Raw genomic sequence first — 72,089 nt, forward strand, 5'->3', positions numbered from 1 at the left:
AATGGTTTCATATAAATATAGATTCCAATCACCTGCATGTCTCCAACTGGGTGAGGAGATTGTATTCCAGTCTAGCAATGCATATTATTTACTTTCACACTGTTTATATTGATATTACTTTTTTACTTTGATTTGTAAAATGTGTCTTATGATGTTTTCTTTTGTATATTAATGTGCTTTTGTTTCTTTTAGATTTCAGAATAAGAAACTAGAGAGGAGCTAACCACTGTTTTCCCCAGACTTATTGCATTTTAGTGTGCTTAACTAATTAACTGAAAGGGCCATCTCTCTCTATATTTGCAAAAGAGTTAGCATGGTGGTGCAGTGGTTAGCACTGTCTCACTGTAGCGAGGGTTTTCTATTTGGTTCAAACACATGCAGATTGACTTTACAGTCACCCATAGATGAATGAACTAAATTGTTGTCTGCTATGTGTCAACTATGTGTCTGCCCTGCAAACCTGTCTAGGATGTACCCAGCCTCATACAAAATTGGCTGGGATAGGCGACCGGGCCGTGTATATTTTGATAGTCTGATGTTTCGTTTTCAAAATAAAACGGATTTACGGAAATACGGCCGTTTTTCCGTTTTTCGTTTTGTGTCTCAAAACGAAAAAACGGAAAAACCAAATCGACAAAACGGCCCAATTTTGATTTCTGCAAATTATTATTTTTTTCTTTTTCTTTTTTTTTTTTTTTTTACCGGTGACAACGACCCACGGGAAGCGGAAGTTAAGAGTAAGAACTTCAAAATAAAACTTTAGCGTGCTAACTGCTAACTTCTTATATTACAGGCTACCGCTCTCTTTCTAAACCATATGTTTCATATTTATTTTACTACTGTGAACGTATAAGAGCTGGTTGTTTGGAAGAATGCGATAGGCATATAATTGTCATTTAAGCTTGAGTGCGTGAATGCATTTTGTGGAAAAACCTTACGTTCCCTGAGCATCTATAACGTTAAGTCACAGAGGTCCCGGTCAATAGGCTAGTGGCCTGTTAGTATTGCGATTATTATCAGCAGCAGGCATTATTGGAGGCATTATTTACAGGCTAATCATTAGAAAATGAGAACTTGTTATGGCTTTAGTGTACTTGGTGTTTAGCCACAGGGTGGCGCAGTGTTTACACAAATAGTAGACATGCTTTGAGGTTCAAAACAGCAGGCTCTGTGTCTCATCAATCATTGCATTTCAACCGAGAGGTGTGTGGAGGTCGATTCAATGGGGAGCTGCAAGGAATACAAATTGTGTTTTATTAGTCCTTTGGCGATCATTTTATCCGACTGCTAGTCATTTCTCCCGGCTTTGCACCGGGCGTCATCGGTTGCTATAACAACGGCGACTATCGCCTATCGCATTCTTCCAAACAACCACCCTGAGATAGGAAACTCTGAGTTTCCTATCTCAGGGTAGATCAACTCAGAGTTCAGGGTTACTTTTAGAGTTTGTTGAACCTGCTTTGTGAAACGGACCTCGGGTCATATAAAGATGCCAGGGTAAAATTAATGAGTTTATAGTTGCCATCGGTGGTCCGTCTGTGAAATAGGTCCGGGCTGTACATTTTTGGAATACACATTTACTGTCAGTTAAATTGAGGTCACATTACAGTTTACATTGCTTATAACGGCTGAGTAGTGTAGCAGTTAAAATACAGAAGTCATCACGGCCAGTTGGCCTCAAGGATTTTGACTCGGGAAAGGAGTCTCTGTCGCCGTTGTTATAGCAACCGATGACGCCCGGTGCAAAGCCGGGAGAAATGACTAGCAGTCGGATAAAATGATCGCCAAAGGACTAATAAAACACAATTTGTATTCCTTGCAGCTCCCCATTGAATCGACCTCCACACACCTCTCGGTTGAAATGCAATGATTGATGAGACACAGAGCCTGCTGTTTTGAACCTCAAAGCATGTCTACTATTTGTGTAAACACTGCGCCACCCTGTGGCTAAACACCAAGTACACTAAAGCCATAACAAGTTCTCATTTTCTAATGATTAGCCTGTAAATAATGCCTCCAATAATGCCTGCTGCTGATAATAATCGCAATACTAACAGGCCACTAGCCTATTGACCGGGACCTCTGTGACTTAACGTTATAGATGCTCAGGGAACGTAAGGTTTTTCCACAAAATGCATTCACGCACTCAAGCTTAAATGACAATTATATGCCTATCGCATTCTTCCAAACAACCAGCTCTTATACTTTCACAGTAGTAAAATAAATATGAACCATATGGTTTAGAAAGAGAGCGGTAGCCTGTAATATAAGAAGTTAGCAGTTAGCACGCTAAAGTTTTATTTTGAAGTTCTTACACTTAACTTCCGCTTCCCGTGGGTCGTTGTCACCGGTAAAAAAAAAAAAAAAAAGAAAAAAATAATAATTTGCAGAAATCAAAATTGGGCCGTTTTGTCGATTTGGTTTTTCCGTTTTTTCGTTTTGAGTTATTTGGTTTTGTGTCTCAAAACGAAAAACGGAAAAACGGCCGTATTTCCGTAAATCCGTTTCATTTTGAAAACGAAACATCAGACTATCAAAATATACACGGACCGATTTCCTTCACGTTTAATAAAATCGTAATATTTTCCTTTTGACTGAATTGTAAACTCCCCTCTACACACCCACTCCACCCAATATACACTGAGCAATGCGCGGACCCTACACCGGAAGTTACAGTCAAGAAGCTAGTGTTCATGAGCTCGGCAGGAGTGGACCGGCAAAGACGATACCGGGGGAGAATAAGCGTCAGTTGACGGCGAAATTCCACGGAATGAAACGTATTGAGGTTTGTTCTACTATCAACATCTTAACGGTAATCACTCTTACTCGTGTTTCGTCGAAGTAGCGGGGGATTGTGAATCCTTTTTACATGTGTTGTTTCCAAAATTAGCCGAGAAGCGTTAGCCAGTGTTACAACAGCCGTGGATAGCGGGCTAACATAGAGCTTTTCATCAGCTAATTACGATAAATAACGTTACGTGTCTGCATTCCACTAGCACGCTTAGGGTGTTTAGTTCTTCGGTACCTGTTGGCAGACATTCGCGTTAACCTTCAGGACAAATTCCCGAACAAAATGGTTGTTTAGTTACCAAACAATCAGTTGTTCGCTGACGTCGTTAGCTGTGATATAAGCTAACATGCTAATGGTTAGCTTACTGTTTTAGCTACGCCCGTAGGCCTTACCATTGCCAAATGAATAACGTCATTTTTCTCTGGTGTACTGTTCATCCGTATTCTGTGTAAATAAACGAATAATGTAATGAGAGTTTTCTGTCGTACAGAATGCATTGCCGTTATTATGTAATGCGAGTTAGCAACCCGTTTGAGGAAATTCAAGTTAAGTATCAAATTTAAACTAACGTTAAAGATATGTATCCTTTTGCGTGAGGGTTAGTGCATTGATTTTTATTCAGATACGTTGTTTGATTGCTTTACCCTGTCTTTTTCCCTGTTACAGTTACTTATTGTGAACATCAGCATTGCAAGAGCCTGACGTCCAAGTGTTGATAAGCCTTGTCTATTTCTGAGGAAGGAGTGTGACTGGCCGCTCTGTTGACTGAGGACAAGGATCCTGTTCTTTCTGTGACCCCGGTGCGTGTGTGTGTGACCATAGTGTGTGAGCAGCTCTACCTCCCTATGTGTGTCACAATGGGGGACATCAGTGACCTGGACCGACAGATAGAGCAGCTCAGACGCTGTGAGCTCATTAAAGAAAATGAAGTCAAGGCACTGTGTGCCAAAGCCAGGTAATCAGAACTTTGCTTATATGTATATGTATATATGTATATATACATATATGTGTGTGTGTATATATATGTCGATCAGTGTTTCCCCCACCATTATATTAGGGGGGCGCCGTGCGTGCGCATGCAAATACATGTATCAATATATACCTGTCAATTGGTGTATCAGTCAGAATTTATGTACTTTCAGAGAGATCCTGGTCGAAGAAAGTAATGTCCAGCGAGTAGACTCTCCTGTCACAGTATGTAACACTTTATTTTGGCTGTTGTTTGCTCAGAATTAAGTAGGTAAAAGTAGTTTAATTGTGGTAATAATGTTTTTCCTGTTCTGTGTTTGTTTGTTTTTCCTCACAGGTGTGTGGTGATATACATGGTCAGTTCTATGACTTGAAAGAGCTGTTTAGAGTAAGAACTGTTTCTTGTTACACACTACTGTACTACAGACTTATAGTAGACTTGTAAAATTTTGTCGTTATTTCTGTATGTAAGTTTTTCTAAAGAGATTTGTCATCACAGTGCCCACACCTGGCATGCCAGCTTGAAGCAAAGTGTAGATAAATCTTTTAGCATTGAGGTTGCAGGGACATGCTCTGTGTGTTAGATGGAATTTGTATGCTAGGAGTGCTTCTCCCTTGTACAAACAAACAGATCCTATGTCAAGCTTGATACAGGTGAAAATGGCAGTGGTGTCTATGTAATGTTGATGCATTTACATCAAGTTCACAGTACCTCAATGTTAAACTAATTTTTTTTTCTTTTCACGTGATAGGTTGGTGGTGATGTCCCAGAGACAAATTATCTCTTCATGGGTGATTTTGTGGACAGAGGCTTCTACAGTGTGGAGACTTTCCTTCTTCTGCTAGCTCTTAAGGTATAAAGTTTCTTCTTTTAGAAAAGCGGTCATATCTCTCTACCTGTACTGCACATCTCAAAGATGTTTTTGACAGGAGAAGCTGCTCTGTGTTGTTTCTTGTACATATTCTACATTCTTGAGCATATATTTTCATCCCTTGAGCCATGCAGAAGGCTTATTATATTCCCTTGGCCTCATCTCTTTGCTTCTGCTGTGCTTCCCAGGTGCGCTATCCAGACAGGATAACCCTGATTCGGGGAAATCATGAGTCCCGCCAAATCACCCAGGTCTATGGCTTCTATGATGAGTGCCTTCGCAAATACGGCTCAGTCACAGTCTGGAGATACTGCACTGAGATATTTGACTATTTGTCCCTCTCTGCTATCATTGATGGCAAGGTGAGATACATTGTGCAGTATTTTTTTCACTTGGATAACAATTAAAATCCATGCTATAAATTCCCAGAGACTTAATGTTTCTGCGAAAGTATTGCAACAATAATAGATGGTTAAGTAACTTCTCAGTTTCTGAGGATCTTATGTATAGTCCATCAGTTGGTTGATACATCTTTCTCTGTCTGTCTTTCTATCTCTTCAGATCTTTTGTGTGCACGGTGGCTTGTCTCCCTCTATCCAGACACTGGACCAGATCCGAACCATAGACAGAAAACAGGAAGTTCCACATGATGGGCCTATGTGTGACCTACTGTGGTCAGACCCTGAAGGTATACAAGCATCCTGCCAAGCCCTGTTTACTCACACATTTATGAATGTTCAAGGAGACTGTTTGATGAAAGGAAAACTGAAAGCCGTGGTGGAACTGTAGTTTAATATACAGCAGTAATTATCAGAGGTTAACCCTGATGCCATGTCAGAAGCAGATCTTCTCTTGACTGACCTTCTCTTCCTCAGACACCACAGGGTGGGGTGTGAGTCCCAGAGGTGCTGGCTACTTGTTTGGGAGTGACGTGGTGGCCCAGTTCAATGCTGCAAATGACATCCACATGATCTGTCGAGCACACCAGTTGGTCATGGAGGGCTACAAGTGGCACTTCAACGAAACAGTGCTCACTGTGTGGTCAGCACCCAACTACTGCTACAGGTATGTAGATACATTCTCTGTTTGAAGAGACATAACATTAGCACCTCTTTAGATAAATTAACAGATTAAATCTCAGTTGATAACACAGCTTTAAAGATGGATCATATTACAGTACTGGACAGAAAAATACGGTGTTGTTATTCATTTGAGTGGTCTGTTGGCACAGGGGGATGCAAATGTAGAGTTGTTCAGCAAAATAGTTGATACTGGCTCAACTTTTGCTGCAACACAATACAGTGCTGGTAAAAATAGTGCCACTAATACACACACACACACACACACACAGTGAAAGAGCTAACTGTTAGCATTACATGGCAAGGCTGACAACAGTTACATAGGGGACAGAGTTGAGCTGTTTAGACGTTGGTGTGAGTGACCACTAAACAGCTCTGTGCTGTTGTTGTGGTCCTGCATGCTAACTGGGCAGGCTAACTGACCGGGAGGAAAGTAGCTCAGAGATGGTCCTGCAGCAGTGCTTATAGCCTATGTAACATTAACAGCAGCAACAAAAAGTTTGCTGATTTTTCTTTGGTTAACTTGGAATTTGTTTTTTATCGGGAATTATACGTATGCATTGACTCAATGCCGTACCAACAGTGAAGGCTCTGTCTAGATCTGTCTAGACTTCTTGATTGTTTGTCAGCTGAAAACCATTTCCCTTAGTGGAAAGGAAGCCTTTATTTTCATTTATTTCACAGAAAAAGAAACAATGAATAGTGAAGACAACAAAACCCCCACAAAATAGCATTGTAAGTCTTGTGTGTGATCTATCCTGGCTTCATATGAGTAGAGGAAAGTAGATAGCCACTAGGGTAATTTGTGCTATGTAAAATATTATAGGATCATGCTGATAACTTAAGCATGTTGTTGGAAAACATGTCTTGTATAAGACAATTGTTTTGTTGGTGAACTTTGTGAGTTAGGAGGAAAACTCTGCTCGGCGCTAGGCTAATGTAGGTCTCATATACATGCTGTGTCTTTAACGGCCCGGAAAATGCAAGATTGGGCGCTCTGTGCAACTCTTGTGCGTATTTTGTGCTAACTTTCAGTGGCATGGAGACAGGTTGTGTCTAAATTTGCTAAGCAACCATAACAAGCTCCATATCATAGCCTACTTACATGAAATCCTGAGTGCAGAATTGATTTTCCTTAGGTGCTGTTTTTTAAATATGTATTGTATTTAAAATGTTGTCCATGGCACAGATGTAAAGCCCCAAGTAGCCCTGCACTAAAATGATGAACTTCCTCATATTTACCACAAACTGATATTTACAGAAGAAGGGAAAGATATCTTTTGGCTGTGATTAGTTGTTCCTGTCACTTGACATGTGGAGCACTCTGCCACATTCCAAAAGTTGAACTCTATTTATCTCAGGGTGCAGCGTATACATTGAAAACAATGGATTTGAGGGGGCAGAAAATACAGCATTTGTACAGCCCCTAATGCATTATAAACTATCATAGGCTTGTGTAAATAATGTTAGCCTGTTTTATTTGTGGGGAAAACAGGTCTCACAAAAGACAAGTGCTTAGTGTGTAACTCTTGTGAGCTAGGATTGAAGCCTTGAAGGGACAGAACCCTATTGAGGTTGGGCCGATCTTTCTTGATTATTTATCGTCATATGCAGAGTAGGGCTGCACGATTCTGGAAAAAAAAAATGAGAATCACGATTTTTTGGCTTATAATTGAGATCACGATTCTCTCACGGTTTTTTTCAACATAAAGATTTATTGTGCTTATTTCTTGATACAAAAGGAAAAGTAACAAAAATTATAAATAAATAATAAAAAAAAATCATTAAATAACAAAACCTGTGGGGCGTCGGTGGCTTAGTGGTAGAGCAGGCGCCCCATGTACAAGGCTGTTGCCGCAGCGGCCCGGGTTCGACTCCAGCCTGTGGCCCTTTGCTGCATGTCACTCCCTCTCTCTCTCCCCCTTTCACGCTTGTCTGTCCTATCAAATAAAGGCTAAAAATGCCCAAAAAATATCTTAAAAAAAAAAAAAAATAAAAAATAACAAAACCTGTGATTGTGCCTGATACAAGAGACACAAGGCACATAAACTCTGGTCAGCAGAGAGGGAACACTCCTGTTTTTAGCTTAAATGAAACGGCTGACAGCCTGACACTGACCATAAAAACAATAAACTTTAGTCTCTTGTCTTCTCTTACAGCTTTTGAACAATTTTAACAATAATATCAATGTTGAACAACATTTTTCTGAGGTGGGTATTCCAGGCCTGGAATTAAGTCATTTTTAGGGCAAGGCCACTTTGGCCTTTGATAAATACAAATTTATTGGGGCATCACGGCCAAATTGTGGGACACCAAGGCCAAAACCAATGCCGCAATAACAATATGTGCTAATTACATTGAATGAAGACAAAACAATATATGTGTTGAAAAACAGTACTGAGTTTATTAAAACTGTAAACTGAACATTTGACTTTTCCATAAAATGCTGTGTGATAAATGTTAATTTAATGTTAATTAAATTAAAATGTGAACAATTCATAATATTCATTGTTATTGTTATGATAAAATAAAGTCTAAATGGACTAAGAAAGATCAAAATTAAACATTTCAACACCATGCATTTGACAGGAGTATTCACCTAATATAGCCTACATATCTTTAATTATATAATTATTTATATGTCTCTATGTATATTTTTACATAAATCCCCAATATTTTATTTGACTTTAAAAAAAATCCTCTTCCTTCATTTAATTTGACAGTGTTTATTGTATTGTATTATATGTATTAATTCTCTACAGGATCTTGTATGTTCTTTAATGTGTGTTCAATTTATTAAAAGAAAAAAAAAACGTTTTGGTGAACCCTGCAGCAAAGTGAACCCTCTTACTCAGAGAGGATCTTTGCCTCCCAGTTTGTTCCTGGTGGCAGAACAGAGTGATCCGTCTTTCTTCTCAGAGGATCTTTGTCCCATGCTCTCCGTGTCCGCAGTGTAAACAACTTTCACTGGCAATTTGACAGTCAATAGAAGTACATCATGACCCTTTGTGAAAGTTTCTGTGTGGTACCTGTGTTGTACATGAGCTAATGTTAGCGGCTAAGGACTGAGAGGCTCTGTCTGTCTGTCTGTCTGTCTAACTGACTTCTGGCCGGCCGGCTGTCGCTCTCCATCACGTGGTATAACGCTGCGTTATTGGGCCTGCAGAATCACCGTCATTGAAAAATTAGATTGCATATGCATATGGATCAAGATCGCGATTTTATTACGATTAATCGTGCAGCCCTAATGCAGAGGCTACAATTGCAGTGAGCAGGAATGAGCTAGAACAGGGGTGGCAAACCAGTCAGAGACCAAGAGCCACAAAAATGACTGTGATACTACAAAGAGCCACATCATATACGTGTGCTTACTAGGGTTGTCAACGAATATGCTAAATTCGAATTTAAATTCGAATTTGAAAAAAACCGGACTTTCGAATGTGAAAATTGATATTCGATTGTGGAGAAAAAAAAAACACCACCGCAGCTGTCCTCTTTGCGAGTGGGCGTTGGCCTGGGCCGCTGCACCGAACGCACTGCATAAGGCCACACTGCCCGCGGAGGTGCTGCAAAGTGCAGCGCACAAGCCGGAGCATTTCCGTTCACATCAGACGCGGATTTCTCCATGCTGGTCGACAAACAGTTCTGCTCCCAGCTGTTGTCTCCGTCACCCTGCTTGACACATTTGCTCGCGCAGAAAATAGACCAGAGCCGGCCACGGAGCTGCGCGGCGCAGCGCAGCCGGTGTGGATGACACAGTCGGTTAACATGGGCGGCGAAAGGAAACTGGCTTCGCTTCTCGGCGCTTCGAGGCTATTCGCAGCGCTTCTGTGAGCGGTGTGGCCTGACGGGTCAGAGAGGGGGGGCGAGCGAGAGGTCCATGGTCGTAATATAACGTAATGTTATAGATAATTGTTTTATGTGTTTTAACCTCCTGAGACCCGAACTTTTGTTTGGTATGCATATTTAATTTCTCCTAGCTGCAGTATTTGGGATCAGTAGGACCCAATAAGTATAAAATAATTAAAATAATTAAACATTGTCAACAATAATAATGTCCCAATGTCTTCAAATGAGAGGATAATTAAGTCCCAATGCCCTTCAAGGAGCTGATGATAAATCCCCAGTGTCTTCAAATGACTACTTTCTAATTAACAGTGTCTTAGCTTGTTAATGTTGCCACAATTGGTCAATTTTTTCTGCCATACCAAACTACACACGTTATTTATCACAAATAAAAAAGTTACAACCATTAAATTTAATCAGGTTTTGGACCTTGTACTTCTGTGTCAAGATTGGCTGCAAGACTGACTTGCCATCTTGTTTTTACATGGATTAGTGTATTGTGCTCTTACTACCACTACAAGGCACAAAAAGTGTCCATGAATGAGGACAACAGGGTCTCAGGAGGTTAATGTGTAGGTATGTAAATGTTTTCAAAGACGTTTATGTTGAACTAAAAATACCTACAAGTAGGCTAGTTATGTTTCCTTGTATTAGTTTACCCTCTTGTGGACATAATGCGAAATTTTTTTTTGAATGGTTCGAACCTATGAGTTATTTTTAGAAGGACTATTCGAATGTCATTTTGGAGCAATTTTGACAGCCCTAGTGCTTACAAATGCACTCCATCTCTCATACAAGCACGAAATGACATAAAATCTAAATCCATACATTTCCAAAGCCAGATTTATTTATCTCACACACAAATGAATAACTATGAATAGAGATACACACAAACATAGTTTCTCCGTCTCATACTCTCTGCACACACAGTCTCTCCCTCTCTCATACTCTGTCCTCAGTCAAGATTAAAAACAAAGGGTGACCGTGTTTTCTCTGTGATGGCCCCTCACTTATGGAACAGTCGTCCCCTCAGCATAAGATCAACAGATTCCATCACAACTTTCAAAAGCCTTCTCAAAACCCACTTCTACACCTACAACTGTAGGCCATCACATATTATGTTTTATGGTTTTTATTGTCTTTTGTGTTTGTTTTATTTTGGAAAGCACTTTGTGCATGGCTTGAAAAGTGCTTCATAAATAAAATTATTTCTTCCGGGGGGGGGGATGTCGGGGGACCGACATCCCCCCACCCCCCACCCCCCCACCCCCTGGGAAGAAAATTTTGAACATTGTAAATTGAAATTGAAATGAATTTGTATACAAAATGTACAGAAAGGTAAAATCATCAAGTTTTGAAAAAGTATTGCAATTTCATTTTGTCTTTAATGTTATTATCTTATATTATCTTTGTAATATGATTATCTTATATAATGTTATTACTATCCTAAAACATCCTCCAGGTCCTCTGTAACTCTGCAGGACTTATTTCCACCCTGCCCAGCAGCAGTACCGTGGCAAACGGTCCCTAACTGCGGGGAGAACAGAGCAGGCTTCCCCGGAGGTCCGCCGCTTTTCCCGGTTCCTCCTCTCCACACTTTGGGCTCTAGTTTTGCAGACCGGGCGAGGCGGGGGCGCAGCGCACCTGCGCTTCGCCAACTGGGTGTGGCCAGGCGGATTTTGCAAGTTTGGCACACCGTGTGCGCTGGCGCGGCTACTCGTCTGTCCCACCTCCGTCCCTCCTACCGGCGCAAGTCGGAAAGAGGGAGGAGAGAAGGCGTGGCGTGGGTTTTACACACATCACACCAATCAAATGAGCCCCTCTCCTCGCACTTAAATGTGTCGCACGAAGGCGTAATGAGAGTTTACTCAATTCGCCACGGCAGAAGAGAGCAGCAGCGTCAGACGGCCTGACTTCTCCCAGGAGGAAACTGGTGTTTTGGTCCGGGAGGTCCAAGCTCACAGTGTCCGAATATACGGAACTGCGAGCAGACCTCCACGGGCTGATGATGTAAAGGTGGCCTGGGAGGAGGTCACCACAATTGTAAATCAGTGATGCATTTCTCTCGTGCGTGTGCGCTTTCTCTTTCTCTCTCGCAGTCTCACTCTGTTTCTTTTCTTTTGACTTTTCTAAGATGACAGATGCTGAATATATACTCCCTATCTGATGCTGTGGCTGTTTGTGGTTGGCTGAGAGGGGTGTGAACTCATTAGTTTGCAGCTGTTTAATGAAATCAGGTTGGGTTTCCATTACGCGTGCCAAACGGTGCTAGTCCCCTTTGATCTGACATCAGATGTGACAGGACAGTGGATACAGAGATACATTTATGTGCTGATTGCAGATAGTTGCATTGAATAGTGGTTTTGTGGGTATTTATTGCATCATTAATGTGCCTGATATTCTGGAAACCTGCCTGTGAGGTTTTGGTGACGTGTGCACACTGTCCGCCAGTCAGCCAAACTTACGCAGGGCGTAGACTGTAGACCTGGTTTCAGATGGCGAGCTTTTAGCGCACCTTCGACGAAACCTTTTGGCACGAAACTGTCACTGCGCCAAGCTGGATCTGTCGACACCTCCCCCTGCTGAGCCACCAAACCCATCTCAGCGCACCTCGGTCTGCCAAACTACCAAACTGAGCGCGCCTCGGGTTGTGCTGCTCGAAACTAGCTCTGTGCGGGGTTCGCCACCCTGCGCTGCGCCGGGAAACTAGAGCCCTTTGACTTATTTCCACCTAGCCGACAGTGGGACTTATATTCATTGTGCCGACAGTGGCTTGGAAAACCGCCCATAACCGCATGCATGTGGCTACGTTGTAGTTTGCTTATAGCCAAACATAAGCTTTTTACATCTTAAAGTGGCGTTCATCTGTGGAGATTATCTTGCTGGACGTGTGAGTATATCATGAACATATATTTGCCACAGAGCTTATTTTCTGCAATAATCTGAACAGCAGTGGAAAAATCCCATTGGCATTTTCAGGAGGGAACCAGTGAAATGCTTCGTCTTCGCTTCGGTCTATATTTCCTCTGCTCCACAGGTTCTTAAACCACACTCATGCATGCTGATACTCAAACTTATACATACACACCTCCCCAGCCATACACATACAGTACTCTCCATATTTCCACTCATCCACATATACCACATATCCACATTCCACTCATCAACTTATATCATTTATTCCCACTCATCCACATATATCTTTCACACTTTCCTGTTCGCAGACACCATTGGCACACATACACAAAGACACCCACCCACACACACACACCCACCCACACACACACACCCACCCACACACACACACACACACACACACACGGTTCCCAGCTCTCAGTCATCATACCTTGTTCCTATTTCTTAGCCATTAAAATTACAAGGCTTCATATATGTCCTGCCATACCTTGTTGAATTGTTGCCTTTTGTTCCGGTCTTCAAACATTGAATTTATTTATTTTGGATTTAGTGTAGTATATTCTTATCATGAGCTTGTATTGTATGAGACGCAGATTCTCATTGGTGGTGATAGTATTGGTTAAGTTTAGGCAATCTTTCCAGGTTATATCAGAGTTATTTCTTTAAAGATCTTTGTTCCAACCCTCATATATTTTTTGGAGTGAGTAATTATCTGCCTGTGCTTTTATAAGGTGTTTGTACACTTGTTTGTATTAATTTCCTGTTTTCTCCTGAGTTTAGAAATAGCCTCTGAGTAACTGAGGGTTCTGTATTATAGTTTAAGACAAAGTTGTCTGTTATCCAGCTCTTTAATTGAAGATATCTAAAAAGTTCCTTATTAATTAAATTGAATTCTGTTACCAGTTGTTCAAAATGCTTTATTTTGGTGTGACAAGTAATATCTCCAATAGTTGTTATTCCTTTGTCACTCCATGATTTCCACTTCAGCTCCTCCTTCTGTATGGTGATGGATGGGTTATTCCACAAGAATGTATTCTTTGGAACACTGATTTCTATACCCAGTATATGTTTTGGTTTTTCCCATGTTCTTAATGTACTATTTGTGACAAAGCTAATATTTTTAATTTTTCGCTTTGTGAATAAGGCTAGAAACAGGTTGTTTTCCCCAAGCTGATGATCCTCTATGTTTACCCACATATCTTCCTCTGATCTGTTAATGATGATTTTGTTAATATAAAAAGAGTGAGTGGAGTAGTAGTATAGTTCAAGGTTTGGGAAATCTAGCCCTCCTTTTCCCTTATTCTGAAGTAGTTTCCTACTCAATCTATGAGCCTTATTTGACCATATGAAAGAACTGAATAGTTTATTAATAGTTTTAAAGAAATCCTGAGGGGGGATCACTGGTATTGTCTGGAAGAGAAACAAAAATTTAGGAAGCCATATCATTTAAAGCAAATTAATTCTGCCAATTAAGTTAATAGGCAGGTCTGTCCATTTATCTGGACTAGCTTTAAGATCCTTAATTAAAGGTTAACTTAGGTATTTTTCAACGTGGGCCCTATTTCCCCATGTGTATGTGTGTGTATGATTCATAGGTACAACTCATTCTAAAATTGGTTCAGTATTGAGGGAGGCGGATGCAGCCAGGAGCCGCGAAACAAGCTAAAACGGTAACGGGGGCAAATGCGTCCTGTATAAGTTTGCGCATTAAAAGTGCTTTTTTTCCACCACTGACCAGTTCAGATCACCAGTGTTATCTCTGTAAATAGCATGTGTGACCCTGGGGCAGTGGTGAGTGTGGTATGAGTGAAGTCAGCTGTCAGTCAGTGTTGGAACAGAGAGGGGGAGGGCTGTCCTGCTGGGTACTGTAAGTGAGTATGTGTGTATGAAGTGTGTGTGTTACTGGCCTTTCCCTTACCTCTGGGCTGTGTGATGTCAAGAGCTTTGCTCCACTGTGTCTGTAGCTCTCTCTACTCGTGGGACAGCCATTTTCTTGAGTAAGAGGTGTTTCGGGATTGGATGTTTTCTCTTCTTCGGCTGGCAGTAGTCATCTTGGGAGAAGTGAGCACTGCAGACCCGATGGTCTGCAAGGCGCAGTGTCTGGACAGGAGTGTTAGCATCCATTTGTAGCACAACTAGCCACAACTTCAGCATCTCGCCGTCCGACAAAGGCAGCCTATGAAAGCTGTACGGGGTGTTGTGCGACATCCTGTTCTTGTGTTTGGGAAAAAGGTCCGTTTATTTGAGCACTCCAAACACTCCGGTAACACTCCAGGGGGTAGCACGTAAAAGACTCCGTTCCAAACTCTGACTCTTCTAGCGTAACACACACACTTCATACACACATACTCACTTACAGTACCCAGCAGGACAGCCCTCCCCCTCTCTGTTCCAACACTGACTGACAGCTGACTTCACTCATACCACACTCACCACTGCCCCAGGGTCACACATGCTATTTACAGAGATAGCACCGGCGATCTGAATCGGTCAGTGGCGAAAAAAAAGCACTTTAATGCGCAAACTTATACGAGACGCATTTGCCCCCGTTACCGTTTTAGCTCGTTTCGCGGCTCCCGGCTGCATCCGCCTTCCTCAATACTGAACCAGTTTTAGAACGAGTTGTACCCATGAATCATACGCACACATACACATGTGGAAATAGAGCCCAGGTTGAAAAATACAGAAGTTACCCTTTAAGGGTGAAAAATTATCTTTATATAATTTTGCTTTATCTAAACTGATATAACGCCCTAGGTATTTAATCCTTTCCTTTTGCCATTTAAAGTTGTATTTTAATAAGTTGTGATTTTTAGGCAAAAGTACTGTTGTTGATAGAAGTTCTGTCTTTTCTGTATTCATTTTGTAACCAGATAAGTACTGCTCACTAATTTCCATTATATATGGGATGGATTTTTCCATGTTAGTCAGATACAACATGAGATCATCTGCATACAAACTAAGTTTATGACATTCTCTTCCAACATTAATACCGCCTGTCATGTTTGATTGGCGAATTTTCTGAGCCATCGGCTCTACAGCCAAGGCAAAGAGTGATGGGGATAATGGTCATCCCTGCCTTGTGCCCCTAGTTATCTGGATTGCCTCTGATAGAATCTCATTTGAATAGACATATGCCACAGGAGACTTATATACAGTTTTGATCATTTTTATTATTTCGTTTGGGAAGTTATATGCAGCTAGAACCTCATAGAGGTAGCTCCACTCTAAACGGTCAAATGCTTTTTCAGCATCTACCGCCATCAGTGTCACATCAAGTTTTTCCTTTTTAATAAATTGTGTTAGAGATATACAGGTTCTAACATTGGTTTTTAAATATCTATCTTTAATAAACCCTTTCTGGTTAAAATTAATGATTGATGGAAGTATATTGGTTATTCTATTATTTAAAACTTTTGTAATTATTTTGTTAACACAATTTATTAGACTTATTGGTCTGAAATCAGAGGGTTTATTGTGCTCTTTACCTGGTTTAGAAATTACATTAATAATAGTCTTATACATTGAAGGTGGCAGGATTTCATTTGTAGTGGCTTGTTTTATAACATCAAAGAAGAGAAGATTAATTTGGGGCCAGAATGTTGAATAGAATTCGGTTGGTAACCCATCCATACCTGGAGCATTGCCTTTGTGAAGCTGTCAATTGCCTTTTTGATTTCCATCAGGGAAATATCTTTGGCCAGTGTAGCTTTATGTTGCTCTGATAATTTTTTGATGTCAACTGATTTTAAGAAATTCTTTTGTTCATCTATTTGACTTTGAATTTCAGTAGAATATAGTTTTTCATAAAAGGAAGCAAATTCTTGGTTAATAAGTTTGTTGTCTCTAACCACAGAGTTATTTACTAGATCTTTTAGTCTCTCTTTTAGACATCTTCTTTACTTAGAAGGATAACTGCTTACCTTTCTTATTTGATGATATGTATCTTAATTTATTTACATTATACCTAACATTATTAGCTTTTTCCAGCAGCAGTTGATCGTATTCTAGCTTCAATCCTTGCAGATACTCCATATCCTTACTTAGGCCAGATTTTTTATGCAGGTGTTCTGCTCGACTGATAGCTGTCTCTAATTGTTTAACTTTTTTATCTAATTCTGCCCTCTTTCTAGATGAAAAAGAAATAATGATCCCTCTAATGTATGCTTTAAATGCATCCCATATAATATGAACTGGTGGTTTCTCCTTACTGGTTGTGACGCTAATAGTTATGAATTCATTAATATGTTTTATTATGTAATTAATAAACTCCTCATCTTTCAGGTATTTTCTGTTCATTCTCCAGATTCTATATAGCACTTTATTTGTTGGCGGGCACATAGTGCATGTAACTGCAGCATGATCTGATATAACTATATCTTGTACTTTAGATGCGATTACATCATCTACTCTTCCTTTGGATACAAAGAAGTAATCCAAGCGGCTATAGCTGTTTTGTGCATGAGAATAATGTGTATAATCTTCATCTCTTGGATGCATTTGTCGCCACACATCAGTTAGGTCATTTAATGAGAGGAATTCCAGTAGCTCCTTGGGAACATTAGGCTTCCTTTTCAAGTTGGATCTATCTTGTTCTGTGAAGACTTGATTTAAATCTGCGGCAAATAAAATTATTCCTGCTGATATACTGTTCATTATTTTCTGAATATTTCTGAGATATTTCATATTAGCAGAAGGAGGAGAGTAGATATTGATTAGTGTATGTTTATCTCCATGAATTTCACACGTAACTATTAAATATCGACCCTCTGGGTCAGAGTGTTTTGAGATGAAGCTAAATGGCAAGGATTTACTTATCAAAATACCTACTCCTCTGCTTTTAGATGTGTAGGTTGATTCAAATGCCTCTCCCACCCACTGTTTTTTTTTTTTTTAGGAATTTAATCTCATCAGGTTTCAGATGCAACTCTTGCAGAAAGACTATATCTTAAGACATTTTCTTTAGGTGTTGCAGAACTTGTTGCTTTACCCTGTCTTTACCTCCATTTACGTTCCATGTTGTAACAGTGAATTTATTTGGGTTAGTTTTAAAGCTATAGTGCGTAACTTCTACAGGTCCATAAATGTCCGTTTCACCCAAGCCACTACTAGAGGAGATGACACAATGCTGATTAAGCCGATCAGCTCCTCTAACATCTCGCGGTATTTTTCAATATATATCATTTTTAGTATGCGTGTAGACCGGCGACATTCCCGCGCTGGTGCACAGGAAATGCTTCCTCACAACAAGAAGGGAGGGGGAGGACGAGCGGAGAGTGTCACAGCAAGAGGTAGAGCGCAGGTAGAAAGTGAAAGCAACATGGTGGAGAAGCGGCCGAGACACGGTTCAGAAGTGGATCTTACCACAAAGAAAAAGCCTGGACGTTCGGCTGAAGGTCTATTAGCAAAGAAGGAAAGTGACCGACGGAGGAGGCAAACAAGGATTTGTATTGGCGTCACTTTTCCTCGGTGGAGAGCCATGAAGTAAGACATTGGGCTGAGGGCAGACACGGATGTTGCCTTGCTGCTGTTGGATAAGTAAGTGACTTTGTTTATAATTATATTATGAGAAGTATGTGTTGCTGTTACATGTACTGGACCTAGTACTTTATTATTTTCTTGGAAATGGTGCTATGAACGTAATGCAATGTTAGCAGCCTGGTGTTCGCCATGTTGTGTAGCATTGTGTACACGGTGTGAAGCAAGTGTTACTCTTTGTACATGGTGTGTGGCGACTGGCCAGTGTTACTGTGTACACGGTGTGTGGCAACTGGCGAGTGTTACTCTGTGTACATGGAAGTGCCGCCGGCTTATTAGTTGTAATAACACATTATCCGCTGGGAGGTGACAGAAGTTACGCACTATAGCTTTAATATGACTGCTATCCAACATTTTGTTTGATGGACATAAAGGTAAGTATACTTGGCCAAGTTCTAGACTAATATGACAACTTTAATAGGGAACCAAACACACAAGACACATAGTCACTCCACCACTCATAGTATATTAGACATCCAAAGGACAAATGAACAGACAGACCAGGCACACCTTAAATCACACCCCATAACCTGGCTGGCTAGAGTCTTTGGCACTGCGCGAGTAGCGACATGCAGTTGCAGTCTGTCTGGATGTTGAAAGTTCGCGTGTTACTGAGTGCCGTTTGTGAATAACCAATAAGCTGGGTAGGATCTACGCTTGTTCATTGATCACTTAACTTATTTTTAAATGGAGCTGTCACTCTTGATCGTCGCATGGACTTTGTTTGTTGTGGCTCAGAGTCTGGGTGAACCATGCCACCCGCACACAGGCAGGATTCAGTACTCCCGGGGATTTTTACTGAATCTGAGGGATCAACAGCAGTCACATACCCGTTCGGACTTGGCCACGGGAGATCATTCACTTGCGGAGATCTTCCGCCAACCTGAGAACTTTAATAGGACTACATGGGGAGAAAAAAGATAGAGAGCAGTGTCAGGCAGAGACTGAAGCGACTGACACTTCGCTGCATACCCGTCCCCTCGATGTTACTCTGCAACGCTCAGTCCATAAGGAATAAGATGGACGAGATCCAAGCCAGCGTCACTCATCTGGAGAAATTTAGGGACGCATGTGTCATGGCTTTCACAGAAACATGGCTCACTCCTGAGGATCTGAACACCGACCTAACTCTCACTGGTTTTGGAGTGCCGGTGAGGCTTGGCAGGGATGCTGTTGTCACAGGGAAATCCCAAGGGGGCGGGGTCTGCCTCTACGTCAATCAGTGGTGGTGCAAGAACATCACTGTCAGAGAGACTGTGTGTACTGAAGACGTAGAGCTGTTGTCTGTGTCCCTGCGGCCCCATTACCTCCCCCGTGAATTTCCCCAAATATTTCTCACTGTTGCATACATACATCCCAAAGCTAACGCAAAAAATGCTGTAACAGCCATACAAAAGGTTACACAAAAGTTCCAGTCCCTCTCTCCGGATGCTCCTTGCTTTGTCCTTGGTGATTTTAATCACTGTACTCTGAAATCGATGAACACTTTTTATCAGTATGTCTCTTGCCCTACCAGACTTGACAAAACTATTGACTTATGCTACAGTACAGTAAAGGGCGCCTACAAGTCCATAGCTCTGCCCCCTCTTGGCTTTTCTGACCATAACATTATCCTCCTTATCCCAACCTACAAGCCACTTCTTAAGAGAGGGAAAACTGCCACTAAAGAGGTGGAGATGTGGACTGAGGATGCAATTGAGGAACTAAGGGGAGCCTTCGAGTGCACAGAATGGGACGTTTTCAAGCACTCTTCTTCAACTCTTGATGAAATGACTGAGGTGATATCATCCTATACTCTCCATTTGAAAAACTTAATCATCCCTACTAAACAGGTCAAGGTGTTTCCGAATAATAAACCCTGGTTGAACAAAGCAGTAAAGGATGCACTGCATAGGAAACACAATGCTTTTCTCCATGGTGACAGCAAAGATAAGATTGAAGCTAAAAAAGAAGTTAGATATGAAATTAAGAGGGCAAAACTACAATATAAAAGTAAAATAGAGGGGAAGTTTCGCAGTAACGACCTGAGGGCTGTATGGGATGGTATGAAGGCCATGACAGGCCAAGATAAGAAGAATAATTCTGGGTCGGTCACAATAGATGGTTTTGACTCAAATTCAGAACTTGCAAATGCTCTGAATGATTTTTACTTACGTTTTAATGATGAACATGATTTTACTAAAGATCACTGTGATATATTTGATTCCTTAAATGACATTACTGTCAACCCCCGGCTTACGATCAGCGCCATTTCTGTTAAACACAGGTTCTCCAAATGTAATGTCAGAAAGAGCCCTGGGCCTGATATGATCACTGGCAAACTGCTAAAAGTCTGTGCATACCAATTATGTGACATGTATTCTGATCTTTTTAATTTGTCACTCTCCCAGCATAAGGTCCCAATGCCATGGAAGGAGTCTATTGTAGTCCCCGTGGCTAAAATCAAGTCTCCGAAGGTGCTTAATGATCTAAGGCCTGTAGCCTTGACTTCAATAGTGATGAAGACTTTTGAGCGGCTGGTCAAACAAATTCTTATTGAAAAGGTTCAGAGCCAGCTTGACCCGATGCAGTTTGCTTATCGGGCCAGCAGAGGGGTAGATGATGCAACCATCACTCTGTTCAATTACCTGTACAAGCATCTTGAGGGTACAAGAACACATGCTAGGCTTTTATTTCTAGATTTCTCTTCAGCTTTTAATACAATCCAGCCACATATTTTAATCAATAAATTATTGTCAGATTTTAATCTTGATGCTGGACTGGTGAAATGGGTGCTAGATTTTTTAACTTGTAGGCCGCAGGTTGTAAGGGCTAATGATGCCTTTTCCCAGAAGCGGCTGTCATCCACAGGCTCACCACAGGGGTGTGTCCTGTCTCCTTTATTGTATATTCTTTATACAAATGATTGCAAGAGCAAATACAAGGACAGGCATCTTCTGAAATTCGCGGACGATACAGTCCTCCATCAGCCTGCTCCAGGAAGGAGATGTCGATCATGGTCCAGTCGTGGAAGACTTTGTAGAGTGGTGCGACAACCACTTTCTGAAGCTAAATGTCCTAAAAACTAAAGACATGGCCATTGATTTTAGGAAAAACTCTCCCTCTACCCTCCCAACCATCATTAAGGGCTCACAAGTAGAGACAGTAGAGCACTATAAATACCTGGGCACAGTCATTGATAAAAACTTGAATCATGACTTCAACACGTCTGCAATCTGCAAAAAGGGTCTGCAGAGACTTTATTTTCTGTGCAGACTGAACACTTTTAATGTGGACAACACACTGATGGTTTTATTTTACAAATCTTTATTGAGTCTGTTTTAACGTTCTGTATTATTGGCTGGTATGTAAACCTCACTTTGCAGAACAAAAAAACGCCTTTCTGACATTGTCAAGGTAGCCAGCAAGATAATTGGCACACAGCAGCTTTCTCTGTCAGATATCTACAACCGACAAGTCTGTAGGAAGGCACAGTCGATCTTGGCCGGCACTGACTACCCACTTTTAGGAGAATTTTTTCTTCTTCCTTCTGGCCGGTGTTACAGGCTCCCAAAAGTTAGAAGCAATAGGTTTAAATTTTCTTTTATTCCAAGTGCAATAAATGTTCTTAATTTGCACTGAGTCTTGATGGACTCAATTTGCCTGCACTGTCGATGAGCACTCCATATGGTCTTATTCCCTTATGGATTTATTTTTTCTATGGACAGCTTAATCTGATCTATTTTATTCATGGTTGTTGTGGTTGTGATTGTTGTTGACATTGTCTTGATTGTCCCTTGTATGTTGAATTGCACTGCAAACTAAATTTCCCCTTGAGGGACAATAAAGAACTGAAGTGAACTAACCAACATACACCCATAACAAACATCCATCTATATATTCCCAAGTCTTCCTGCTTGTACAGCATGCTTTTGGTAAGGTCAGTTGCTCCTCTTTTGCTACTAGGGCACCAATCTCTTCAAATTAACTTAAATATTTTCTTTTAGGTAACTTCCTCATTGGTTACATCTTGTTTCAAAGCTCCTTCAGTTACATTTTACATAAATTACACCTCACATCTCAAGGAGGGGGGAAAAAAAAAACAAACAAAAAAAACCCAAACAAACACCCCCCCTTCCCATCTTGTCCCAAACACACACACACACACAGCCTCCACCCCCTACGCACACACCCCTCCCTCCCCACCCCCTTGCACACACCTACCCATTAATCCCAATTATACTCCAATTTACAATATCTTCAGACTCTCACACACACCCACACCCACATCCACACACACACACTCACCCCCCCCCCCCCACACACACACACACACACACACACACACACACACACACACACACAAACAAACAAACAAACAAACAAACAAACAAACAAACAACAACAACGAGAAAAGAAGAAAGTAATAATAATAAAGAAAATAATGATAATTATAGTTGCTGCGCAGCGATGGGTCGGATCTGGGCATTTTTAGGCAATTCTGAGCAACAAGCAGAATTGGAAGACATTTAGGAATTTAGCAACACAATCTGCCTTTGGCATCAGCTGAGGCTTGAACTCACAACCTCTGAGACTAAGGATGAATTTCTATCTCACTGAGCTAATTAGTCAGTGACAATTCATGTGTAGCTTCACAAATTGACTAAGCCGGTTTAGCAGCCGTCCATGCATGGAAAAGCAGATTTCAAACCACTGTAAAAAAAAATTCAGTTATCGAAACAAAAATCTGAAAATACACATATTGCATCTAGACAGCATGGAGATGTTGGTAATTTGTTTGTAACAATGATTGATTTGCTCCATAAGTGAAAAACTGATGTTTAAAATTGCCATTTTTACATTGACTCCAATTGTTCACATTAGAGCAAAATTCAAAATGCTGTCAAAAATTCAGTTTTTGAGATAAAATTCTGAAATTTGCCACACACTATCTACCATGACTCTAGAATTTTGTCATTTTTTTCATTAACATTGAAGATTTATTTAGCAAGAATTTGCATGTATATGTTTACAGTCAAACATTTTGATGCACTGTAGGTTCAATTTTTGATAAATCAAAAAATCTGAGAAATGTACTTTTTGTAGGACAGTCTGAAGATGCTCTGTAGCAAGTTTGGTGTCAATTGAGCAAAAAATTGTGGGAGGAGATAGGTTTAAGAAGTTTAACAGTTTTTGAAAAAAACAGAGTGATGAACTTCATAATTTTTAATAGGTTTAAATGTATAAAAGTTTCTTCAGTATTGGGGCTACAGTTGGATGAAAGTTGTGAAGTTGTAGCATGTATGGTTGATTTGTTATGAATTTTCAAAGTTTTGAACTTTGGACGCTTGCTGTAGCACCATCATCAGGATTATTGGCTTGAGTTTACAGCTGAGGATATCTGGCATGAGACTGGACCTTTGTGCAAAGTTTGGTGAGTTTTCACCCATGGGAAGTATGATTTCCTCGAAAGAAGAAGAAGAAGAATACCTAGGATTACAATAGTTGCAATAGCTGCAGATTGTAGTGCACTATGGCATCCTTCTTCTTAATCTTAGGGGGGAAAGAAAAGGAAGAAAAAGGAAAAAAAAATTTTACTCAGCAGAGCCCATCGGCCTAGGCTATTTAGTCTTAATCAATAAGTCAATAACAGCATCAAAAAACAGCCTTCTTATTAGTCTTTATCAAAAAGGTCCATACCCGAGAGCTGCTTAAGATGTGTGTCCTCTTCTCAACTCACATCAGAGCTATAGCCTACAGGCCTATGTCAATATATCCCATATCGTTATCAACAAGTCCATAGAGAAAACAGTGAAGCTCGATCTCAGTGGGACGATGATAAAAAAAAAAGAAGCCTCTGGCTGAGAAAGGGTTAACCAAAATGGAGAGTGCTTTCATCATAGTCTATTTTTATTCTGTGTCGCTAAGAGGAAGAAATGATAGAAGCAAATAATATCATTCCACTTATCTTTTTGCAGCACCATGACCATTAGATCCAACAGGCTGCCCAGCAGGTTGATATCTTTTATTCAGTTCGGTTTCTGCTTCTTCTACAGTTGAAAACCTCAGTTCATCTTCACCATCCACAACACCCAATCTAGCCAGGTATTTGATCCTAGTTATTATGCGGAGGTTGTGAAGCTGCTCCCAAAGAGGCCAGAACGCGTCCCTCTTTTTTCTTACTTGGGCCAAGCTATCAGGAATAATTCGATACGTCGGGGGCTTTGGGGACTCCTCTTCAGTTCCCTGGTCTTGGGATTGGCATTCTCTGATGGCTTGCAGGATCTTGAGCTTTGTCTGGAAGTGTTGCACTTGGAGAATTTCTCCCTCAGTGCCCCCAAGGCGGTGGGCCTTCTCAATGTCCGTCTCATTCAGCTTCAGACCCCATTCAGTCTCAAACAGATTCACCAGGAAGGGAATCATTCCAGATGACTTCTCCGACTGTTCGGGTACGCCCAGAATTTTGAGGTTCTTCTCCCGTTGTCTGTTTTCAAGTAGATCAATGTATTCCACCGCCTGTGCAAGGTCTTTCTTTTGCACCTTGATTTTACTTTGTTGATCTTCTAACTGGACTTCGGGCTGAGCGAAAAAAAAGTCCAAAAAAGTTAATAACTTAAAAATTATGGCGAAGGCGTAGTTTCTTGCAACCCTAGAATTAAGATAAAAATATTCACAAACGAAAAAGCACTTCTGGTTGCTGATAAGTAGTGTTTAACTTTTGATTTAACATTAAAAATTAAAACCCTCGGCGCCCTGCAGTACAAGCAGACAGATGCGCGACTCAGAGCAGCATGTGTCACTGACACCAGACTCAGGGCCGAAATCACAAAAGGATTGCGTGGCTTTCGCTGCCGCTAAACCGGTAAAAATGGAGCAAACAGATACCGTCTAATTCACAAAGCACACGCACGGTGTTCTTGGCGCAAAGCCGCCATTTATACTTTACTATGTGGCTAATTGCAATCGGGCAAATCAGGGGCAAACTGCACTCAGCTGCCAAACTTTGTGGGTGTGTTTGCGCTGGTATATCATCAATATCCTTTGTGAATAGGATGTTAAGACGGAGCAAACTGCGGGTGCAAGTGAAGTACAATTCAAGGTGCTATCAGCGGCCGCAGTTCATTCTTTGTGAATTCGGCCCTCAGAGCGCAGCGGACCGGTGGAAAATGTCACCATCAGCATATTATTTTACATCAGTAAAATCTATTTTATCATTATTTTGAGTCACACTGTTGAAAGAATTTAGTTGTCTGTGTTCAAGCAGGATAATAGGTCTCCATTCATTGCACGTCAGGCTTTCTATTTCCTTGTCGGAGATGTTTTCTTTTTTAATAATCAACCAAAAACAATCAATCAATTAAAAACACAAACTGAAACTGGAACTGGAACATGAAATCGTATATGCCTAACAGATATTGCTTCTCCTTCTTTGAGTTTACATATGGCTAAAGGGGAAAAAAAAACAACCGTAAATGGACGGCATGATTAGTGTTGTGTTCAAGGACCCTCCAAAAACCGGGAGAAAAAAAAGGCCTAATATTCGAATTTTTTTTCTTTTTTTTTTTTTTTTTTTTTTTTTTCCTCCCCACAATCGAATCCCGTGCCATCAAATGAAGCTTTGAAGCTTCAAATTTTTTGGGTCAGCCCTAAATCCCACACATAAGGGGCTAGCCGTAACGTTGTTGTTTTCATCAAGTTGGCCTTGAATAGTTGATGTTGAGCTGTAGAGCTGTGTTACTTGTTATGACCTAAGGTGTATTTTAATAAACCTGCCTTTGGTTTAATTCATTCTTTCAAGCATTATTCCTTCTCATCTTATCTTAGTTCTGTTGTGTTTGTGCTCCATAGATTTAATTGCAAACTACAGCTGTTTAGTAAGTTAAAGATGCGTGGCTGCTAACGACAGCTTGAAGTGGGGATGAGGTCTTAAGGTGTTTTTTTGGAAGGTCTTAAAAAATTCTTAAAAGGTATTGAAATTAACCTCTGGATTCCTGCATATACCCTGTAATGATGCCATGAGTGTATTTGCTGCTGTTTAAATTTCCAAAAGTTTGTCAAGCTTACTCTCCAGATCATCAAATCTGGCCATGTTTGTTACCGGCATCTCTGGCTTGTTGCGTGATCTAGTGTTCATATATGCCAGAAAATATTATTTCTTACTCTTATAGCAGGGCAAGCATCAGAGGATGTTTCCAAACATTTTAGCAGGGTTTTAATCGTTGATAATTGATAGATTTTAGATCATTGTGCCCGCAGCATGTAGAGCTCTAGCCTCTCCGGCCTCTCACGCCACGCATGCATCGTCTCAAAAACTCTGTCATCCCTGGCCATTATTTAATGTTATATTTCGGGAACACATGGGGAGACATTTGGTCTGATAATGAATTGGTGACTCTAATCTTTGGTGACCACCATGAAACTGTGCTGATTGTATAGATCTTTTGTGCTGCTGGGGGGGGGGCATATAATGCTAAATGGGCCACATCCCCACACACCACCAATCCAGTGTTTCCCATACGCCCGCCATAGTCTAATTTGCCCCACCATAGTCTTCAAAAATCGGCCACATACAAAATGCCTCCGGTAAATGAACGTCACTGTAGCACACCGGCTGGAGCGCCTACTGAGAATTCTTTTGGGTATTTTGTATTGTAGTCATTTTTTCTTTTGATTATTGAAATGTTTAACCACTAATCCTTGGCCATCTTTTAAGTGTAACCCTTCACCATAACATAATCCACTAGTGTTTATCAGTAAAAATAGAACATTTTTACCCAGGTATTATGAGGAACTCGACCCATCCGAGCCCGAGGATAGTGGCGGGAAATTGCGGCCCGACCTGGCCCACGGGTTGGGTCCGGGTCGGGCTCGGGCAGAGAAGCTAAGCTCTACTCTGCATAATATCAAAATGTATTAAAAAATTAATCAAAAAAAACTGTCTGCATATATGAAATAAAATGCTCCTTGAATAAAATAAAACAAATCCCTTTCCTGCATGACAAAATACACACAGTAATTAATTAAAAAATACACTGTGTTACAGTTTTAACAGTAATAGTAAACTCCACTGAGGTTGACAGTTCTGTAAATAATAAAACATGCAAACAAACTTAAGTGCATCTCTTTGTGCAAATTTCAACAAACATGTAAACAGACAGGGAATTCCTTTTTTGTGCAAATTTCAAATAAAATATGTTAACAGGTCTTTAGTGCATCTCTTTGTGCAAATTTCAACAAACATGTCAACAGACAGGGCCTTCCTTCTTTGTGCAAATTTCAAATAAAACATTTAAACAGATATTGCATCTCTTTGTGCACATCTCAAATACCAAAAGAGCAAAAACAAATGAGAACAAAAAATAACAACTGTTACACCCGCAAACGTAATAACAGCCCACAAACGTAATACAAATCTGCAGCTTTTAATGTAATAATCCCGCAAATGTAGTAAATTTCCCACAAATGTAACAGCAGCTGCCTACTACAAACGTAACACACAATTTTCCGCAAATGTAATAACTTACATTTGCAGGAAATTATTACATATGTGGGAAGGTGAAAATCTAAACTGTAATAACTTCCCATAAATGTAATATGAGACTGAATAATGATCTTTGTGGTTGTTGTTGTTTGTTTGTTTACTTATGCACCTGCCAATAGTGATGCGTGTGTTGACAAGCAACCCGCACGTTGGGTGGGGCGGGTCAGAAAGTGACAGAGCAGCGTTCTGAGTAAGTAGGAAATAATTTACAGAAACACACACACACACACACACACACACACACACACACACACACACAAACCATGGTTTACAATAACTTAATTCTCCTCCACTCAAAAATGTGTTTTCTTCTTGTTCCTACAGATGAATGTTTGAGCCTCACTGTGCAGAATGATGTATGTGCAGAGCTTGACACTCAAAGGCTGTTTTCACATTTATCTGCTGAAAATGCTCATATGATTTTAAGGGCTAGGGCTACGAGCCTATGTTGGTGGCTTATGTAGCCTATGTTTGAACCATTTCATTAAAATATGTCTGCATATCAAAAGCCAAAAACTTGAATATGTTGTTTATTCTTTGAAGTAATGAAAACATTTTTCAAGATTTAAGACTGGTACTTTTTGATAGTAACATGAACCAAGACTGTCTGAACACTGACAATTAAAGGCTTGCAAATAATTAATGACTGGTGAACTTAAATTAATGTAGCCTATGTGAATGCAGGAAAGTGAGAATTGCCATGTAGGTAACTGAAAATTTCCCAGACAAAATGACACATTATGTTACATTACTTTAAATAAACATCCTTTCAGTTAAAGGTAGGATCTGGAGGATTTTCAAACAAAACAAAATATAGACATATACAAATGTAATCCTGCTTAATCATCACCTATGGGCTTCTACTCATGTGTGGTAGTGACTCTGTTTGCAGAGCTCCTGCCCTTTAACTGTATTTTGATGTTTTTGTGAGCTCGGACCGCTTCTGGGCGGAGATTTCCCCAGCCAATGAGAGAGCGCAGGTGCCGTGCCCGAGCATGTCCGAGCGTGCACCAGCGCGAGCCTTGCCTGAACCTCTTCTGTGAAGCCTTCTTCCGTACCTCCGGGCTCCGTACACCCGGGAGAGTTGAGCCTGATAGGAGGGGCCAAATTTGAATGTGTGTTCACATACAGCAACTGGAAAATCCTCCAGACCCTACCTTTAAGTGTAATGTAAGGGCTCATCCACTTATTATTATTTGAATATGAATTATTTGATAGTTGCCGCAAATAAATGAATGTATGGGAATGCATCAAAGCTCTACCAATGAAACCAAAGAAGACGCGCAGGCGATGGTCACTTCGCGGTAAAACAGTTCAACTTTGGAACAACTTTTCACCCCTTTCCCGGTAAGGGAATTGCTCATTTGTATACACACCACTTGATCAATCAATCAATCAATTTTATTTATAAAGCATTTTCAGTAGATAAATGTGAAAACAGCCTTTGAGTGTCAAGCTCTGCACATACATCATTCTGCACAGTGAGGCTCAAACATTCATCTGTAGGAACAAGAAGAAAACACATTTTTGAGTGGAGGAGGATTAAGTTATTGTAAACCATGGTTTTTAAAACCTTACAACCTGCACCTGACCCCCTATGAGAGCCAACCCATCCTGCAGCGCTGCTGTCCGAGGTGCTGAACAGATACTGTAGGCCAGATGCTGCAGAGAAATCCATATTAACAAGAAGCAGAAGAAAATAAAATAAATCCAATTAAACGACATATTTGCTGCCACAGAGTAATTCTGTGAACTGACAAGGAATGACCTGTGTGTGTGTGTGTGTGTGTGTGTGTGTGTGTGTGTGTGTGTGTGTGTGTGTGTGTTTCTGTAAGTTATTTCTAACTTACTCAGAACACTGCTCTGTCACTTTCTGACCCGCCCCACCCGACCTGCGGGTTGCTTGTCAACACATGCATCACTATTGGCAGATGCATAAGTAAACAAACAAACAACAACAACCACAAGGATCATTATTCAGTCTCATATTACATTTATGGGAAGTTATTACAGTTTAGATTTTCACCTTCCCACATATGTAATAATTTCCTGCAAATGTAATAGTTACTACATTTGCGGAAAATTGTGTGTTACGTTTGTAGTAGGCAGCTGCTATTACGTTTGTGGGAAATTTATTACATTTGCGGGATTATTACATTAAAAGCTGCAGATTTGTATTACGTTTGTGGGCTGTTATTACGTTTGCGGGTGTAACAACAACAAACCAACTTCTGTACAATTTACAGATTTTGTGCCAAGAAAACTAACCTGTCAACACTGTCAGGTTTCAGGGATGTGCTGTGGCAAGTTACAGTGTTCCCACTGCAACTGAAAACCCTTTCAGAAGGGGAGCTGGTGGCTGGTATACAAAAGTACTTTTTTCCTAGGCAGCTCAATGTTGGAAAGTTAATTTCATGATTTCTCCACTATTTAGGAGGGTCAGCATTACTCTCTACACAAACTGACAATAAGTAGCTCGAAAGCTCATTTTCTACTACGTCTACTAGGTGTGCTGTGCTCAAAGATGCTCGCCAGAGATTTCTTCTTTTTAGCTGTAGGTGGCACTGCCACTGCTGCCTCTCCTCGGTCTGCATGCTCAGTCACAGCTGGGTTAGGCATAGGGCTGGGTGATAAATCGATTTTATCAATTAATTCGAATTTGTAGTTTAGGTCGACTTGTTTTAATGAACATCAAGTTTCTCTTTAAAATCTGCCACTGACACTCCCTGCTGGGCTTCTGTAGTTCAGAGTGGGCTCACCCCTCCTCCCTGCGTGCTTGATACACAAACAACATGGCATGATTTTTCGTGAATCGGATTTGATTTTTTTTTTTTTTTTTTTTTTTTCTTCTAAGGCCATATCGCCCAGCACTAGTCAGGCAGCTCAGACAAACAGCTGGCCTGGACACTGGGCAAAGACTCCGCCTTTGTGATGACTATGCTTCAGTGCATCAATTTTTTCTCCTGAGATGTACCTGGCCTTGAACCGGGTATCCAGTAAGGAGGCGATGTCCAAGGTCACTGGTCGATGGGTCAGCATATTTATTGTTGAGGTAATCCACAATGCAGGACTTGATGGACTTGCGCAGCTCAGTATCTCCCTCTTCAGGTGCCAGGAGACTGGTATTAAACAGGTGGAGCACAGGCCTGATGTATGACAGGTAGTGCTGCACAATTTGATAGAAATGTGTGATTGTGATTTGAGTGGACAATATTGCGATTTGCGATTGCGATTACAATATAATAAATACATGGTATCATGAGTCTTCTTACTTGATTCAGTGTTTCCCCTACATTATATCAGGGGGGCACTGACCTGACCTGACATAGTTATTGTTATGGACAGTGTAAATAACCATGAACAGACTGGGCACAGTCGGGCACAGTCAAACACGCTGCTCGCACAGAAGCGCAGCACGGCACTGTACACACAGCGGAGTGAGCCTATGTTGCGTTCAAGCGTTGTCATGTAAATGACAAATTCCAGCACACCATAGCACAACAGAGCAGCATGTCAAGTGGGCCAAAACCGAGCAAAATTGCTCAGTTTTTCATTTGTTATTATATTGTTTGTTATGGAGTCCGTGATTTCCCTGTGGCACTTACAAATGTTTGCGTAACTGTGCTTTGTTGTTGTTTTTTGAGGCTCTGGCGGCTTTCAGTTGTCTCTTTGTCTTGAACGTTAAATGCCTTGGCTTTCTCTCACATGCATTCCTCCTACTTTTCTCTGTGCTGTCTCAAGTGCTGATATAGATTGGTCGTGTTGCCGCGGGATGTGGCGACTTTAACTTTTAAACCTTTACACAACACGTCTTTCTGTTCAACGTCGCCATACCTGAATCCAAAGTATCGCCAAGTAATAGACGTTGCGTTTTTTTCACCACCAACTCAAGCCTGTTCATGGTCGTGCTCATGCTCTTCTTCAGCATCTATGTTGGTCACTGCTGCATGCTGGGTTGTCACCTGACCCTACGTGCTGCACATACCAGGATAGCTTGTGGACGTGATGTCAGCAAACTCCACACACTACAGGAGAGGTAGTCACGTTCACAGGCACAGATCTTAACATTTATTAATTGCAAATCGCAGCCTTTTATGTGGTTATGTAATCGCACAGCCTGACATCGCGATTGCGATTAGATTAATCATGCAGCACTAATGATAGGGTACCATACTGACACACAAACACACACACACACACACACACGCAGTGTTTTACTGAGCAATTTGCTTGTCCTATTTTTTTTTTTTTAATTTCAATCAATTAATTCAATATTGCACTCACCAATGGCCAGATTAAGTCTAACCAAAACACTGCATCCTTGGCCACTTTGTTAGTTGCAGCGCTTTGGCAGTATTAGTCCCGCTGTCCATCGTCACAGCAACTAGTCCCAGTGGGTTGAGATTCCAGCTTTTTAGAGCCTCCTGCCAGGCTTCGGCAATATGCTCCCCTGTATGGTCTTGAGGAAAGCAGCTGGTCTGAAAACAGGCACTTTTAATCTCCCAAGTCAATTCAATTCAGTTTTATTTATAAAGCCCAATATCACAAATCACAATTTGCCTCACAGGGCTTTACAGCATACAACATCCCTCTGTCCTTTGGACCCTCACAGCGGATAAGAAAAAACTCCCCAAAAAAAAACCTTTAACGGGGGAAAAAAAACGGAAACCTCAGGAAGAGCAACTGAGGAGGGATCCCTCTTCCAGGACGGACAGACGTGCAATGGGGGGGGGGATATGCAGGACAGACGGACATGCAGGACAGACAGAGAGACATGCAGGACAGACGGTAATGACAGTAGCTTACAACAACATTAATGAAAATAATAATATTATCTTTATAGTTCTGGCTACTGTGGTACAATATGTTGAAAGTATATGTTAGTATCTGGCAGTATACAGTACAGGCCAAAAGTTTGGACACACCTTCTCATTCAATGCATTTTCTTTATTTTCATGACTATTTACATTGTAGATTCTCACTGAAGGTATCAAAACTATGAATGAACACATGTGGAGTTATGTACTTAACAAAAAATGGTGAAATAACTGAAAACATGTTTTATATTCTAGTTTCTTCAAAATAGCCACCCTTTGCTCTGATTACTGCTTTGCACACTCTTGGCATTCTCTCGATGAGCTTCAAGAGGTAGTCACCTGAAATGGTTTTCCAACAGTCTTGAAGGAGTTCCCAGAGGTGTTTAGCACTTGTTGGCCCCTTTGCCTTCACTCTGCGGTCCAGCTCACCCCAAACCATCTCGATTGGGTTCAGGTCCGGTGACTGTGGAGGCCAGGTCATCTGCCGCAGCACTCCATCACTCTCCTTCTTGGTCAAATAGCCCTTACACAGCCTGGAGGTGTGTTTGGGGTCATTGTCCTGTTGAAAAATAAATGATCGTCCAACTAAACGCAAACTGGATAGGATGGCATGTCGCTGCAGGATGCTGTGGTAGCCATGCTGGTTCAGTGTGCCTTCAATTTTGAATAAATCCCCAACAGTGTCACCAGCAAAACACCCCCACACCATCACACCTCCCCCTCCATGCTTCACAGTGGGAACCAGGCATGTGGAATCCATCCGTTCACCTTTTCTGCGTCTCACAAAGACACGGCGGTTGGAACCAAAGATCTCAAATTTGGACTCATCAGACCAAAGCACAGATTTCCACTGGTCTAATGTCCATTCCTTGTGTTTCTTGGCCCAAACAAATCTCTTCTGCTTGTTACCTCTCCTTAGCAGTGGTTTCCTAGCAGCTATTTGATCATGAAGGCCTGATTCGCGCAGTCTCCTCTTAACAGTTGTTCTAGAGATGGGTCTGCTGCTAGAACTCTGTGTGGTATTCATCTGGTCTCTGATCTGAGCTGCTGTTAACTTGCGATTTCTGAGGCTGGTGACTCGGATGAACTTATCCTCAGAAGCAGAGGTGACTCTTGGTCTTCCTTTCCTGGGTTGGTCCTCATGTGTGCCAGTTTCGTTGTAGCGCTTGATGGTTTTTGCGACTCCACTTGGGGACACATTTAAAGTTTTTGCAATTTTCCGGACTGACTGACCTTCATTTCTTAAAGTAATGATGGCCACTCGTTTTTCTTTAGTTAGCTGATTGGTTCTTGCCATAATATGAATTTTAACAGTTGTCCAATAGGGCTGTCGGCTGTGTATTAACCTGACTTCTGCACAACACAACTGATGGTCCCAACCCCATTGATAAAGCAAGAAATTCCACTAATTAACCCTGATAAGGCACACCTGTGAAGTGGAAACCACTTCAGGTGACTACCTCTTGAAGCTCATCGAGAGAATGCCAAGAGTGTGCAAAGCAGTAATCAGAGCAAAGGGTGGCTATTTTGAAGAAACTCGAATATAAAACATGTTTTCAGTTATTTCACCTTTTTTTGTTAAGTACATAACTCCACATGTGTTCATTCATAGTTTTGATGCCTTCAGTGAGAATCTACAATGTAAATAGTCATGAAAATAAAGAAAACGCATTGAATGAGAAGGTGTGTCCAAACTTTTGGCCTGTACTGTACATGTGTGACAATAATCATACGTGTATAATAACAGTAGAAGTATGACTAATGACTAATGATGGCCGCAGCAGCAGGAGGCATCTGGCAGGAGCACGGCAGCAGCACAACCACACACGTCACGCTATCCAGGCACCACTGCGATATGAGTTAATCTGAGAGACAGTGGAGCACAAAGGCTGTGGAGAAGAAGCTGAGTTAGTGACATTCAGAATGGCCAAGTTAGCAAGATGCAGTAGAGAGAGAGAGAGAGAGAGAGAGAGAGAAGGTGCCCGGTGTATTATAGGGGGTCCTCCAGCAGACTAGGCCTAAGTCAGCCTAACTAGGGGCTGGTCCCATAGCCTGTTAATAAGGATATACTGATCATATCTAATGTATGAGTGTTAACTAAAGGTAAGACGTCCTTAAGTAGCCTAGTTGGGATGGGATCTAAGAGACACGTTGATGGTTTAGATGAGATCACTGCAGTCAATTCTTGAAGAGAAATTGGGGAGAAGCAATCTAAATATATATTAGGTCTTACAGCTGTGTTTGAGGTTAGATAGGTACTATCTGAGGACAGGAGGTCATGAATTTTGCCTCTAATAGTTAGAATTTTGTCATTAAAAAAGCTCATAAATCATCATTACTGCTAAGGGCTAAAGGAATACAAGGCTTAATAGAGCTTTGACTCTCAGTCAGCCTGGCTACAGTGCTGAAAAGAAACCTGGGGTTATTCTTGTTTTCTTCTATTAAAGCTGAGTAATAGCTCTGGCATTGCGGAAGCCCCTCTTATAAATTTTGAGACTGTCTGCCCAGATTAAACGAGATTCTTCCAGTTTGGTTAATCGCCAATTCCTTTCAAACTTATGCGATATTTGTTTTAACTTAAGTCATCCATGAAATGCACCGTCACACTCGTGTATGATTCGCAGGTCCTGCTGGACCACATGTCGGTGGTCAGCACATAGTGAGATACTGTGAGCCGGGCAGCAAGACTGGCTCTGACATCTGTGTACATTTTGGGTAGTACCTCTCTTGCGAAGTAATTGCGACTGGGCAATTGGTATCTCGGATTCATTGTTTTTAGCAGCTGTACAAAGCCGGTCTGCTCCACTGTTGCTATGGGTGCCATGTCTTTAGCAATATGGTAAGCTTTGGTAATATCACGGCACTTTTCACTTGTTCTTTTGTTAGGTACAGCATGGGCGAATGAAGCTTGCAGCAGGGTTTGTTTCGGGGCAGTAGGCTTGGGAGGCTTTGTGGTCTGAGTCGCAGTACACATTTTGACACACTCCTTGTATTGCACTTCATGGCGCTGTTGTAAATGGTGGAAGAGATTTGTCGTGCTCGAACCTTTAGTTGCAACTGGTTTTCGACAGTCTTTACAGAAAACATTTTGCTGCTGGTCATCTGACACGTTAAAACCAAACCATCTCCAAAATTAGCGAGCCATTGATTTTTTTTCATTTACTGACCAACTCTTCTTCTGTGGCGCACTCCATCTCCATGTTGTCGCTGAGTGTAGGGGAGGTGGAAGGGTTGTGGTTAGGGCTGGGCGGTATGGCCTAAAATCACTATCACGGTATTATTTTGGGGGGATGCGGTGACGGTATGATATCGCGGTATCGTAAAAAATAAAATAAATGGATAAATAAAATAAAATAGAAAGATTTCTCTCTCTTTGGCTTTTACTTATTTGTTTTTTTCCCCCATGCTTTATTATCAGTGTTTAACATGGGAGAGGGCGACGGGAGGTTGGCCACTTCCAGAGAGTGGAGGGGGAGAAAAATAATAATTAAAAAAATAAACAAATGGATGGATGGATAAATAAAAGGAATTGGAAAGAAAAATGTCTCCCTCTTTTGTTTTATTTCTTCTTCTTTTATTTTCAGTGTTTTAGACGGGTGAAGGTGGTGGTGGGGGGGGGGCAAGCGGCTCCCAGGCCCTCTTTTGGGGCGGTCATCCAGGCCAGGTGGAGACCACCTCCATCACGTAGCGAGGGAGATGTGTGAGGCAGGCCGGCCACCGCGAATACCGCCCAGCCCTAGTTGTGGGCACAGAGCAAGGAAGGCGGAGCAGAGAGGTTGTGTGTCTGAGACAGGGACACAGGGAGAGGAGAAATAGGGCGAACTTGCGGCCCATGTATCGTCATTTTAATGCAGAATGAACTGTATTGATAGAAGCGATATTGTCTCATGTTATATCACGTTTAGAAATATATCAATATACATTAAAATCTCGAGATATTGCCCAGCCCTATCTCAGTCCCACAGTGCTGTACAAAAAAATGTGGTTTTAAGAGTTAAAATTCAATAAGTAGATGTGGCATTACTGTTTTTCACATTTTGCAAAAGTTCTTCATGGTGGACTGTAATGGTCCAAGAGGCTTTGTTGTACTGCACATCGATCTAGATATGTGTCCCAAATTTCATGTCAATCTGACTTGTGTAAGGGGCATGGTCTTTCCAAAATCGTGCTATTTGGCATTAAGCACAACGCCATCATGTGGTCGACTGGAGTCATAGTTCTAGGAAAGCATTTGCACAGCATTTCCAGTTATTTGGCCAAGGTCCTTTGTTTCTAGCTCATTCCATCTCACAGCAGTTTAAGCAGGGGCGTCTGACAGCGAATAATAATAACAAACGAGCACAGACTCAGTAGGGTTCTGCCTCCTTGGGGTTCGAACTCTAACTACAACAATAACAGAATTATGGCCAATAATAGTAGTACCACATGCTAGCATACAGTATCTCACAAAAGTGAGTATACCCCTCACATTTCAGCAACCATTTTATTATATCTTCTCAAGGGATAATACTACAGAAATGAAACTTGGATATACTCAAGAGTAGTCAGTGTACAGCTTGTTTAGCAGTACAGATTTTCTATCCACTGAAAATTATTCAACACATAGCCATTATTGTCTAAACAGCTGGCAACACAAGTGAGTACACCCCTAGTGATACCTGTACATTTCGTTCAAACATGCAAAGCCACCTATCCTATTCATCATGTTCATGTTTTTGCCTTTTCATGGATTAGAGCTGTAAAATTTGGTGCTTTGGGTACAGTTATTTCACACTGGCCACTGGATGTTCAACATGGCATCTCATGGCAAAGAACTCTCTCCCTGAAACTACAGATGTACCAATACCACTTTTTCCTTCCCGATACTGATTCTGATCCCCGAATCTTACGTATCTGCCGATACTGAGTATCATACCAGCGTGTAAAATAAAAATGGATGGGGTATGAATTGTTGTATGTCTCAATTCCTAAAACTCTATGTAAAATATTAAGAAACAAATACATAATAGTAGAATGAATTCCATAAAACTTTTTTATTATTATTATCCAGTGTTGACACAGATCAAGACGCAGGTTAAAGTAAAGCCACACAATTTGGTAAAAAAAAAAAGACATTTTAAAGGCTACAGTAGAATGTAGGTCTGCACGATATTGGAAAAAACTGACATTGCAATATTTTTTTTTCTCAATATATATTGCAGTATTTAAAAAATGCCAGAATTTTCACCAGATGACTTAAAGTAAGAAAATTAAAATATAGTGGCGGGGCTTTTGCTCACCACAACTGCAGAGGCTACTAGCTTCATTTGAAACAGACTACATTATAAAAGGGCCGTTATGGGGCACCTGTGGCTTAGTGGCAGAGCAGGCGCCCCATGTACAAGGCTGTTGCCGCAGCGGCCCAGGTTCGACTCCAGCCCGTGGCCCTTTGCTGCATGTCACTCCCTCTCTCTCTTCCCCCTTCACGCTTGTCTGTCCTATACATTAAGGGCTAAAAAGCCCCCCCCCCCAGAAAAAGGGCTGTTATTTATCATTCCCTCTGTGTCTTTATATTTTTACTTTTTATCCGCTCCCGTTGCCTTGATAAATTTAATGCATGGCGCCATCATTTCAACTCAACACTTCCTGAATTTGTTTCAAATTAAAAGCCCCCTGTAACCTCGGCTGAGAGAATCCCTCCATTTTCTAAATAGGCTTTTATTGTGAAACATTTCAATCAATCAATCAATTTTATTTATAAAGCCCAATATCACAAATCACAATTTGCCTCACAGGGCTTTACAGCATACGACATCCCTCTGTCCTTAGGACCCTTGCAGCGGATAAGGAAAAACTCCCCCCAAAAAAACCTTTAACGGGAAAAAAACAGTAGAAACCACAGGAAGAGCAACTGAGGAGGGATCCCTCTTCCAGGACGGACAGACGTGCAATAGATGTCGTACAGAACAGATCAACATAGTAAATTAACAGTGTTTGTAGTGATTTGTAGGAACTTCTTGTGGAGAAATCAGTGACTTATATGTTTACGTACGGTACTTCAAATGTAGCTCCTGCCATCTGCTGGTGCTTTTTAGGTGACTACAACATTTGGGCTGGCACATGAACAGACACAGTGACTGAAATAATAGTAAAAGTAATAAAAATAGGACAAGAATAACTCGGTGACATCACACACGTCGTGAAAGACGACCGGGGATAATTGGTGTGTACCATCATGTAGTGTGTCATGTCTGTCAGCCAAGTCACGGCACGATGTCATGACTCCACAATCGTGTAATGTGACTTTCAGAACAGGCAGAAAAGTCATGTAGTGTGTTCCAGGCATTAATCCTCCTTTACCATTTCTCCCTCTTGCATGTCGCTCATTTTCAGTATGTGACTGCAGCATGTGCATGAGAGGGGGAGGGGCTGCTGTTGTCAGAGAGGGAGAGACAGAGAGAGAAGCGAGTGGAGTAGAGCTTCAGAGCTGCTTTTCTGAAGCAAAACAAAAGTTTACATGTTCTAAAAAGAGAAAACATTGCATGTCCTGCGATGTGACTATTGCACATGCGCACATTGCGATGGCGATGTTCAAACGATATATTGTGCAGCCCTAGTAGAATGCTTTTTAAACTCTGTTCCATTTCCGTTTCGTTTTCCTGTAGCGTGCGTATGCGTAATGACGTGAGGCATTACGTGGTATCGGATTGGTCATAGGCTGTACTCGCCGATGCCCAAAGCTGCATTTTAGGCTGTATCGGAGGCATTTCCGATACTGGTATCGGTACAACTCTATCTGAAACTGAGCTACAGCACGGTGGCTAACATCATACAGCGGTTTTCCAAGATGGGTACCACTCGGAACAGGCCTTGCTAGGGTCGATCAAAGAAGTTGGCTTCAAAAAACAGACGCATGAGTACTGCCAGCATTGCTGCAGAAGTTGAAGAAGCGGGAGGTCAGCCTGTCAGTGCTCAGACCATACGCCGCACACTGCATCAAGTCAGTCTGCATGGCCGTCATCCCAGAAGAAAGCCCCGTCTCAAGCAGGCTCACAAGAAAGCCCGCAAACAGTTGGCTGATGACAAGCAGTCCAGGAGCATGAATTACTGGAACCATGTCCTGTGGTCTGACGAGACTAAGATAAACTTGTTTGGCTCAGATGGTGTCCAGCATGTGTAGCGGCGCCCTTGTGAGGAGTAACAAGATAATTGTGTCTTGCCTACAGTCAAGCATGGTGGTGGTAGTGTCATGGTCTGGGCCTGCGTGAGTGCTGCTGGCACAGGGGAGCTGCGGTTCATTGAGGGAAACATGAATTCCAGTATGCACTGTGATATTCTGAAGCAGAGCATGATCCCCTCCCTTCGGAAATTGGGCCGCATCGCAGTTTTCCAACATAACAACCCTGAACACACCTTCAAGATTTCAACTGACTTGCTTAGGAAGCTGAAGGTGAAGGTGATGGGTTGGCAAAGTTTGTCTTCAGACCTGAACCCAATTGAGCATATATGGGGCATCATCAAGCAGGAGGTGGAGGAGCGCAAGGTGTCTAACATCCACCAGCTCCGTGATGTCATCATGGAGGAGTGGAAGATTCGAGATTCCAGTAACAACCACAATAAATCTTTATGTTGAAAAAAATCGTGAGAGAATCGTGATCTCAATTATAAGCCGAAAAATCGTGATTCTCATTTTTTCCAGAATCGTGCAGCCCTACCCTGATATAATGTAGGGGAAACACTGAACAGTTCAGTCACTGAACATTTATAATAATGAACTTTGTAAGAATAACGAGTTAGTGTGATTCCGATACCCAGCTTTATGAATTATCTGTGTTGCTCTTTTTTGGAGAATAGAAAGTGAATGCAGTGAATTTTTGTAATTGTTGCCCCAAACTCTCTGCACAGTATTTTAGATATGGTAACTTGTGAACAGTAGAGATTGTGTAGTGACTAGGCTTGTGCTGGTTTGACAATTCACCAACCGGTTTGATTTAAAGCCAAATATCTAACCGAACCGATATATCGAACTATATGCCTAATTTTACCACTGGGGGTCGCATTTGAGCTATTTTTCCCAATAAAAGTCCATTATAGGTGTAATGCTCTTCCAATCCACTAGGTGGCTGTAATGCTGTATTAACCGCCAAGACACACAAGGTTACACAAGAAGAAGAAGAAACAGAAGGACACCAAGACGTTAGGGCAAAGACGGTGGATAAACCAGTAATAATAGTACAGTGTAGTATATACTGTATAGTACAGTACTAATCCAGTATCTTTGGTTAGGGTAACAAACTGAATGACTGCTGACTCCCTTGCACTTTTCCCCGCTCCCAATGAAATTTGATCTCTCGCAGCAGCAGACAGCTGAGCGGAGCTGCGGAGTCCCTCTGCAGCCTCTGAGACAAACTAAACAAAACACTTGTAGGCTCCTCCACTTCATTTATAAACAAACATAAACCTTATTAAGTTGTCATAATGCATGTTACAATGCAAGGTAAGTTGAATATAGTCCCTTTACACGCAAAATGTTATCATATTTGCACAATTTTAGTTTACTTTAGAGATTAACCCTGACATGTCTCCTCTAGTCACCCAAAAAAACAAATGAACTTTTGAACTATTGAGCTCACGATTATTTATCATGATTTATCATTTATCATTTATCATTATTAATTCATTTTAGGTACAAAATAATGTTATTGCGCTGTCAAATAAACAGCGTGCCTTTCACTCCCATGCTGTGCTGCATTCCTGCTAATAGCCCCTTTTCCACCGCAGGAACTTTTATCATTTACCCGGGATTTTGAAAAACCTTGGCACGTTTCCACCGAAATTACCCGAGGGGAAAAAACTTCCCCTCAACCCCAAACTTTCCCTGAAAAAAGTACGTAGTAGGGGGTAGGACTTTTCAGATTCCCCAGAATTCTTGAGGGGCGGGGCTGTGTGCTGAAGAACTCTGATTGGTGGAACACACACTTGCAGCATTCCGCACAGTGTGGCTGCAAACTTTATTTAATTTCTACAAGCTTAACTTTGTTTGTGTTTTGATTAAGGATGGATACTGTAACCTGGTACTAAATTAGCCCCGGGGCTAAATTATCAAAGACCGTACTATTGATGAGCGCTAAGGGTATCGGTTCTTTTGTGCCAGCGCTGAACTCCTCCACATACACACACACACACCTATGCGACACAGTAACTGGTGAACAGCTGAGCAGCCGTGGTGGAAACAAAGTGAAGATAACTCGAAAATGACTCGAGTTGACAGCAGCTACACTCATTGCTGTAAATGACATTAACCATAGGCGAGTAAGAAGCTAATACTTTATTAATACATGTGTTCAGCAAGCATGAAAATGTAAACATGTAGCAGCGATATTCAATATGCTCCGTCCACAGTCTCTCATCCATGACTCTAATGTTATGTCTTACACAAGGACAGCACGCTAATTCAGCTAATAGTGAATTGTTACAAATAAGCTCAAATGATAGCTGTCTGTATGTAGACTAACTTAGTTTGACACTTATCTTAAAATACTTTTAAACTTAGCTGCTGGTTGAGACAAACAGCCCTTCTTCTCTCTACCAGCACTAATGTTACCATGTTACCAGCCAATAAGGTGGCGGAGCCAAATATAGGGGACACGCCGAATCATCTACGTCATCAGCCTGATTTGAATACATTTTCCAGAACTTCTAGGTGCAGTGGAAACGCAAACCACACAGATTGCCAGGAATTCTTTTACCCAGGTAAATTAATTCTTGGAAATAAAAGTTCCTGGAAATGTTGGTGGAACAGGGGCTATTGATCAAATCTTTGGAGCATAATTTGTCTGGTTCTTATTCACAGTGCATCTCCATTAAAATTGTATTCAAACTTTTTACCCTAAATTAAATCAGCAGAGCACTGCTTGAACTTTCCTTTGCACCTGAATTCAATGCATCTGCCAGAAGCAAAATATAAATAAAGATGTACCAAAAATATAAGCTAAATGAAAATAAGTAAGCCATCACAGAAAGCAACCAGATGAAAGCAATTTTTAATGGAAACGCCTTCAGTAAAGGGAATTGCATCAATTACTTCTGTCTGTCTCGGGTAACTGGTTGAATTGGGTGATGCACTGTACAGTGTAGCTGTTATGGTGTCTGAGTGGTGGAAAAGGACAGGGACTCAGTGAGGTAATGCAAAGTAACATTGGTGATGGATGTTGTTTTGTCTATCTGCTCTGTTGTATATTACTCTTTTTATCTAGATTGCAGCTGCAACATTAAATTAATTTAATTTATTTTAATTAAATCAGCAGCATGACAGTCCCCTGAAAAGGGAGGCTGACCGATAGTTATATCCTTTATATTCATAAATTTAGGTACATTGTATGACTCTAAAATACAAGGTTATTGTCTACCAGTGATCCTCAGGGACCCATTCCATACCTCTGACACTGCCCTAGTGCACATGCTTCGGAGAGCTGGGGATGACAGTGGGTGGTCAGGTGTCAGACCTGGGGGAAGCACTGGAACGAAAAACTGACACATCTGTAGCAACTCATAATGTAATAATGGCTCATAATGTAATAGAGCTTCATAATGTAATAACAGAAATGTAATAGAAGTTCATAATGTAATAATCGGCTCATAATGTAATAAAATCATGAGCGTATAACGTAATAATAGCTTTGTGCATAATGTAATAATGTAATAACAGCTTATAATGTAATAATGGCTCATATTGTGAGAAAAGTGTTGCATTATCATCATTTTTAGGTCAAAACTGCACACACTGACAATAAGAGTGCACTTAAGGGCAGAGGTTTGTGTTTGACTATGATTTGTTTATAGATGGCGCGACAGTAACCAACTCAAAAACCGGCTGGAGAAGAGGGTGGATTGGGGAAGAAGGAGGGGGACTGTAGTTCATGTAGTTCAAAAGAGCATTTCCTTTGTGTACTATTGCTACAATAAATGCAGGACACAATAACTTCTACAATAAAAACACATTTAAGATGTGGTCTTTTCAAATAAGTAAGTGAACACTCTGTCCTTCCATACAACCTAGTGAAGACCTTCCAGTCAAAATGTTGCTGTTATTTTATTGTTGGTCTTAATGCCAATTTAATAAAGACTTTTAATAAGCATTGTTTTCCTACTACTTCCGTTAAATACATGATAGCAGTGTAACATTCATTCAATTTACTTTATTTTGGAATTTGTGCAAGAATAAGAAGAGCGTTTTAGAACCATGTAATAACAATAAACCAGCTCAAAAGTTCTTAAAATGTAAACACAGCCTGTCAGGACACCCAAGTAAAAACATAAGTCCAAATAAATTTAACTAAACAATATGCATAAATAATACATAACCATAAATTATAGTTGCTAACAAAAATCAAGTACAGGGTGCTCCATTTGTCAGTGACTGTGCCAGTGTTGACTCAGATCAAGGCTTAACGAGTGAATGGGATTTTAAAAAAAAAAAAAAAAAAAAGAAAACTTTACTTCTTCCAATGAATGTCTTTAATATGGACCCATCCAAAGAATATATGTTTAGTCACGATCTAGGCTGTAATCCACCTGGCAAGGCCACTATTGCATCCAGCCACTCTGTATAACCTACTAATACTTATGCAGCAGTCTTCATCCGTCATAATATTTAAACTTTCCACCAAGTGCTTAGTTGCAACAATCAGATAGTGGAAGTGAGCATGGCATTCTCAAAGGCCCAAAATACCTAACATGGGTGCCACCTAGTGGCTCAACTTTATACATCTTAAATAATAAAATGTGAGAATGCAATTACTATTAAATAATTCTTGGTTTCACTAATTTAGTTAGCTATGCGCTGAAAGCCATGCCATTTGCTTTATTTGCACCTTTAAGATGTAAAAATGATGATAATGCAGCAGTTTTCTCACGATATGAGCTGTTATTACATCATGAGCGACGCCAGGAAGGCTCATAATGTAATAGGTGATTACATTATTAAATTATGTGCAAAGCCGTTATTTCGTTATGTGCTCATGATTTTATTACATTATGAGCCAATTATTACATTATGAACTTTTATTACATTTAAGTTATTACATTATGAGCCATTATTACATTTTGAGTTGCAACATCACTTACAGTTTGATAATAGCATTAAAAACACAAGTTTCACTACTAGTGGTTTCTGTGACACAAGAAATACTGAAGTCAAACAACGTCACTGTTTAATATGGATCTGGTTTTCACAGTGTAATAGGGAGTCCCTTGGACTCATCAGTAGTGAGTTTAATGCGTCCTTTCAGATTTGAATGCGTCAAGGACACAGGACATGTAGCTGGCAACATCATTGTATGTGAATGTCCTAACCAGTTCTTTCTCATCAGATGTGGAAATGTGGCAGCCATCTTGGAGCTGGATGAGCATCTACAGCGGGAGTTCATCATATTTGAGGCAGCGCCGCAGGAAACCAGAGGCATCCCCTCTAAGAAGCCAGTAGCTGACTATTTCCTGTGAAGCCTTTGAGAAGACGGCAATGATGTGTTGAAATCTCTGGTACAGTTTCACACCAGCTGCCCTCCATCCTGCTGCTGGACGGTCCTGTCAGTCCGAACTCAAAGCAGTTAGACAGAAAACCTGCCAAACCCTGCAAAGCTTCATACAGCTTCAGCTTAAAGAGCTGGGTTTTTGCCGTACTGCCTAAGGCTGACAGAGCAGTCATTGTGAAGGATGTAGGGGCGAGGTGGATACTGGGCCCATGACTGTTGTCACTTCTCCTCATTTTCTCCCCTCAACCTCCTTCCATTGCTTTCCCTCTCTCCCTGTAGATACCACATTTGACCTCTACCACTCTTGTATCTCTCCAAGACAGACATTGTCATTTAGTTGAAGAAGTATATGGAAGGAGTTATATCTTTTTTCCCCTTTTCTTTTCTTTTTTTTTTTCAAAAATGTGCAGATGTAGAAAGTTTAACCATTTTATCATTTATGAATTCCTTCAGTGCATATGTTGTCTTGTTTTTGATTTTTGTATAATTGTTGCTACCAGGATTAAATGCAAGATGACGTATTTCCTCACCCCCTTTTTGTTCTTATGTTTAACTGTCATCTGTCATGTGCATCACTAGTTAACATGTGCTGCTGCTCTGCACCATCACAAATACCAGAAATGTAATGACTGGCCAACAGAAGTCACTATATTCACTGTATTCTCTCTTAATTCATTTAAATCTACAAATCTCTGTAGGTCTGTCAATTTTGATATTGTGAGAATAAAGTTTTTGTATCAATGCTGATTTCTTTTCAGGTGTGGTTTAATGTCACATGCATACTAACTATGGCTGCAAATTAGGGGTGTTCACAAAATCCTTGTTTTATATTTTCAATTTTATGTTATTTTACTTAAGCTATATAGAGCTTAACAGTGTGGTTCTGGAAATAAAAATCCGATTCATTTTCCCCATAGAGAATTTGATTATTAGCCATAATATCGTAACCATCCAACATTAACTTAGCACTTGCTAAAAGGTTGTGAAACGATGGTATATGTTCCCGTAGAAGCCACGAGTTTGCATTATATCAACCTCGTTTAAAAAAAAAACAAAAAAAACCAAAAACATTTTATTAGCAATGTCAGAGAGAAGTACTACACAACCAATAACCCTTCAGGGCAACAGTGACATCTCTGATTGGTGGAGATGGCTGTTACCATGGAAACGTAAATAACCCCTGCGAAAGAAGCACCGTCCGAACTGTATCATCGTTTTGTTTTCCACAGAACAGCCATTAATTCCCTATCTGACATGCTGCGGTTTTTTAGAGATGAGGAAAAGCGTGTCCAAAGGGGTGAAAATCACTACAAGTCAGGTCGTGGAGTGTTTTTGAGGGCCAGATCGTAGGTGCTGCCAGGGCCAGAATGAAAGACAAAACGTACAGGCTTGCGGTGAGTTTTGCAGGCTGCCTAGTCAGGTCGCTAAGATGAGATGAGATGAGGATTCGGGGGGGCTTGACTGTCATGACATGTCAGCTTCATTAAAAGCATAGCTACAAATTAAAGCAACAATAGATGTAAAATCATAGAGACAGTACATCTGTGATCAGTTCTCTAATTTAATTTAACTATTTTTCCAATCTTTTACTCTTTTCCAATTTCTCGTTTTATTTTATGGAAGTGATCAATGTAAGTGCACTTGTCCTTTAAACTCAATAAAAAATAAAAGCTGCTTGGTACATTCCTTACAGGCGTATAAGTTTGTAGAACAGTTTTCAACAGTTAAAACAAGAGGCCATTCTTAAATAGACCACAGGATTGATCACAGAATCACAGAGTGGAAAATGGATAAGAGTCGCACTTCCTATTTTACAGCCGCTGAGCAGCAGCTCCTAATGGAGTCATATGAGGAGGTGAAACACATTATAAGAAAAAAAGGCAACACCAAAAAAATGTACAATTATTGAACAGTAGCCTACTCCAGTGGAACTGTTATAATAACAGTTAAAGGACTAACGGAGTTAGTTACTTTTCAAGTCCACTAATTAACAGTTGTACACTTTGTCTATTTTATCTATCCACTCTCCAGGAAGAACAAACTTGTCTGAGCAAAAAAGGACCTGGCAGCAGGTGAAAATAAAATACAAGAACATTTTGCAGGCTGGTAAGTGACTTTTGTGTAGACAAATGAGGTGATGAGATTAGGTGTTTGCTGACATATTGAATGTCTGTATGATTGCAGCAGTCAAAAAAGAATCCAGCCTGTTGCCCTTTGCTGCATGTCATCCCCCTTTTTCTCCCCCCTTCACGCTTACCTGTCCTGTCCATTAAAGGCAAAATGCCCAAAAAAATATCTTTAAAAAAAAAAAAAAAAAGCCCATAAAACTGGCACGGGGGTGGCCCACCCAGCCGGACCTGACCACAGCAGAGGAGCTGGCACTTGATTTGAATAAAGAGAGGCCAGTGATGGAGGGAAAGGACTGTGACAGACTCAGTCACTGCAACAGAAACTGGCTGCTTCATACAAGGTACATATTGCAATACTACTGCACATGGAACACAATCAAAAATATTATACTGTCTGACTTTGGATTTCCTTGCAGTGTCTGGGGACACACTTCTACTTTTGGAGCCACCAGAAGATGATCTGGCTAGTACTGTACATTTTATTGAAATCACAGGCTTGGCATGTCCTGTCAAAATTCTTAATACATGTTCTCTTGGTACATGTATGTATATGGCAGAGGGAAGGCACATCTGCAGCTGTAGAATGCACATCTGCAGATGAGGAGACGGTGTCACTAGACTCCAGAAGGCTTGAGGTATCATGTCAGTTCTGTGGAAATATCCTGCTTATTTAGTCCATAATGGATATGAAGTCAGTGATGTGGTGCTAATAGAAAATGTTATGTGTGTAACAGGACCCAGACACTGCATGGCCTCAGAAGCAGCCTGATAACATTCTAAGTATTGGCTAAAGTAAATCTACATTATGCACAAATCCTGCTGTGCTAATTGACATTTCTTTTACAGAATTCACTGTCAGAGCTCCATATGGAAAACATCTTGAGAGACAGATAGAGCTGGCAGAAGTAAAAATTCAAGTGGAGAAAAGAAAGCTGCAAGAAATGGAGCTTGATCTTGAAATTAAAAGAAGGACCCTTGTGAAACTGGACCTAGAAATCCAGAAATTAGAAAGTGAAGTGAGTATTTCAGTGCACACTGTAACCATATCTGTAATATAGTGTATTAATAGTTGTTACTTTTGCTTTCTATTTCAGGTTCCAAGCAGACAAAAGAGGACTGGGAAATAAAACAATTGAACGACAAAACATTGTGGTGTCCTCCCTTTTTCATGAATGTGCGGTATACCATTGATTGGTGAAGTGGAATTTAAAAGATAACCACACACTGTGTGCTACCAATGCCAGGTAAAATGCACATACACAGCAAAAAGTAACATACATGATCATTTACTGAAGAGAGGCTAAATTTGTTGATTTAACCTAAGTGGAAAAATGATGCAACATATTTAGAAAAACCATGGAAATGCTGTAAAACACATGAATTTGTCACAGGATTGACAGTAAAACTACCAGATGAATCACTAGGATTAATCTTAGCCCGGTTGTTAGCCTGGTCTGGAGCAGGCTAGCTGCACAGAATAAATCGCCATAGTAACTTGACCAGGTTAAATTTGACCTGCTTTCATGCAACTGACTTGAGGCTAAGTTCAGCCCAGGATAACCAACATATCCCAGCTTAATCCCTTATCTTGGTTTTGTGCAATATCCCTCTGTACTACGAAGGCAGTTCAACTTACCTAGGATATCTTTTCGTTATCTAGGTCAACTAACCCTAACAATCATAATCAAGCTAAGTGGTCACACTACGGTGGTTATCAATTTGGTAAATCAACCCAGGTTTTCCCAATCTAGTTATAAGTGCATTTACATGAAAGGGGCAGTATTCGCAGCATGTTGCCAATCACAGCCATGGAAAAGACCCACAGAGCAGCGTACTTCACTCAAGAGGAGCAGACAATTATGCTTCACAAATATGAAAAATTCAAGCATTTAATCCAAGCCAAAGGTAACACAGTAGCGGCTGCCAAAAGTCGGAAAGACGGCTGACAAAAAGTCGCCGACTGTGTGAATGTAAGTTCAAAGGTTTATACTGTATATCTTATGACTTACGCATATTGCGTACTATACAATATCATAACCTTATTTAGGATGATGAGTAGATTTGTCTGTAATTACATTTGTGTATTCCATTAAATTGATGTGATGCGTAGATGGTGTATATGACTTTTAATACTGTGAATTTTATATGAATTTTAATCTCGTTCTTTTAGTTCTAACCCCGGTGGTGCGAAATGCACATGGGAGCAAATCAAAAATAAACATAAAAACATAGTTCAAAGCGGTAAGAAAACTTATTCTCATGTTTTTATGTAGTTTATGTTTTTTTAAGTACAGCAAATAACATACAAGGCTTTAATGCCTCGATCACTCTCAGTTGTTGGATAATATCAGTACAAAACAATAACAATCTGACACTGCTTGCAGCCAACAGGAAGAAAAACAAAATAAAGAAGACAGGAGGGGGCCCTCCTACACAGAATTTTATTCCTGATGAGGAGCTGGCCTTCTCAAACAATGAGGGTTGCTCCTTAATGGAGGGAGTGGAGGGGGGAGTCTCCTCTTACCCTGTTGGAAGTGGCAGCTCCCAACACCCGCATTTGTACAAGCTATGTGTCTGTGGGTAAATGTAAACTACTGGGTTGCTGATAAAATACAGTTCATTAATATAGGCGCAGTATTGTGGGCATATTTATCATGTATTTCTTTTCTGTACAGTTGATGGAGACATTAGTGTTGCTGCCACCACCCACATACACACTATCTCATACAGAGGTAACAGTGGAAGCAACAAGTCATATACACTGGTATGTCATCTGTGGTAGCTGATCAAGGATTAAATGGGCCATTTGTTTTCCCAGGTGGAGGACCCAGATGATGAGACGGTGTCTGTGTGCTCAGTGAGAGTTTTGGGGGTACACTTTCAATTTTCAATTCCAATTTATTTATAAAGCCCAATATCACAAATCACAATTTGCCTCACAGGGCTTTACAGCATACGATATCCCTCTGTCATTTGGACCCTCAAAGCGCATAAGGAAAAACTCCCCAAAAAAACGGTAGAAACCTCAGGAAGAGCAACTGAGGAGAGATCCCTCTTCCAGGACGGACAGACGTGCAATAGATGTCGTACAGAACAGATCAGCATAATAAATTAACAGTAATCCGTATGACACAATGAGACAGAGAGAGAGAGAGAGAGAGAGAGAGAGATGCAGGACAGACAGCAGTGACAGTAGCTTACAACAACATTAATTAAAGTAATAATATTATAGTTCTGGCTACTGTGGTACAATATGTTGAAAATAGCCTATATATTAATATCTGGCAGTATAGATGTGTGACAATAATCATATGTGTATAATAACAGTAAAGTATGACTAATGACTAATGATGGCAGCAGCAGCAGGAGGCATCTGGCAGGACCACGGCAGCAGCACAGTATATGTGTGTGTATATCTATATCTATGTATATATACGTGTTGCTATCTGCAGAAAGTATTAAAGCATGAAGTTCTGGCTACTGTGGTACAATATGTTGAAAGTATATATTAATATCTGACAGTATACATATGTGACAATAATCATATGTGTATAATAACAGTAGAAGTATGATTAATGATGACAGCAGCAGCAGGAGGCATCTGGCAGGACCACGGCAGCAGCACAACCACACACGTCATGCTATCCAGGCACTGCTGCAATATGAGTTAACCTGAGAGACAGTGGAGCACAAAGGCTGCGGAGAAGAAGCCGAGTTAGTGACATCCAGAATGGCCAAGTTAGCAAGATGCAGTAATAGGATACGAGAGAGAGAGAGAGAGAAGGAGAGAAGGTGCCCGGTGTATTATAGGGGGTCCTCCGGCAGACTAGGCCTAAGTCAGCCTAACTAGGGGCTGGTACAGGGCAAGCCTGAGCCAGCCCTAACTATAAGCTTTATCAAAGAGGAAAATCTTAAGTCTAGTCTTAAATGTGGAGACGGTGTCTGCCTCCCGAACCATAACAGGAAGATGATTCCACAGGAGAGGAGCCTGATAGCTGAAGGCTCTGGCTCCTGATCTACTTTTGGAGACTTTAGGGACCACGAGTAACCCTGCGTTCTCAGAGCGCAGAGTGCTGGTGGGATAATATGGCACTATGAGCTCTCTAAGATATGACGGAGCCTGACCATTTAGAGCTTTATAAGTTCATAGTAGGATTTTAAATTCAATTCTTTGTTTTTTTACAGGGAGCCAATGCAGAGAAGCTAAAACAGGAGAAATATGATCACGTTTCTCAGTTCCTGTTAGTACACGTGCTGCTGCATTCTGAATTAGCTGGAGAGTTTTTAAGGACTTACTAGAGCTACCCGATAATAGAGAGTTACAGTAATCCAGCCTTGAGGTAACAAAAACATGGACCAATTTTTCTGCATCTTTTCAGGTCAGGATAGGCCTAATTTTCGCAATATTACGCAGATGAAAAAATGCAGTCTGTGAGGTTTGTTTTAAATGAGAATTAAAAGACAAATCTTGATCAAATGTTACTCCGAGGTTTCTTATGGTAGTGCTAGAGGCCAGAGCAATGCCATCTAGAGAAACTATGTCATCAGATAAAGAGTCTCTGAGTTGTTTGGGGCCAAGTTTAGTTTAGTTAATTGATTACCTTCTTCTGGCTTTATCGATAAATACAACTGTGTATCATCTGCATAGCAATGGAACCATTGGACCTTTAGTCCTTTGTTACCAATTTTATGCAGTTTTTAATCTGTCCATGTTAACACAGATGGTGTGAGTGTGGATACTTGGCTGTGATTGATTATCTTTAACAGTTTGATGGTGGTGGTCTTCACATCAGACTAATAACAATTTCAGGTGCTCTCTGTCCTAGAAGTTAATGGCTGTCGTTGCTATATTAACTTTGCAGGATGAGGGAAATCTTCCTCCTCCTGCACCTGTGGCTTCCACCTCTAGGCCAAGAGCATCACAAGCAGTAATGAATTAACCTTGAACAGAGTAGCTGATGTGACCTTTACACCTGTCTTTAAGTGGGCCCTGCAAAGGGACAACACTTGCATGTTAAATCAACTGTATTATGTGATTTGTTTCAGGTTGGAGCAGACAATCTGAGGGCTCTATATAAGAGGACATTAGAGTTGGACATTGAGTTGAAGAAACTGTTAATGAAAAAAGCAAAATTTGAGGTAGAGAAACTGGAACATGAAAATAAGGTAATTTAGTAATTCAGTTTAATTCCAGGCATGGAAAACATTCAACTAAAATGTCTTCTTCTTCACAGGAACGGGGAAAAAAATCATAACAAAATAAAGATTCGTAAATGAAAAGAGAAATGCCTGTTGTTGTGTCTTAAACAAAAAAATGTTCTGTAATGGCCTCTCACAGCCCTGCCAGGTGGTCTATGGTGATGGGGTCAACAACATCAGGGGGCTGGTGGAAGACGGGTGGAGCCCTTTCTTTCCGTATTGTGGCTATGTTATGGAGCACAACACAGGCAGATACGATTTTGCATGATCGGTCTGGGGCCGCCCTGAGCCCATGAAGGCAGGCAAAACGGGTGTTCAGTAAAGGTCATCAGGTCTGTCCCTGGTTTTGGTAAGGGCCACGTTGAATCTGTTTTGTGACCCTGCATCAGGGTCAGGTTGGGTGTCATCAAAAAGGGCTGGCAGGCGTAACCCCTGTCTCCAAGTAAGAGTCCACTGAACAGCCCTGAACAGGAAAAAGGATTATTGCCATGACTTCTCACAAAAAAACAGTGCAAATAAAGTAATCTGCAATGTACAGTTACCATACCCTGCTCAAATCTGTGGCACAGTGCAGATTCCCTGAATATTCTGGAATCATGTACTGACCCAGGCCACTTTGCCTCAATGCTGGTGACCATGCAGTGATGGTCACAGGTCATCTGCAAAACCATTTGGGGTTAAAATACTTCCACAAGGTAAGAGCATTTAAAGTCAATGTGCACTAGAAAGGATTACATGGTAGGGAGAGAGAGAGTCCAAATGTGCATTGTGAATATTTTTGTGTCATTTAATGCAGGTAGTGTGCTGATATGATGAGATAATAAGATGTTGCCACTAATGTGCACATTGAATGTGAAATTCAAATATTAACACACTGCAAGATTTACCTGAACATTGCTGTGGACTGACTTCCCGTTCGCATAATCTGATTCATTGTCACCCAGACGTGAGATGGAGATATGCGTGCAGTCGATGGCACCGATCACCCTTGGGAACACTATGCATTTGATATACATCAGTTAATATAAAACAGTCAGTGAAAGCAGTCACCCACAGTATACAAGAAATTGCATGTTGCAAAAAAATGCAAGGGGTGGCACGGTGGTGTGGTGGTTAGCACTGTCGCCTCACAGCAAGAGGGTTGCCGGTTCGATCCCGGGCGTGGGAGCCCTTCTGTGCGGAGTTTGCACGTTCTCCCCGTGTCAGCGTGGGTTCTCTCCGGGCACTCCGGCTTCCTCCCACAGTCCAAAGACATGCAGATTGGGGACTAGGTTAATTGATAACTCTAAATTGACCGTAGGTGTGAATGTGAGCGTGAATGGTTGTTTGTCTCTATGTGTCAGTCCTGCGATAGTCTGGCGACCTGTCCAGGGTGTACCCTGCCTCTCGCCCGATGTCAGCTGGGATAGGCTCCAGCCCCCCCGCGACCCTCAAGAGGATGAAGCGGTTAGAAGATATATGAATGAATGAAAAAAATGCAAGGCTATACAAACAGTCTGAGAGACTGTGAGCGCATTGCTCCAGCGTATTGCGCTGCCGACATAGGGCTCAAGGAGCTGGCACAGATAAATCAGTCCCTCTGACAAGAATCTGTATCTTTCAAACAGGTGATCGTCAGAGAAAGCAAAGGGATTTTGCCGATCTCTAAAAACCCTTGCCCTCCTTAGAGATCCTCTCACGTTCTGCGCATCTAACTCCACGGGATCTTCAGTTAATGGTGATGCCATTTTCCAAGAGAATTGATTGGTCAGTAAGCGGTGCTTTCATACACGCTGATCACTTATCTTGAACATAACCTGGTCTGGAGCAGATTAGCTGTTCAGCATAAGTTGCCTCTGTGATTTATCCCGGTTAAAAGAAAACTGGCTTCGTAGTACTGAAAAGCCAGGGTTAACCCCAAAGTTACCTCGCTAACGCCAAATCCTGCTTCGTAGTACAGGCCTCAGGAAAGGCCCACAACACCCTGGAGGAATTACATATCTGGCCTGGGAAGACCTCAGGATCCTCTAGGAGGAGGTGGAAAATGTTGGCTGGGGAGAGAGATGTCTGAAATGTCTTAGCCCGCTGCCCTCACAACCTGGCCCCAGATAAGCAGCAGAGGATGGCTGGGTGGCTGGGTGGTTGGATGGATGGATGGATGGATGGATGGATTTGTTTTGCAATAATGCCTGTGTAGCAGAGAGAATCTGAGTCAGAGGCTGCAGACTGCAGCCTCTCCAAAAAGTAGGTCAACTCCTCCCCTTTCCTAACCCCCCTAAATTGGCAGAGCCTATTTAAGACACCTGTGGCATGAAGGCTGTCTCTGAGGTGGATAATGTGGCCTGGAGGTCGTTTTAGCCTGTTTTACTTTGAGTAGTGACCTTTATTTTAACAGAAGCTACACTGTGTTTGTGTTAAATAGTTTACTGCCTGTTTTGCACGGATGGCCTGGTCGTCTTGGTGTCCACTGAAATTGATTTGAGGTTTGTTAACTTTTTAAACAATGTTTAACTTCCACAAACCACAAAATGTGTTAACATTGTATTTGCTTCTTTTGTAGTGGTGAATTGTTCCAAACTGATTGGAGGACATCAGGGTAATTGTAGTACCTGCTCAGATACAGTCAGCTGCTGTTTTGTTTTAGATGAGTGTTTTGTCTGTTTTGTTAGCTTTGGTTTTGTTAGGTTCTGTTTTGTTCCAGGTTGCTCATCTTTAGTTTACTTTGAGTTAGCCATTACTTTTGAATTATGACTTCTATTGAAATTGTTATTAAAATTTGCCCTTTTAGCCTGAACCAACTGGTTTAATACAGTTTTAGCCATTTCTTGGGTAACATTTTCTTCTTTTTTTGTTTCCTTACAGTGCAGTGGTTGTTGGCTAGCGGTGGAGGCTAGGCACCCTGGGTGGTTCCCAGCACCTTTCTGTTGTAGTGATAAGGGCACTGGGACACGATAGTCTGCACCTGTTTGCCGTGTGTTTGCTGTGAGTTCATGAGTGGTGGGTAAGTGCACTCCTGGGACACTTCCTTTGGTAGTTTGCCTCCCCCTTGCTAGCTTCCACTCACTCCCCCCTTTCCGTTTTGATAGTTTTAATCATCTACTCTGGAAGTGTTTTCATTAATTAAACAAAGAGTTATTGTTCAGAGAATAAATTGTAATAAATTTTCATACATCCTTCCGGGAGAATGACTACAGTAGCCTCTATGCTTGCAGTAATGATGTGCTTTTCAATGATCAGTTTCTAAAGGAAACTTGTAAATTAAAATGTGATCTTGAAAGGAGGATGTGTAATTCACATACAGTGTATCACCACAGTGACATGTTAAATAATGAAATTACATTATTGGAGGTGCAAGATGCTATAGATCGCGCCAAAGTAAAAAAGGCAGTGGGTGTGGAGGAGCTCTCTAATGAGGTGCTCAAATCCCCCAACTTGTTGACTGTGTTACATCCTTTATTTCAAACGTGTTTTAATACTGGCATCACACCGTCCATGTGGGATAAAGCAATAATTATTCCCATCCCAAAATTAGTAACAGCAGACCCCAGAGTCCCCCTAAACTATAGAGGCATCAGCTTGCTCAGTACAGTTTACAAGCTCTATTCTGGCGTTTTAAATAAGAGACTCACTAATTACTTGGAGTTTAATAACGGGTTGGTGGATGAGCAGAATGGCTTTAGAAAAGAAAGAGCTTGTATCGATCATATTTTTGTTATTTCATCAGTCATAAGAGCAAGATTAGAGGAGGGTAAAAATACATTTGTTTGCTTTGTTGATTTTAAAAAGGCATTCGACTGGATCCACAGAGACTTATTGGAGTATAAGTTACTCTGCTCTGGCATCCATGTTAAATTCTATAATGCCATTAAAGCTTTATACAAAGCCCCAGTCGCTTGTATTCAGTTAAATGATCGTAGAACTGGCTGGTTTCCCACACCTTATGGTGTAAAGCAAGGTGATGTGCTCTCACCCACCCTGTTTGCTTTATATGTGAATGATCTGGCTCAGGAAATTAAGCAGGAAAATTTGGGAATTTCAATTGGAAATATTAATCTGAGTATTCTTTTATATGCTGATGATATTGCCCTGGTGGCTGAAAATGAGTCTAATCTTCAGAAAATGTTGAATATCATGGAGGGGTGGTGTAGTAAATGGAGACTCGCAATCAACAGGGAAAAAAACACAGATTATACATTTCAGGAGGAAATACGAGCAGCAGAGCAACTATGGATTTCTTTTTGGGTCAGTGAATTTGAGTTATACCCCCTCTTATAAATATTTAGGCTTTATTTTCAATGAATTTATGAATTTTTCAGAGGGAAGGAAAATGTTGGCAGACTCAGCAGGTAGAGCTCTGGGTGCCATACTAGGTAAACTGAAACTATGTCCTGACCTGGGTTTTGTTACTTACACTAAACTATATGACTCTATGGTTGCTTCTATCCTTTTTTATGCAGCAGGAGTGTGGGGTGCTGAGGAGGCTGCCGAATGCAAAACTATTCAGAATAGAGCTTTGAGGTGTTTCCTTGGGGTGCATAAGTACACTACTAAGTTAGCTATTGAAGGTGATACAGGTTGGGAAAGTTGTTTGGCAAGGCAGAGATGTGAGATGATCAGGCTGTGGAACCGCCTAACTCAATTGCCAGAGGAGAGGTTAACAAAAAGTATATTTAATTGGAATAAAGTACACCACCATGCATGGATCAGAGAAATATCTTCAGTTTTTTCACTCTTGGATTTAAATGCACATTTTATGAATAATTTACAGTGTAATTTGAAGGTGGTCAAACAGAAACTGTCATTGTTACACCAACAGCAATGGAAGGTGGATATTTGGAAAAAAGCAAAACTGAGAAACTATATTCAGATTAAAAGTGAGTATTCCACCGAACCTTATGTTTCTTTTAATTTAAAGAAAGGACAGAGGTCCCTCTGTGCTCAACTAAGAGCGGGTGTTTTACCCTTGAGGTAGGTAGGTATAAAGGTATTCCTGAAGAACAGCGATTGTGTGTGCTTTGTGACCTAGGTGTTGTGGAGGATGAATTTCATTTTGTGTTTCATTGTCCACTTTATCATGGTTTAAGAAACATTTTATTTGAAAAGATCTAGGTAAAGAATCCTGATTTGTTTTGGATATCTGAATGTTCTATGTTATGTTGGCTGTTTAAGGAAGAAGTGTTTACTTTAAGTAAGTTTTTGGAGAAGGCATGGCAGCTACGAAGGAGAACTCTGTATCCATAAGCCACATTCCGAGTATATTGACTGTATCTTTTTTTGGCTGTCTTGGATTGTAATATGTGTATTTTAAGAGAGTGTCTTGTAAGCCCGTGCGGGCTGGGCACCCTGGTGTGCAGGACACTTTAATAAATTTGTAACTAACTAACTAACTAACTAACTATAGGCTATACTGTACTGTATAAACACAATATGCACAATACCAAACATAGTATAGCATATTAATAAATTTATTAATATATTTTAATAAAGAAAAAGCTTGATTGTTGATTGAGTTTATTTCTCACACACTCTCTTTTATACCCACAGCCATCAGACTTAATAATTCTTTCTATTATAATCATAAGAATAATTCTTATTCTTATTACACTGACTGCTGTGATCCCACAAAAGTAGTAAAAAACATTTTCAGTATTTACATAAACACTGAAATTAATTTTGGTATTGGTATTATAACTATGAAAATGGGACGGTGGTCAAGATGATTCGAAAAAAGACACAGAAGGATGAGCAGCAGGGGATATTTGCAACACAGCTGGTGGAAAAGTGAATATGTGTCATGTTCCACTGTTAAGTATTTTATTTTCTCCCTCATGTTTCATGTCTTGTCTTCCTGTTTTATTTTGTGATCACTCACCGCTGTCTCTGTTCCAGGTTCCTGTCTGCCCTGCCCCCTCCCCGTCTGTGTGCACCTGATCCCTGATTGTGTCTCCCGCACCTGTGTCTAATCACTCCCCATCAGCCCTGTATATATTCCATTGCATTGCATATATAACATTAGAGAGCAGAAGCGACAGTACTGCTGGTCTGGTATGGCAAGCCATTTTAACATTTAATCGCTAGACTGGATATTCATTGCTGATATCTGCAACATAATTTTGCCTAGTCAAAACTCTAATTACAGATATCTGTAATTCAGTTTTGACTAGTAGGATTCAAACTATTTTTGCCATTCATGTGTATGGGGTTTGTCATTATAGATATCTCCAATGTAGTTGAGGATATCTACAATTGTTATTTCGGATATCTGCAACTGAATTGTGGATATCTGTAATTCCAGTTTGAGATATCTACAATTTAATTTTGACTAGTCATAATTCAAGTTCAAGATATCTTTAATTATCATCAATTGAAGATATCTACATGGTCCTTTCTAGATACCTTGAATTGAGTTTCAGATAGTCAGAATGACGTTGTAGATATCTTGAATTAGAATTATGACTAGTCAAAATGACGTTGTAGATATCTGTAACTGAATTATGACTAGTCAAAATGACGTTATAGATATCCGCAACTGAATTATGACTAGTCAAAATGATGTTGTAGATATCTACAACTGAATTATGACTAGTCAAAATGACGTTGTAGATATCTCGAACTGGAATTATAGATAGTTATAATGTAATTGTAGATATCTATAATGACAAACCCCATACACATGAATGGCAAAAATAGTTTGAATCTTACTAGTCAAAACTGAATTACAGATATCTGTAACTGTAGTTTTGACTAGTCAGAATGACATTATAGATATCTGTAATTCAGTTTTGACTAGTCAGAATGACGTCATAGATATCTGTAATTCAGTTTTGACTAGTCAGAATGACGTTACAGATATCTTAAATTAAAATTCCTACTAGTCACAATGACATTCCTACTAGTCAAAATGACGTTATAGATATCTATAATGATAATTCCGGATAGTCGGACTTAGTGATTAAATGTTAAAACGGCTTGCCATACCCGCAGCGACTGGAGAGATTGCTGCGTGTTTGCTTTCACGGAGACATGGCTTCACGACAACATCCCAGACGCGGTCATTCAGCTGGAGGGGCAGACAGAGTGGCAGCTAGCTCCGGTAAGAGCCGTGGCGGGGGACTGTGTATCTGTATCAACAAGGACTGGTGTGTTAATGCCACGTTAGCTGCTAAACACTGCTCTCAGTTAGCGGAGTTCCTCATTGTGAAATGCCGGCCATTCTACTTGCCGAGGGAATTCACCAACATGATAGTAGCTGCTGTTTACATAGCTCCCAGTGCTAATGCTAAAGCTAATGTTAACGAGGCACTCGGTGAGCTGCATGACGCTATCAGTGAGCTTGTGATTGAACACCCAGACAGCTTTGTTGTAGTTGCGAGAGACCTTAATCACACCAGCTTAAAGACTGTGCTCCCCAAGTTCAAGCAAATTGTGGACTTTAAAACCAGAGGAAAGAACATGCTAGACCTGGTGTATACAAACTGCATACAAGGCAATCCCCCGCCCCCCTCGGCCACTCCTATCACCTATCCGTGATGCTGGTACCTGCCTACAAGCCACTTCTGAAGCGCAGCAAGCAAGTAAAAAAACTCATCAGGATTTGGCCAGAGGGCACAGACTCAGCACTTCAGGACTGTTTCATGTGCACTGACTGTGAGGTTTTCAAGACAGCAGCCTCCCAGGGAGATCAGACTGATACTGAGGAGTATACTGAGGTGGTAACAAGCTACATTGCGAAGTGTACAGAGGATGTCACTGTAGTCAAGACTTTCACCACACAGGGCAATCGAAAACGAAACACACCTATTCAGAGAAAATCCAGGACCACCTCTGCGACACAGGAAACACCAGACAGATGTGGCAGGGAGTTCAAGCTCTGACGGATTACAAATCCAGGCAGGGGGTCGTCGACGACGACGACAACGCTACTCTTCCAGACAGGCTCTACAACTTCTTTGCACGTTTTGAAATCACCCATCAAACCCGACAATCAGAGGAAGGGCTGGACCTTCCCCACCATCAGTCGGGCCCGCCTTCACCATCAGCACAGCAGACACACGGAGGACCCTAAAAAGGGTCAACCCACAAAAAGCAGCAGGTCCGGACAACATCCTGGGATGTGTCTTCAGAGCCTGTGCTGGAGAGCTGGCAGATGTCCTGACTGATATTTTCAACATCTCTGTCACTCAGGCCACCTTCCCCAGATGCTTCAAAACATCCACTATCGTTCCAGTGCCCAAAAAAGCAGTTGTATCCTGTCTGAATGACTACCGCTCCATCGCACTTACACCAATAGTGACAAAGTGTTTTGAACGTCTAGTCAAACCACACATCACAGCCTGCCTCCCTGCATCATTCGACCCTCTTCAGTTTGCTTATCACCCCAACCGCTCCACAGAGGATGCAATATCAACCACCTTACGCTCAGTCATCACTCATCTGGACCACAAAGACACCTATGCCAAAATCTTGTACATTGATTTTAGCTCAGCGTTCAATACGATCATCCCCGTGAGACTAATGGAGAAACTCCTCCAGATCGGCCTGGACAACACCACCTATCTCTGGATTTTGGACTTTTTGACCGAGAGACCACAGTCCGTTTGTATTGGAAAAAACACCTCCAACCCCATCACGCTGAGCACAGGATCCCCTCAAGGCTGAGGACACAGCCTTGAGGGGATCCCGCAACTGTGCAGCGGGATACGAAGGAAACCACATCATTAAGTTCGCGGACGACACCACAGTAGTGGGACTCACTCATGGAAAAGACGAATCAATGTACAGGAAAGAAGTGAAACAACTAGAGGGCTGGTGCCGAGATAACAATCTGCTGCTCAACGTGGACAAAACAAAGGAGGTGATTATCGACTTTTGGAGGTCACGGCCTGAGCACGCTCCCATCAGCATCAGCGGCCGCACAGTGGAGAGAGTGGAGAACATCAAGTTTCTCGGACTGCAGATCTCGAAGGACCTGAGCTGGAACAAGAACACATCAGCAATCACAAAAAGGGGCCAACAGAGACTGCACTTTCTGAGGAAACTGAAACAGGCCTCTCTCCCCACCAACATCCTCAGAACCTTCTATAGAGGCATGGTGGAGAGCATCCTGACATACTGCATCTCAACGTGGTACTCGAGCTGCAGTGTGTCAGACAAAAAAAGCCCTGCAGAGGATTGTTAGGGGAGCTGAGAGGGTCATTGGAGTTTCCTTCCCCTCTGTCCAAGAACTTTTCCATTGTTAGAGACTCCTCACACCCTCTACACAGGTTCTTTGAACTGCTGCCATCAGACGAACGATTCAGAAGCCTGAAATGCAGAACCACCAGAATGATCAACAGCTTCCTTCCACAAGCTGTTAGACTTTTGAACTGCTGATCTTTTTATTGATCTTATCTTCACCCATTATTTATTATTATATCCTCATCCATTATTTATTACTGTCACCTATTTATTATCTATGCCTATTTATTTACAGACACTGCCTGTTGTCTCAGGGATGTGTGTGTGTGTGCGTATGGTAGCTATTACAGCTGGCATCTCCCAATCCCGTTTTTCAGATGTGTTGTCTGAAGTCCTAAATGCCATGTTGCGCCGGATGGCCAGGTTTATTAGGTTTCCACGCACTCTGCACTCCTTGAATGAGACCAAACAAGACTTCTTTGTAGTAGCTGGATTTCCCAGAGTTATAGGAGCGATTGACTGCACCCATGTGCAGCTTGTGCCCCCCGCAGCATGTGTACAGAAATTGCAAACACATGCATTCGTTGACTGTGCAGTGCTTTCGTGATGACAAAGGCATCATTACCAACGTTGTGGGAAAATATCCCGGGTCAGTACACAATTCTTTTATTCTGAGAAACAATTTCTGAGAAATTTTCTGTTTTCCAAGTTGCAAGATGGCGAGTTTGGAGATGTCTGGCTTGTAGGTGAGTCAATTTGTAAAATCCTTTGTAAAATAATTAGGGGAGAGTGGGGTGAGGTGTGCCAGTTTTTACTTGAGGTGACTTTAACGAGGGGGCATGGCAGTAATGCCTCCAACTAAAATATGTACATATATTTGTGGGGCATCCCTTGGAACAACCACTTTGGATCTTAAATAACTGTTTAAAAAATATGGCTTTCCAAAAAAAAAGTGGTCTTGTGGCACAATTTGCCCCCGATGCGGGGTGAGTTGTGCCTTTGGAGAAAATACATTGGGGTAAATTGTGCCATTGATTATTTAAGTAAAACAGAACATTTTCATCTAATATACTGTAATGCTGTGTCAAAGCAAGACAAATTCAATACCAAATTACTTAATAAAGCTTTTTTTCATAACATCAAAGGCCAAGCAGTAGCTAACATGTCGAATACATGAAAGATAGGCTAGAAGTAGGTCTACATAATATTTAACATTTTCAGAATAAAATTAAGTTAAACCTGAACAAAATCAACTGCAATTCTCAGAACCAGGCTACAACACAACATGCCACTTGTCAATGCTGCAATATTCTTCATCAAGGCCTATTTAAAATGTTAAGAACAAAATGAAATTAAAAATGAAGGCTCCAGGTCATAAATGTCAACTCCTGGCCAGTAGTGTGTGTGTGTGTGTGTGTGTGTGTGTGTGTGTGTGTGTGTGTGTGTGTGTGTGTGTGTGTGTGTGTGTGTGTGTGTGTGTGTGTGTGTCTCACTGCTCTGTCCAACTCTATAAAAGGAATGAACCCCTGTCTGTCTTCCTTTTGTAAAGGCATGTCTTCAATCAATAAACCATGATCATAAAAAAATCACTTTGAAAGGCAAAAAACATTTTTTTGGACTTAAATCTGCTTACCTCTTGTGCCATGTGCCTCTTTTCTCCACAGGCTGAGTAAAATAGATGCCTAATATGAGGTCACATGACCAATTTCTTCTATGGTTTTCTAGAAACAAGGGGTGGCACAACTCTCCCACTGGCACAAATCACCCCACTCTCCCCTACATTAAAAACAAGAGCGTGTTTCATATTGATTCATATGTTTTTTAAGGTGATAGTGGATACTCCTTACACCCCTTCCTCCTGACACCTGTTCTCAATCCGACCACTGCTGGAGAGATAAGGTACAACGTGGCCCACACGGAATATTGTGGCGCGCTACCTGCCCCACAAGCGAGCCTGAGGCAGATCCTCTAGATTTCTTCTGAAGGTATGCACAAGTCACACTATTTAGTTGTGTGTTTGTGTTGGTTGGTTGATGGTCGGGTGAGTAAAGTGATAGAGAAACAGACAGACAGTCTGTGTGTTGTGTGTGTGTCTGTGTATGTTTGAAAGCTGATGTGTTGCACATGAAGAGTTAATTTATCTCCTTTTTGTGTTGTAGATGAACGTAAGTTTGTGTACAGAAAAGAGATGCACCAACTCAACCTGCAGTACAACCAGCTCCATGATGACTATGAAGCTCTGAAAAGAGAACTGTATGCCACACAGGACGAACATAAACATCTGAAGGAGCAACTTAAGCAGTCCAAGTTTGGGTTTGATTCCATAAAGGACACAAACGCTAAATTTATTTTTTTTTTACTGGTTTACAGTCATTACAAATGTTTATGTGGCTGCTGGATATTGTAAAAAGAAGCACACTTGTGCTTAAGGGTGGGTTAAGTTGGGAGAACCACCTCCTTTTGGTTCTAATGAAAGTAAGGCTTGGGCTCACTAACGGAGACCTTGCTTACAGATTTGGGCTTCCATTCTCAACTGTATCAAAAATATTAAGAGACTGGATACCCAACTTGTCCTCAATACTGAAACCTTTGATAATGTGGCCTAGTAAGGATGCAGTGAGAGCAAACATGCCAAAGTGTTTTAAACACAAATTTAGGAATTGTTGTTGTATTATAGACTGTACTGAGATCTTTATAGAAAGAACATACAATCTTAAAGCAAGGGCTGAAACCTGGTCAAATTATAAGCACCAAAACACAATTAAATATCTAACTGGAATCACACCAGCAGGGGCTATATCTTTTTTGTCTAGTGGGTGGGGAGGTCCTGCCTCTGACAAGATAATAACTTTAGATTCTGGCATTTTGGGTAAACTTGAGCATGGGGACGAGATCCTTGCAGATAGAGGTTTCCTTGTTAGAGAGGAATTGGCCAGTGTAGGAGCAACATTAAGAATCCCAAGTTTCACGAAGGGGAAATCTCAGTTGCCTGGTTCTTGTGTTGACACTTCACGTCAGTTGTCAAGAGTCCGCATACATGTGGAACAAGTTATAGGTCAGCTTAAAACCTTTCAGATACTTTAGACTGTCATACCCGTCAGCCAAGTCGATATGCTAGATGACATTTTAACCATATGTGCTGGTCTTACGAACCTTAGGGGGACTGTGGTGGCCCGGCGATAACTGTGTTTAGAGTCAAAGAGATGTACATTACTTTCCATGATTGCGTCAGGCTTTTAAGGGCTAATGAGGGCAATGATCACTCACTATTTGCTCTCGCTGTCTCTCTCTCACTTACCCATCACTCTCTCTGTGTAGCCTGACTGTAAAATTAATAACAGTTATGAATAACTAAATTTTATCAGACAGGATCATTGAGAGTGCAAAAAGGTTGAGAACCACACCACAGAGCTATTTTATGTATGACAATGGCCATTTTAGGACCAAGGTTAAGGGACCATTTAGGAAATGCAAAAAGGTTGAGAACCACACCACAGAGCTATTTTATTTATGGTAATGGCCATTTTAGGACCAAGGTTATGGGACCATTTAGGAAAAACTGCTTTTAAAGCTGACACGCTAAATATTAACATGCACTGACAATGTTTTAAATGCAATATATTGAAGGCAACATAATGGAATCAAAATGAAATGTACATCTGTTACAAAAGTGTTTTCAACAATTACAAGTGTAAATAATTAATACTATATGAACTCATCTAACATTTATACCTGGAAATGATTTTTTTTCTTGCTTGTAAATTTTGAGTATTATCATTGTCTGCAGAACTCAAACTGCACTTCTTTCTGGGGATGAACAATATATATCAGTGCTGTTTGTGATTTTATGTAAATGTACATTAAGAAAAAAATGAACACTTGAAGAGTCAGATGTGTTGTTTGTTGTTGTGTTAACATTATGAAGTCAGTTAGATTTTGTCAGGTGTACCTATTCATCTTTGCTCATTACATCAGTTTTTCCTCACGTGCTGTTGTCCAACATCCATTATTCATCATCGTTGGATGTATCTATTTGCATCCACATTTCCATTTTTTGGAGTATCTGGTAATGTTCACACATGCATAGTGAAAGTGTTGGCAGCAGTCTGTGCACTTGATCATTTTGCCAAAGATTGGCTTTTTGCAGTACAGACATGTGATCTCTTCAGCCAGGGCAGGGTCTTTGCAGCGGCAGACAAGTTCTGGGAGGAGGTGGTCCATGAAGAATGATTCAGCCTTGGGAAGAGTTTCTTGTAGAAAGGGCTCATCTCTCCGTAGCCTGCAAATGATGCTGCTTGTCTTCGTCCACACCGTGAAATCACATTTCATTTGTTCATTGTTCATTTGACAAACATACATTTGTAACTGAATCTGTGAGTAATATGGGTGGGTGGGTCGCAAATCATTGTTTCCATCAAGGCAAAAGGATGCATCAGACTCTGACCCCTCTAGTCCCTCCCTGTACTTGTATGGACACTTTATCTCTAACAGGCCTGTTCCACAGCAGTCACAGGAGAATATCCCATCAGGAGAAGCAGCCAGGTACGGCTCATCTGCTCTAACTGTTAGACCCACTGCTTTTACAGTAAAGGCCATGTCTATTTTCTTCATTTCTGTTTCATAATGTTTACGTGCAGTATCTTCCATTTGCCTTCCCCACATGACAGCTGGAACAGTGAGATCTGTGGCTGCATATTGTATGATCTGTTTCACAACACTTTCAACTGAGGTGTCTTTGCACTTAACAACCCTGTGAAAGGTACTGCTGTTACACGTCCCACTCTGTGGAGTTCCCATGTTGTGCACTTAGCCTGCTCTTTAGTCACATCCTTTAGATGTTCCAGTCTGTTAATTGTGCATTGCCCTCTCATTTTTCCATAGCTGGTTTTGGTTTTGCTGTGTCTGTGTCTGAGGCTGCAGCTGTGTTGATTGATGTAAACAAAGCAGCGTCTGGACATATGTTTTTGAGAGCCTGGAGATCTTCCATTGTAATTGCTGTGTGAATGAGGAAATGTATAGATGTAAGGATTATCACGAGAGGGTGTAATTTTAAAATAACACTTATGATTTTATTAAATGCTTGATACGTAAATATTACATTTAATTTAGCTCTGCAGAAAAATTTGTAAATAATATAATAATACCTAATAATAGCCTACATGTCACTCTCCTGAAGCTTCAGTCCACTGCAGACGGTTGTGCGTAGTAGTATCAGCGCGTTACGCACCATTTCACTCTCATGTAGGCTACCTGGTATATTTTGGGGTGTTGGTGTGTGATGGACTTGAGGCAAGTGTTTTTTTGATTTGTGATGCAATTAAAGACGAAGAGATTTTTTATATGAAATGACATTTTATTGCAATTGAGTCAGCGAGAACTTACAAACAATACGGCATCTACACTGATATCAGTTCACTCTGAAGTAGTCTTTTGCCCCCTGGATGCGTACGCACCTATTGTTTGTACACAAGAAACACATCTATGCTGCAGATTAGAATACGAGTGCTAGTGTGACCCAATAAACTGCTGAGCATTGCAAAGTTAAGCACATCAACATTTATTGAAAAAAAGATGACTGAAATCACTTTCTAGATTCCAAACATTATTATCAAATGAAATAGCTACACAGTCTCATGAAGGTCTAATTATGTTAAGCCATGCAAAATCATATTAAAAGACATTGTTTCAGTCACAAAATATATTCGGCTCTAACATTTATCGTGGCAAAAAAACAAAACTAAACAGTTGTTTATCGTATAGCCTAGTTTACACAAAATGAATATTCATAGCCAATATAAGAAAACTTAAACGTGACAGTTGAGTGTATTATTTGTGTTTCCTTTTACACAGGTGGAACTTGCCCGCCGTGCGTACCTCTCCTCCCTCTCCGGTCCCTGGCTGTTGGTCACAGGCATGTCATCTACTGTGCCCCCACCTGTTTTATTTGCAGACGTTTTATTTTACACCAATTTTTCTTTTGTTCTTCTTCTGATGCCTTGATATCTTCTTTTCACTTCATCCACTGTTCGCATCGTTTTAACAACAGCATTTACTTTTTCACAGATTTCTTCCCATATAGTGTTTCTTTGTGAGACAGTCAGGTTTTCTTGCTGTAGCTCATTTAAGTGTTTATTGGCCTCATCTACCAACACCTCTAATTCCATAGGGTCGAATTTCACTCTGCGCGTTTTCTCTCCAAACTCGCCATGCTGCAAACCATGAAACACGCAAAACCCTCATTTAAATAGGGTGTCTCCAACACATTTGCACCTGTTGTCATTTACGCAATCACTCTTAGTAAATCAGCCGCACACCGCGGTTCAGCCCCACACGCAAAATTGTAGATTGCACACGCAAATTAGTAGGCAACACGCAAATTGGGATCTTAGTAGATCCAGCCCTAACAGTGCTGGTTTGTGCCAGTTCAAATAAAGCTAATAAAGCCACTCTGACCATGGTCAGAGTCGCTGTATCCTCTTATTTGGAAACATTTTCACAGAGCGCCGTGGTAGCCTGCTTAAACACATCCAACATGCAGTCACACCCCTCTCCACCCCAGTTTCCTGTCTCTCACAGTTCATTCTTTAAGGGTCACTAAAATAAAAGAGAAGAGAAGGACACTCAGAAATCTGTCTATTCAGATAGCCTACTACAATATAAAATACTCAACTTTACTTTCCTAAATCAAATTCTACTGACCTGATTTTCTTTCTACAAAATGAATCAAGTTGTCGAATGTTATTGTGCATTTTATACATTCACATCTAAATGTTCACTCTCAGTTTTGATTATACAAAAAACTTTGACATTACTGATGTGGTGGAACTTGAGGTCACACACGAGGAATTATCTCTACTTGTGTCAGTCTGAGCTCACTGCTACTTAATAACATGCTGCCAAATGTTCTCCCTTGCTTTATTAACTGCACTGGTTACGTCTGATGATTTCATGCTAATCATCATTAATAAATGGAAAAATGATGTTCAGTTACTGTAAAACTTCAGTTAATAGCTTGGGCTATTACTTGCCTAAATCACTGAAATCAGTGGGCCTATATTTGAGACGGGGATCTATATGGGACAGACCTTTTCACACAAAAGTGTTACTCAACAAAGATGGGAAATACAATGAAATTATTGATTAGTAGGAATATAACTTGTATAAAAATCAGGCTTCAGATAATATATCGACTGGGAATCATTCATTTATCTATCTCCGACAGACGGCGCACAGAGAGCACACGGCACAGGAGGATTATGGCACCAGGCATACACACACAACACCATTTTATCCTGTTAAAACAATACTTATGGGGCGTCGGTGGCTTAGTGGTAGAGCAGGCGCCCCATGTACAAGGCTGTTGCTGCAGTGGCCCGGGTTCGACTCCAGCCCGTGGCCCCCTGCTGCATGTCTCTCCCTCTCTCTCTCCCCCCCTCACACTTCACTATCCTATCAATTAAAGGCAAAAAATGCCCATAAAAATATCTTTAAAAAAAAAAAACAATTCTTAAAGAGACAGTGTGTAAAAATGGTGAGTAACAGTGACATCAGCGGTCAAATTCTAGATTGCAGGGCTCACTCGCTCACCCCTCCCGTCGGGTAAGTGACGGTGGCCTCATAGGACAAAAAGCGTTGCACAGACATGAGTTTTTCAGGAGTAGGCTGATCTAGCGACGAGGTGAATATTTATTTAGGAATCTAAACCATGTTACGATATTGTAGCGACCCAGCAGTAAACGTTCTGTTATAATGTCAATGTTCTGTGAGTTAATGGCATGTTTAGGACTGAATGAGTATAGGTAGGGGGGCGGGGTGCAAGTGTGACAGGGATGAGGGCTGTGTGAGTGTGCATGCTGGTGTGTGAGCAAGCTGGAGGAGAGAGCAGCAGTGCAGAGTTGGAGTTACAGCTAAGTTGCTGTTTGTTTGTTGTTTTGGCGTGGTGACGGCCAACAGTAACCTGTACTGTTCAGTAATAAACAGTGGTTTGCCGAATAACTGCATCATCCTTTCCAGGATCTCCAGTGAGATATAGGTTATCTGTGAGATATATGTTAGGAGTGTTTTATTTCTAATTGTTTTGGTAACACGAGCAAACATTAGCACAGTAATGCTAAAATAACACGTTTTATGTGATAGTTACGGCACAGTGCGGCAAATATAGGTTGGTTTGATTATAATATCTGCATTTCCAGAATGTTCTTCCACAGGACACAGGAAGAGGAGGAAGACCAGGGAGAGGAAGGGGGCGAGGGGGTAGAGACGGTGCAGGAACCCTTACCTAACCCTTACCTGTCCAGCAGAAAACATGCCACTTCAGTGTCGGATTAAAGCCCTTTGTCCTTCATGAAATCCCTCCATCACTGAAAAACATCACCGTTGTTTATTCTCTGCCGCCGCTTGTCCCGTTTTCTTTGCCCCTCTTTGCGCCTTCTTTTCCTCGCATATGACGGTTCGGGTTCATTCTCTCCTGTTGCGTGGTAAGTGTGGTCCATTCGCAAACTTTATAACGAAAAAAACTTCTCACTACTCTCTACTGACAAACTGCAAACACTCTCTGCTGTTTCCCCTTCCTTCTTCCTTCATTCCACTGTCTTCTTCGTTGGTTTATTTATACACGCGAAACGCGCTCTCTGGCTGGTTGGATTGTCCGCTCAGGCTGCCGTACATACATGGCGGCGCAAGATGGCGACCTCTCTAAAGCAAGGCAAGGCCCTTGCTATATATATATGAAAGCATAATTATAAGCCTACGAAAACCAAACGAATTTTATTTTATAGCGATTATACACTTATATAAACATATTAGAGGTAGCCATCAACTTGCTTTTATACACCTAATGAACTTCTGTAAAAAACAAAACAAAAAAAAAGGCAGGTGTTTATTTGTCAAAATGTGTAACCACACCGGGCTAGTGACAGGGACTGGGAGTTTAACTGGGATTAAGCTTTTAATTGAAGTTTTACGGTTAACTTTAGTTAAAAGTCATTTACTCTTAATCAAAGACAGGCCACTACCGCTGTGCTGAAACTAATCAATTGATGTTAGGCGCATCGATCACCCACCACTTCATCAGCGCATAAGTCACACACAGCCTACTTATTTTAGGCTAAAGGCTAAATATTACTGTTGGAGCCAAGTAGCGCTCGGTATTATAAGCAAAGAGCATGGATACCAAGAGGCGAAGCTCAATAGAACGCCCCATCTACCAAAAAAATAAAAAATAAAAATAATAATAATAAAAAAATCAATATTTTAACTAGAAACACATTAATGGCGACGTCACATAGTCAGGAATAAAGATTTATTTACAGTTTGTACTGTAATAATAATAATATATAGGCTATTTTAATATGATATATTTTAATGCTAAAGCATTATGCTAATGCTATATCAGTTCTGATATAAATGGTCCAAGAGGCCACATATCTATATATATATATATATATATATATATATGTGTGTGTGTGTGTGTGTGTGTGTGTGTGTGTGTGTTACCTTCCCTCCAAAACTGGCATATTACATTGATATTAAAACACTTTAAAACTTACACCTCAGGAGTTCTTACCTGTCGGGATCTTTCGGGAAACGGTGGGAGGCTATGGAGATATATTTGTGTCTTTATTACATGCTAGAAAATAAATGATATGAGAGGGAAAAAATGTTTGAGAGAAAAACTTTTCACACTGATAGCAAAAAATAATATTTGAGACTAAAAAAAGTTTTGAGAAAAAGTATTTTGTCATAGAATAATAAAAAATAATTTGAGATTTAAAAAATGATTTCCAAGAAAAAAAAACTCTCTCAAAAACCTTTTTTTTTACTCTCAAATATTATTTTTTTGCTATCAGTGTGAAAACATTTTCTCTCAAAAATAAAATTGTTTCTCTCAAAACATTTTTCTTCTCTCTCTCAAAGTCTTTGCTCTCGTGTCAGGATTTTGCTCTCACTGTGAAAATAATGTCATGGGCGGGGCCACATTCCTATTGGCCAGTCTCAATCGTATTGACAGCTAGGTGAGGATCGTCTTGGGTGTCGAATTCAACTGAATCATTCATCCACCATGGTGGATTCACCGGCATAGATTTGCTGCGTTATCTGGGAGCGGAGACTCCAATGTTTGGGCAAGATGGTGACACACACAATTGATGGGTAGCTAGCTGAGCAAGTTAGTTATCAAAATCATACCTATAATGAATCCCTTTTCTCACCTAACGTTATTTTACCGAGATTGTGTTATTAATTGCACTAGCCAGCTATTGTTAACTTTACATCTAGCTAGGTTATTCCATTAACGTTACTTTACTACGGTGCTTTTCTCTCCAACATTCCATGTGTGGCAGGGTGAGTGCTGCTACACCTCTGCCCTTAATTGGCATCAGCTGGACCTAATTTCCAGTTGTCGGAGCCTAATTGTGCAGTGGCGGCACCTGCGTTATTTGGTCTTCCCCTCACGGGCGCGATCACTTCTACCTGGCGTTTACCTGGCGAGGGCTGTGTGTGGCATGCTCCGGTTGGCGTGCTTTGTGTGTGTCGTGCTCTGGTTTCTGTACGCAAACTTGGGACTCATAAGGTAGGCATGGGTGCTGCAATGTTTGTGAACTGTTAATGCGTATTATGGTGTCACAGCTGCCGTGACTCTTCGCTTTACAGCGGTGTCGGCCATTCCTATTGTGTGCAGCTGGACTTTGAAAAGCGTGGTGTCTGCTCTTCCTCATTGCGAGATGGTGACTGGGTTTGAGCTGTGC

The 72,089-nt window shown here is 41.0% G+C and overlaps 1 protein-coding gene and 1 pseudogene across 5 annotated transcripts; one reads left to right on the forward strand and one right to left on the reverse strand.

Moving 5' to 3' along the window:
* Positions 1-2,612: 2,612 nt before the first annotated feature.
* Positions 2,613-48,221, forward strand: LOC125885358 (serine/threonine-protein phosphatase 4 catalytic subunit B). 5 transcript variants are annotated; one of them, XR_007448861.1, is made up of 11 exons: positions 2,613-2,785; positions 3,458-3,746; positions 3,934-3,985; positions 4,098-4,148; positions 4,513-4,614; positions 4,821-4,994; positions 5,194-5,320; positions 5,508-5,697; positions 46,892-46,966; positions 47,045-48,005; positions 48,084-48,221. XR_007448861.1 is itself a non-coding variant. In XM_049570850.1 (9 exons), the coding sequence occupies exons 2-9, from the start codon at positions 3,637-3,639 to the stop codon at positions 46,908-46,910; spliced, it is 825 nt and encodes a 274-aa protein (XP_049426807.1). In that variant the 5' UTR covers positions 2,614-2,785; positions 3,458-3,636; the 3' UTR covers positions 46,911-46,970. The 5 variants fall into 5 exon arrangements, 3 of the variants coding, with proteins under 3 accessions (XP_049426807.1, XP_049426806.1, XP_049426805.1); XR_007448860.1 differs by having other exon boundaries at positions 47,136-48,005; XM_049570850.1 differs by lacking the exons at positions 47,045-48,005; positions 48,084-48,221 and having other exon boundaries at positions 2,614-2,785; positions 46,892-46,970.
* Positions 48,222-52,148: 3,927 nt separating this feature from the next.
* Positions 52,149-55,164, reverse strand: LOC125885364 (putative nuclease HARBI1; annotated as a pseudogene).
* Positions 55,165-72,089: the final 16,925 nt, after the last annotated feature.

The sequence above is a fragment of the Epinephelus fuscoguttatus genome, unplaced genomic scaffold (assembly GCF_011397635.1).
Source record: "Epinephelus fuscoguttatus unplaced genomic scaffold, E.fuscoguttatus.final_Chr_v1 AP022699.1".
NCBI lineage: Eukaryota > Metazoa > Chordata > Actinopteri > Perciformes > Serranidae > Epinephelus > Epinephelus fuscoguttatus.

Excerpts from the sequence above, each read along its gene's own strand:
- LOC125885358 (XM_049570849.1), top strand. The coding sequence starts at position 3,637 with ATGTGTGTCACAATGGGGGACATCAGTGACCTGGACCGACAGATAGAG. Across the intron at positions 3,747-3,933 it reads GCACTGTGTGCCAAAGCCAG|AGAGATCCTGGTCGAAGAAA; the intron begins GTAATCAGAACT and ends ATGTACTTTCAG. Across the intron at positions 5,698-44,698 it reads GCACCCAACTACTGCTACAG|ATGTGGAAATGTGGCAGCCA; the intron begins GTATGTAGATAC and ends CTTTCTCATCAG.